The sequence below is a fragment of the Sminthopsis crassicaudata genome, chromosome 3, assembly GCF_048593235.1.
Source record: "Sminthopsis crassicaudata isolate SCR6 chromosome 3, ASM4859323v1, whole genome shotgun sequence".
Lineage (NCBI taxonomy): Eukaryota > Metazoa > Chordata > Mammalia > Dasyuromorphia > Dasyuridae > Sminthopsis > Sminthopsis crassicaudata.
In genome coordinates, this window is record NC_133619.1 from 86902453 (window position 1) to 86963727 (window position 61275).

Here is a 61275-nt window from a genome sequence, read left to right on the forward strand (position 1 = left end):
TTGAAAGGGGTCACATGCCTCTAATTAGGTAAAGTATGTAGCAAGAAAGGTCTGACTTTTCTGAATGCTCCACGTTGGAGCTTAGGAAAAGTCCATTGGGAATAATGGCCACATGGGCCCAAAAGGAGAGAAAGAAACCATGCTGTTTAGTGAAATTCATTATTTGAAATATGATAGCAAAAGCAGTTTTATATTATTGGGAATTTAAAGCTGTATTTGATTAGATTTTAAGTTAAAATGTAGGTTATTAAAACAAAATGCCAGTCGCTTACCTTAGGGGGCAGGTGGAGTTTGTATCTCTCTACATAGATGGTATGTTGCTTTTTAGAAGCAATGGGTAATTTGTAAACTATGAGTTATGCTCTAAAAATTTGTCAGCTCTGTTGGGTATATGTATAAATTTTATGAAATTCGGTTCAGAGTTATTTGAGAATCTTGAAGTAAAAAAAAAAAAAGGATTAAAAGACAAGGGACAAGAAAGATTGATTTTGCAAAAGCAATTAACAGTTTAAATGGAGCATCTAGTCGGAAGGGTTATTGGTTTGGGATGTTTAAAGTATGTCGGAGAAGGTTTGAGCAAGTAGGCATTGGGAGGAGAGAGACAGAGATGGTGTGAGAGAAGGAGGAAGAGAGAAGAAAATGTGCCTTTAGCCAAACCCCTAGTGAATCTGCCATTCGCCATGGGAAAGCTCAAGCTGAAATCCAGCTTGTAGATTCTTTTCTAGTGCTACCCTCTCTTTATCCTCCTATTTCCCTAACAAGACTTTATGCCCCTCTGTCAGAATTTCTCTACACTTAACTTCTCTGTCAGACTTTGCCACTAAGGAATTCAACCTTTCTATTCACACACAGCAAAGGCTGACCTCCCAATCCCCATAATAAACCTCTTTTATCAATCGAGGTTTTCGGGTCTGTAAATTCTTTTACAGAGAATCTCTGCGCCGCCAGAAGGGATTCCCAAAACTCCCTACCCTTGTGCTGAATCCCAAGGGGGTGCAGGGGAGCCAAACCTCTCCATTTGGTTCCCTGAACCTCAAACCTGCCACTAGACCTTATCATTTGGTTCTGACAGAAGGGAACCCCCAAACCTAAACCTCATTAGAATTGGGTATTCTGTATAAGTTTAATTGATTGTTTCCCGAGGTTATGCTCATCATTTAAAGGGCTTCTGAAAATATTAGTTTTTCTTTGTCCTTTTGAAAATGTTTCTATTAAATATGCAAGAAAACTTGTGAACTTACTGAAACAAATTTCTTATTAAATTGTATTGTATTGGGTCAGCCTGAGGTCATTTAGAGAGCCTCTGAAAACAAGTTTCTTTCTTTCTTTTTTTTTTTTTTTTTTGGTCCTTTTGAAAATGTTTTTGTTATGGACAATATGTAATTTGGAATATTTATCTATGTATTGGGTATTTTAAAAGCAAAATGATTTGTATGTATAATGTTCACTTGTAAAACATCTACTTAGATGTGAAAGAAGTGAACTTACTGAGAAATTCTTACTGTTATAAATATAAAGTTATGTTAAATATCTGTTCAGGATTTATCTGAAACTTTGGTTAATGGGGTTTGTTATTGTTAGTAAAATTTCTTGGGCTTATACTTAATGCTGTTTGGGATTTTTAAAGCTCCACCCTCTGACAGTTAGTGGAACAATTAGCTGGAGTAAAAATGAATTAAAGCTATTTCATCCTATTTTGCTGAAAATTGAGTTTTAACTGCGTATGTTATGTTATAGTTGTGTCCCTGCATTTTTTTCCTCCTGTGACTGATTTCTATGATCGGAATGATGATCAATAAAAACTGTTAATGCAATTCAATTATGTCATACCTTGATGTTTCCAATCTGGTTATATGCAATCATTATATCCTAAATACTTGGGCAAATAAGTATTTACTCTGGTTATCTATCTGTTACTGGATATTGTGTGTATGATATTCAAGTATTTTTTTTAAAGTTTCTAAATAATGAGAGGACATTTATTTATGGGGACTATAGCTGACAGCCTTTTGCCTGTGAGACAAGCATCTCCTCACATAGGAAGCTGCCGGCCAATCTAGTTTGGCCTCCCCACATCTTGTAGCAGTCCTTGTAGACTCTCAGACTGTTCTAACCTTTATTTGTTAGATTTTTGTTTTTGTTGTGCTAGATTTTGGTCAAATTACAGGTATTGACTTGCTTCTGGGACCTAGATCGGCTTTGATTGCCATCACATCACACCACAGGATCCTCTGCATGGACTGAGTCTCCTGCCCAGCCTGAAGCAGTTTTGAATAAGGCTTTACCCTTACCCCTGAGGGACTGATGTGGGGAATTTGGGAACTCTGACTAGGTCATCTATTACTGTGTGTTTAAGATTTAGGATGGAAATTGTTAAAACTATGTAATAACTATTGCTGTTCTGTTTGAGGGATTTTTAGGAAACTTACTGTACTAGTCTGTTAAGTATAGGAATTTTGATTCACTCTTGGGATTTATATGTGGAATGGTCACTTGATAATTCCTTTCTGTGAGAAAAAAGAGGATGAGATAGGAAATTGGGGAAACTGGTGTATTTTTCTAGAAATCCTTTAAACAGTCCTTTTTGTTTTTACTTCTAGCTTAAAATTTACTGGACTATGATTTGTTGGTTATATTTTAACTTGGAACCCCTTATTCTGTTGGAATTGCCCTGGCAGACTCAGTTTTTGGGATTATTCTTTAGAAACAACCAGAAATCAGGCACCTGCCCTGGGACTGGCCAACTCTCTGATCTACTTCTCTACTCCTGTTACCCCAGGTCCTTAATTAGTAGTTCAGCATTCTCAAAGGACCTTGCAGTTTGTTATCAGGCCTCTAAGAATTTGGGGTTACCTGCCTTGGTCTAACTGCATAATCTGCTTAGAAATCTGTCTCCTGGTATCAGCTCCTGTTCTCTTGAGAAGGGACAGGTGGAGCTACTCCAGGCCCCACTTTTTCCTCCTTTTGGAGTCCCTGACAGACTTGGGGAACCTCTCTAAGGATGGGCAGCAGGATGGTCTTCAGCACTGCTACTCCCTGTATAAGCAGAGGCTGAGTTAAATGCACAAATGACCATAGACCTAACTCAGAGTGCGCTGTCCATCTCAAACTGGATTCTCTGGCTGGGATCGTGCCCCAACTGCAGAGGACTTGACCTGCTTGTAACAGGGAGCCTTTGTATTGCTGATTAACTCTGGGGTTGTCAGGGAGAGACTTGTCCTTGCCATAAGTCCTTGCATTTTTCTAGTTTTATTTTGGCTTATGTGCTTTACATAGGGTTGATCAAAATTATGGTGCTAAAACCTTCTAGGTATCTAGAGGAAGGTAATTCAATGATTTAAATATTCGGAAAAGTGTGGAATGTTGTGCCACAGTTCCCTTTTATTGTCCTGCCTCAGTTTCCCTAATTACCCTGAGTTTCTAATTGTTCTGCTCAATTCTCTAAAACTACCCCTCCCTCTTAATCATCAGAATATTTGATAAGGATAAAAGACCTTCTTAGACATCATGACCCCTGCCCTTCCCTACTTACCAGAAAGCCTCCCCCCATCCTGTCAGAATCAGATCCATAGTCCTGCTCCCGCTCTCAGCACCCTGACTCCGCCCTTGCCTCAGTCTTCCCCCTGTATCTGAGCCATGTGTATATGTCATTGAGAACTCATGTTGTTGCTGGATTCTTGGAGACGATAGTCTCACTCAGTCCTGGAACCGAACCATAGATCCATTTAGTCCCAGTAAATCTCTCCCTTTCAAATAAAATATTAAATACTCTCTAATCTTTATCTTGGCTCAGTTTCTCCTGCATTACAGACCCAGATGGCTCGGGGAGGCAGGGGGGGTGGGCAGGAAAGTGAGGCAGGTGACCTTGCCCAGCCTCCCTGACTTAAATCCAATTCATGTGTATGTCACGGAGAGCCCTCCCTGATGTCCTGGTCCTCTTCAAGAACAAAGGACAAACAATAACAACAAAAATCCAATGGAAGGCATAGCCTAAGAATGCCAGAGGGTTAAGGCTGAGGATGACAAAATGGTAGCAAGGGAAGGGAATATTCATAAAGGTAGCCTGTAACACTGGATCAAGAGACTTGGAGAGTAATATGGGAAATATAGGATGGCTGATTTTTTTTTCACTTCCACAAACCAAAAGTCCGGAGCTGGGGACAAAAGTTAGACAAGTGATGTTCATTTTCTCACCTTCTCTTGTGGCACAAATTGGATACAGGTGTTTGGAAGCCTGGAGTCTAGGGTCTTAATAGGAATGCAAGACTTTGATTGACTTTATCACTCTTCCCAACTACAGGTAGCCTTTTACAAGCTCTGGATGGGTGGTAATGAAGGCCTGTGGTGGTGCTCTCTATTGTTGAGTCCTCGCAACTGGTAGGTAAAAAGAACTAACCATTACTTTCCTACTTGTTTCTATGTTTATGAATAAGTGGATTAAAAAAAAAAAAATCTATTATTATGGGCCCAGGACAGTGTAGAGTAGAGAAATCACCAAAGGACAATTCCTGGTTTTGAGGAGTTTATATTGTAGGTGGAGAAAACAACACAAAGGAGATCAGCTGAGGGGCAGATGGAAAAGCCAAGGAATCCTTGGAGTAATTAGAAGGGATTTCATGTGGTAAACCTGAATAGGACAGGTCCACCATCATTGGGAAGGTGGGAATAGACCATAAGGCTAGAATAGCCCTTCCTTAAGGATGGGGAAGGGGAAGACCCTAGCTCCTGGAATTTCCGACACTCTTGTCCATGGTGCCTGCCCCCTTGCTGTCCTATGGCCCATGTAAACTCTGTATCTTTCCCATTGTTTAAGTACAGTCCTGGATATACAGTTGTGGAAAACTGAAGTGAATTGAATTCTATTAAGTTCTGGTTTGAACTGCATATTGACCATATGGCTTGGTCAACTATACAGTTCCCAAAATTATACAGTTCCAAAATTCTCACATTATTATTTTGCCTAATTGATACTGGTAGACTTGTCCTTTTACAGAAGGTAATATAAGAGCAACAGGAAAAACAAGAGTATAATCAGTGTGTGAAAATTAGAAATTGCTATGAGAAAAAAATGAGAAAATCATCGCTAATCATGGAATGAGGGTCAAAGGGGAAGGGGAAAATCAACAAAAATGCTTTACAGTATAGTCACTACCATCTATACATCCCATGAAATCCATGTAAATTAACTACATAGAAAGTCTGAAAATAAAATAATGCAAAATTTCCATACAGCAAACGATCATTAGTCTATTTACTTTGCAGCCAGATAATTTATGTCAGAAACATGTAGGTGTTCCTTGAAATGTGTGGGGGAGGCAAAGAAATATCACAGCTATTTATTTCAAGATGATTTTTAAAAACTAAAAGTTATTACAAACCAGTATATTTATTTTTATTTTCAAATAGATTAAAACCAGAACAGGTAATCTATTTCTCTCTCTATATATATGTATAAACTAGAAAGCAATGGTATAGTTTAATTTTGCAGAACTTTATTACATCTTTTAAAAGTTCCACTTTCTATCACAGTAGTCCTTGAGCATCACTGTTTGGTGCTGGATTCTAGCAAGTCTTTTGCTTCGTTTATTTTGGTTGCTAAATAAGGAGATCCACCTGAGAGGACAAAGAAAAACAAATGAATTAAAATATACTTCATTATGACAGTTTTTTTTTTAAAGACCCAAATTTAGAAAAACACTCCTCATTATAATTTTCTCATATTTTCTTATGCATTCATTTTCTGACAAATTGTTTCACAAGCTGACTATATATCAAAACAGCATAGATTAAACTTGAATAGTGAAGTACCAGTAACATCCAACAATCAGACTTAGCCACTGTGGGGAAAAAAACCCCTGAAAAAGTTGTACTCTGGAATAATTTGAAAAATATACATATCTTCCACCAGGCAGACTTTTCTTAACTAATTTTTAAAGAACAGAACAGATATAAAAGACTAAAAGTCATTCCCCAATGGTTAAGGCATCAATGACTATAAATAAATGGTTTGCAAAAGAATTGCACATTTCTGTATAATTAACTAAATGAAACAATATTCAGGCAAATACAAATACATTTGCGGTTCCATTTCACACCCAGCAAACTGAGAAAGATAGGAAAAGATGGAAATAATTATTGTTGGATCAACTGCCTGTATTATAGGTACACTTATGCACCACTGTTCGACATGTGCACTCATCTAGCCATTAGGAAAAAGACATGGAATTATGCTTTTAAAAGTGATTTAGGGGGCAGCTAGGTGGCGCAGTGGATAGAGCACTAGCCCTGAAGTCAGGAGGACCTGAGTTCAAATGTGGTCTCAGACACTAAACACTTCCTAGCTACGTGTGACCCTGGGCAAGTCACTTAACCCCAATTGCCTCAGGGGAAAAAAAAGTGACTTAAAGTCCATACTCTTTGTCCTAGAGGTACCATTGTTAGCCATATATTTACTCCAACTAGGGGGGGGAAAGAGAAAGAAGAGTTTCATAGAAACACATTTTGTGGTGTTAAAAAATTGGAAACAATTGGGTAACTGTAGAATGGCTTAAGCACATTATGGCACATAAAGGAAGTAGAACATTACTATAACAACGTTGATGGAATTGTGAATTGGTCCAGCCATTTTGGAAATCAATTTGGAATTATGCCCCCAAAGTCACTAAATTGTATATACGTGCTAACCTAGGAATACCACTAATAGGCAGGCCTAAACCCCAAAGATCTCAAAAAAAAAAAAAAAAAAAAAAAGGAAAAGGAAAAGAATCCATGTACACAAAAATATTCACAGCAGCTTTTTGAGTAGCAAAGAACTAGGAACTAAAGAAGTAACAATCAACTGTGGAAGAATTGAAAAAATCATGGCCTATTTATGGCAGCTAAGTAGTAGTGGATGCAGCACCAGGAACATCAGGTCAGGAAAATTTGAGTTCACATTTCCCTGAGATACTCACTATCTGTGATTCTATTTGTTACCCAGTTTCCTCATTTTAAAAACTGAGATAATAATAGAATTTGCCACATGGTTGTTGTGAAGATCAAATGAGTTTTCAAAGTAAAGTGCTTTGCAAACCTTAAAGTATTATATAAATGCTAGCAAAAATGATGGTGATAAATGGAATAGAATCCCACTATAGCACAGAAATGATTAAACAGATGCTTTCAATGCAACCAAACTGTATGAACTTGAGTAGGATGAAGTGAGTAGAATAAGGGGAACAATTTACACAATAACTACACTGTAAAAACAACTTTGAAAATCTTAAGGACTCTGATCAACACAAAGACACACCATAATTTCTGAGGATAAATAGCAAAGATAATAACTATCTCCTGCAGAGAGGTGATGGCCTCAAGGTATAGAATAAGAAAAAAAATCTGTTGGATATGGCCAATGTGTGAATTTGTTTGTTTGACAACAAATATATTATCAGAGTTTTGTTTTTCTTTTCCTTTTCAATAGTGGGAAGTAGGGGTAGGAGAGAGATAAAATCAATTTCTGTTAAATAAATCCAATTTTTTTCCCCCTCTGAGGCTGGGGTTAAGTGACTTGCCCAGGGTCACACAGCTAGAACGTGGTAAGTGTCCGAGACCAGATTTGAACTCGGGTCCTCCTGAATTCAAGGCTGATGCTCTATCCACTGCACCACCTAGCTGCCCCATAAATCCAATTTTTAAAAGAATATTACAGTACTATCAATAATAAACATGAAGAATTCAGAGTGTGCTGAATCAGAAAAACAATACAATTTCTACAATAATGTAAATGGAAAGGACAATAAAATGAAACTGAATAATTATAATGACAGAATTCAGCCTAGGAGAGCTGAGAAAATATACCTCCCCTTTTCATTTCAGAGGTTGGGAACTATGGATAAGAAATACTGCACCTTCTGTCAAATTCAATTGATATACTGGCTGTTTTTCTGACCTGTTTTTATTCTCTTTCTTGTTAAATTTTTGTTACAACAATAGCTTGCTGTGTAGGCAGAGAAAAAACTATTTCTGAAAACAACCAAAAGCATTAATAACAATAAAAACATTTTAAAAAGAAAAATGAGAAATCCACGTGTTCAGGAATATGTCCATCTAGTTGGAAAAAGGACAACAGATGATCTTTCAAGTTATTTCCTTTAGAGAAGACATCAGAGGACATCTGTATAGTCCTTAGCTCCAAAAACACTCATAGGTCTAAAGGTGTGCGCACTGCAGATGACAGTATAAGAAAAGCATTCAAAGAAGGGCTCACTGTCCTGGGATATGAGACTTGCAGATAGCTGCAGAATTGTGACTTAGGTCTGTGTCCTAAAGTGAAACAGGCCAGTTCTTCTTTAGTGTTTTTTAATACAATAGAATCTCTCGAGTAATAACAAAATAAGGAAAATTGAGGTGAAATTTTTGATATGGAGCTGTTATAAATGATAAACAGAACCTATCTTGCTTCCAAAATGACACAAAAATAACCAGACCCCAAATGTCATACTAAAGCTACTTAAAACATAGTATCTCTTCTGACTTCAAATCTTGAATAGTCACTGCTTATCACTCCATCTAACAATATAATATGATTAGTCTTTTGGGGTCTATTTTGTCATTCCCATCCCCTCCCTTAAATTCTAACCATCTCCCCGCAGTTGCTGCAAATATCATTAAGTTCCTATCAGTAACTCACCACACACTCAAATATACCTCAATGTCATTTGTAAAATATTTCTTGTTTCTTTCCTAAAAGGAATATGTGCTCAGGATGGCTCTTTCATAAACACTGATTCTTATGAATGAAAAATGAAGGAGACAGAAAGAAGAGGAAAATGACAGCTCTACAAGCTTGGGGTTCAGGTGGGTGGAGAGGAAAATGTTGGAAGTAGTTATATTTAGCCTTCTGCCCTTGAGGTCTCTGCCGACATTTTCGTATCAAAATCTGAATCACTGTAAACACTCATTACTGAATATATCATATAGTGTCAAATCATGATCTTGAATACATAATAAAGGGTCCTTAAAAAGTCAATGAAAACCATACAGATGTGCTTGGGAACACAAACAAAGTTTAAAGAAAGGTTCTAGGAGGAAGAGAAAAGGACACTTCAAATAGGAAATAATAATTCTTTGTAGTTAAGTAGTTTAAAACCTTTATAGTGACAGGCCAGTGCCAAACACTACATGGGCATGTTATAAATAATACATAAGGTGAACTTTTGAAATATTAATTCATCTGCACAAAATTCTGGATGGTTAAATGGTAAGTTGTGATATGTTCATTTATCTGATGGAAAAACTAAGGCCCAGAGGGTCAGATGCCTTGTTAAATGTCAATGAGTTGATTTTCCACCAAGAAAATATTTCAATTCCTTCAATTCAATACAACAAACATGGTATGCTAAGTGGTATGGATACCAAGTCAAATCAGAAACAATCTCTGCCTTTAGGCATTTATATTTTACTGAGAGGAAACATGAACACAAACAGGTAAATACAAAATACAAACTAATTTCCAGAATGTGAGCAAAGTAAGAGAAGTCTGGAAAGGCTCCCTACAAGTGGTACTTGGCTGAGTCTTGAAGGGAGCAAGAGGATTCCAAGAGAGGAGAAGGAAACGAAGAGAAGGGAGGGAAAGCATTCTAAGGTATGGGAGATGGTGTGTGCAAAAACACAGAAGGAAGACATTGAAGGTTGTATATGGGGAATAATAACATATGGGTCAGTTTTCCTGGAACATAAAGTATAGGAAAATAATGTGTAATTAGTCAAAAAAGATAGGATAAAGTCAGACTGTGGAAGGTATTAAGTGCCTGTATCCTAGAAGCAACAGGGAACCACAATATTCTTGAGCATGGAAGTGAAATAGTCAGATCTAATTTTCTGAAATATCATTTTGGCAGCTGCGTGGAATATGAATTAGAAAAGGGAGAAAATGGAAGCAGTGAGACTAATTGCAATAGTCCAAGCAAGAGATGTAAGGGCCAAAACAGAGTGGTGGCTGGGAGAATTAAAGGGGATAAGTGTAAGGAATATTGTGGAAACAAAATTTAAGATGGGCACAGAAGGGACTGAGAAAGGAAGATACTCTAACATTAATTGGAAGGATGGCAGGAGGCTGCATGGTGGAGTGGACAGGAGTCAGACCTTGGACAATCTAGCTTCAAATCCCACTTTAGGCAGTAATTAGCTATGTGTCTCCTGGGGAAAAACTGGCTCCAGCTAGAGCTAAGTTTCTTCATTTGTAAAACGAGTGAATTGTGGTTGATGATCTTTGGAGAACTTCAACTCTCCTTAGGAGACACCTTTCCATAGCATACAATGATGGCCTTGGCAGAAAGAAAGTTAGGAAGAAAGATAAGAGGAGGAGGTCTAGAGGAAGAGATGAGATTTGTTTTGGAACTATTGACTGTGAGTCTCTGGAATATACACAAGGAAGTAACCAAAAGGCAGCTGTTAACATGGGACTGGATCTCCAGGGAGCATAGAGAAGTTCGATCAGAGATCACTGAGATTGACTGAAGGGTGGCGGAGAGGAGGAGAGATTCAGGAAAGAGCTGGGGAGGACATTACACACAAGGGGTGAGGGCAGAAGTTTCAGACAGTTAAGGGGAAATGAGGAGAGAGAGAAATGTCAGGAAATCTTAGGTAGGAGAGAGAGTCCAAGAAGAGGGAGTAATCAATAAGATGGAAAGCTACAGACAGAGCAAGAAAGAAGAACTGAGAAAAAGCCATGGCTTTAGGCCAGGATGCAGCTGAAATCTGAGGAGCTGCCATGACTGGTCTTGTCTGGGAAGCCAAAAGCCCACATCTGTCCTCTCCTCAAAGAGTGAAGCTCCTATTATAAAAGAACCAATCTAAAATCCTCTCTTTGCAGAGGTTCTAAACATGCTGGGCTATGCCATGCTATGCCAAAAGAGGTCTCTGCCCACTGGAATGATATTCTTTTCCAGTGTTATCCTCTCTTTACTCTCACCTATTTCCCTAATGAGACTTTATGCCTCTCTGTTAGGATTTCTAACCTTACTTCCCAATCCTCATAATAAACCTCTTTTATCAATCTAGGTTTTTGGGTTTGTAAATTCTTTTACAGAGAATCCCTGTGCTACCAGAAGGGGGTTCCCCCAAACTCCCTATCCTTGTGCTCAATCCCAAGGGGGTACAGGGGAGCCATACCTCTCCATTTGGTTCCCTGAACCCTGAATCTGCCACTAGACCTCATCATTTAACTCCCTGACCACCAGAAATCCTAATCTCATTTTGTTCCCTAAATCTAGACTTATCATTTGGTTCCCTATTAAGGGAACCCCAAAACCTAAATCTCATCATATTTTTGGTTCCCATACTGGGAACCCCAAAAACTAGACTTCATCTCATCACTACTTCAACTATACAAATCTATTTTTTAATCAGCATTATTTCAATAGTTTCCAAAATTATTTTTCTATCTTCAATCTCTCTCTTCTCTAAACATTTCCATTTGGCTAACTGTACTAAACAAATATACTTGATATATGACATTCCGATGCCCCAAACTTTTAATAACTTCAAAGTCAAATAGTAGACTGGAAGAATGAGCAAAAAACAAACAAACCTGAATATAACATCTCAATGAATCTAATCATAAAATTAATAAATGTTCAAGAATATAAGGAGAAGTAATGGCAAGAAAATGGAAAAAAAAGAGAGAACCTAGTAATACCAAAACTCAAAAATGCCAAAAACACCATAATCATCAAAACACTTTGGTACTGGGGAAGAAATAAAAAGGCTGATCAGTTATCAGAACGATTAAGATACATAAGATACCAAATCTAAAAGCACATCAGTCTGATACACCCAAAGATACCAGCTATTGATACAAAAACTTATTATTTGTCAAAAAACTGTCGGGAAACTTAGAAATCAGGTTAGTGAACATTAGGCATGGACTATCATCCCATATCACATACCAAGATAAACTCAAAATGGATGTGTGATTCAAACATAAATGTTTTATCTTAAGCAAATTAGTGGAGCATGGAAGAATTTATCTGTCAAATCTATAAATAAGGGTAGAGTTCACTGCCAAACAAGATAAAGGGGTTCAGATGAGATAAAATGGATAATTCTAACTACATAATTTTAAAAAATTTTAGTAAACAAAACCAACACATTTAACCTTAGAAGAAAAGCAGGAAATTGTAAAAGAATCTTTGTATCATGTTTCTTTGATAAAGGCCTCATTTCTAAAATATATATGTAACTGAGTCAAATCTATAAGAAATCCATTCCTTAACTTAAAATAATAAGCCAAGGGATATGAAGAAGCAGTTTTTCAGCAGAAGCCAAGAGCTCTATGAAAAAAAAATGCTTTAAATCACCAGAAATTAAAAATTAAAATTAAAACTAATCTGAGGTACCATCTCATATCCCTAAGAATGGTTAACATTTTTAAAACAAAGGTAAAAATGACAAATTTTGGAAGGAATGTGGGGAAACGGATACACTAATATACCATCAGTGCATATGTGAATTAGTCCAAATGTTCTGGAAAAGCAATTTGAACTATGCCCAAAAAGCTATTAAACTGTCCATGCCCTATGATCCAGCAATGCTGCTATTAGGTCTATACCCAGAAGGGATCATCATAAGAGGAAAGGGACTCATATGTACAAAAATATTTGTAGAAAACTCTTTTTGTGGTGTCAAAGAATTAGAATTTGAGAAGATGACCATCATCAAATGGGAATAGATAAACAAGTTGTGATATATGAATGTAAAGGAATATTATCAGCTGAAAGAAATGATGAAGGCATGGTTTCAAAAAAACATGGGAAGATTTTTATGAACTGAAACAAAGTAAAGTAAACAGAACCAGAACAATCTATACAATAGAGCAATATTGTAAGAAAATCAACTTTGAAAAACCTAATAAACTCTGAACAACACAATAATCCATCAAATGATTCATAATGAAACATGCCATTCGCCCCCAGAGGGAGAATTGATGAACTCAGTGCATAATGAAGCATATTTTTTAAAATTTTTCTTTCTTTTCCTTCCTTTTTTTTTTTTTTTTAAAGGGAAGGGGAATGGGAGTGGGAGTGGGGAAACATGGCTTGTTTTGCATGACTATATATATTTTTTTCTTGCTTTTTCAATGGGGGAGAGGGAGAGAATTAGAAAAGAAAAAAGAAAAATCTCAGTGCTTTAAAAAACAAAAGCAAAGTGTCATGTACAAATAGGTGCTCAGTAAATGCATCCTATTGCTAATGAATGTTAAGCTGCCATTCCATTGCCCCTTTCAATTTAATTTAATTCAATAAACATTTATTTTATCAAATCACTAAGCTTCACTAACAGTAACATTTCAATGAAGAAATATTGTTGTTTTTCTGTAGAGGAAACAGCTACATATTAGGAGTGAAGATATTTATTAATAGTGTTTTTATACCAACAACAAATTATAGACAAAATGTTTTATTGCTAATTAAATTTTGGATGGAAAATAATGGTGTTCAGAAATGTTAGCCAGTATAAGAAAGGATAGTCAAGATTTTAAAATTAATGACTCTTTTAAAATAACTGTGATTTATTGATAACAGAATCTAATAAGTAAGAATACTGACCTAGAAGTAAAAAATAAAGCACTCTTTCCTCCAGATAGTACTTCTGACTAATATTGTTGTAGATTTGTCTGTGACTGAAAAAGCATTTCTTAAGCCCAATTCTTGGGAAATAAATACAAAAACAAAGACGATCTCTGCCTTCAAGAAGCTTATATTCTAATAAGAAGACAAAAATTAAAAGAAAGGGGTGACCGTGGAGAGACACTCTGAAATTCACCTGGGCTGGCTAAGTGGGGCCACGGGATAATAGATTTAAATACCTCATCTAGGAAAATGATAAGAGTTGATATGATCATGGTTTCAGGCCTAGGGAGGAAGAGATGAGGATAAAAGAAAGAGGGGAGAGGGAAGAAAGAATGGATGGCAAGACTGGAAAAAAGAATTGGGAGAGAAGTTAATTATGGCTGTTTCTTTCCTAAAACAGTGGCAGCTCCCATTTAAGAGAGTGGGGCTCCTGTGATTCTTCAAACTTACCCACCCCAAATCTATAAAATAGAGATAAGGACACTGAATATACACCTGTTTTTCTTTTTTTTTTTTAAGTTCAAATCCAGTGTAGACAAACAATGAATTACATAATGAGAATTTTGAGTCTGACAAGATCCATGTCTTATCTCAAGGTAAATTAGAAGGATGCAAGACTATGTAAAACAGAGACATACAACTGCCAAAGGTGTTTGCCACTGTCATGGAGGTTTCCAAGGGAATAATCCAAGTGAAACCCTGCAGCTATTCTTGTTTATAGATTATATCAAATTCCAGAATACGATAAAGGATTCTAAATATGAATTATAACTTTTCAAGAATGTTTGACTTACTTATCCATGTAGGAAAAACAAGAGGATGAAGTATGCCTATTATGCAGAGTATGATGTGCAGATGGATGTTTTAATTCAAAGCTTGCCCATTAGTCCATATAAATGGAAAGATAGATGGACAGTGAGTTGAATGCAGAAATTGAAAAAGGAGATCAAGCTGAATTGCCTTTGGAAAACTGCATAGTGCTTTTAATGTCCCCAAAGTTTCCCTCTGAAGCAAAGGCACAGCTTTTAAATAACAGTATTTTTCTGGTGATGTACAACTATATATCATAGAACAAAACTGTCCTTAAATAATAATTAAGAGTGTGAAACATCCAAACCCCAGTGTAGTGGTACATGGTGGGCATGAGGAAGATCCAACATACTGCTAACAAAAAACTTTACTTAAGATGGGGGGGCAGTAAGAGTGAAAGATAAAGCTAACAAATGGATGCTCCAGGGTCATCTATTGGGGGAAAAATTTGGGGAACTCCAATTGGGCTGCAATCTGTGCTGAGGGAAGAATTAGCCACACTAAAGTCACAGCTCTATCAAAAGTAGAATTTTGATATTTGAATCTAACAAATAAGGAACAAATATGGAAGGACAGATGCAACATCTAATAAAAAAAGTGTATGAGAAGCACAATGGTGTGCTAGAAAGAACACAGCAAGGCCATATGACCATGGTTTTTAAGTATTGGTTTTATCATATATTAGCTCTATGACCTCAGAGAAAGCACTTACTCTTCCTGGTTCACTTCTTAGTTCCCTCCTGTGTAAGAGAAGGGTAACTAGATTAAGGGAGTCAGATTCCAGTGACTATGTGATTTTGTGATTTAATTCTATTATCCTCAAATCAAAAAAGAAGATAATATGGGGGCATTGCCTTTTTGTATGACATGAAGTCTATAGGCTTTCTAGTCAACCACTTTAATACCCATTTAGTCATTCAATTCTCTAATCCATCTCTCGCCATTTTTTCTACAAGAATAACATGAAAGATTTTGTAAAATACTTTGATATACTCCTGGTAAACTCAATGTCTTCCTCCAATCTTGTAGTTTAATAACCTGTTTTAAAAGAAAATCAGGTTGGTGTGTCCGGCAGGACCAGTTTGTGATGAAGTCAGCTGGTTATTTCCAGTGGGGTTCACCATTTCCATTTCTTCCATTCCTCAGTGGTTACCAACAATTTAAAAACCTACCTTTTGGCATTTCAATCCATGAAGCTAGGTCTCTCAAGGTAGACCCTATCAGCACATTCAATTAACAATTCAATCAGCACATGGAGTGGTATTTTGTCAAGTTTAACCCTTCATTAGAATTCAGTTCTCCTTTTACTTTCTAACTCTAAGTGTCAGGCCTCCAAGATCAGTCATACAATATACATGAGCAACTTGAACTTGCCCAATTGTGGCAGGTACAGAACTAAGGCAGGCAAATTCAGTATTAGGTATTCTCTGTAGATGTCTGTCTTAGCCAAACTATAATTATCATTTATGAGATTCAAAGGTAACCAAAAAAAGTTACTGCACTAACCATAGGAGATCTCTTCTTACTTTTAGGATACTATGTTATTATTTATTATTATTTTTTTAATTCACTTCCCTTTCATAAGTGATCAAAAGGATAGAAAAATAGAGTTATCATGCAAGAGATTAGATGAACAGATTCCTGATCCAATATGATCAACAACTAGAAACATTATGCATTACAAGAAAATGGTATTTACACACATATATTGTAACACATGTAAAATGTATGGGATTGCCTGTCATCAAGGGAAGGGAGTAGAGGGAGGGAGGGGATAATTTGGAAAAATGAATACAAGGCATAATGTTATTAAAAAAAAATTACTCATGCATATATACTGTCAAAAAAATTATAAATAAAATTAAAAAAAAAAAGAAAATAAAAAATTAAAAAAAAGAAACATTATGCATTAATTTCAGAGGCAAGCCACAGAGTATAAATTCTCATAACAATTTTTAACATACTGTTTATCTGGACAAAGCAAATACACCAAAGAATGGTAAAAGAAAAAGAATGCAGCAATGAATTGCCAAATGTGATAGTATACCCCTTTAATCCCTGCTACTCTTGAGACTGGGGGAATCATTTGTATATAGGAGTTCTGAGCTGTGATGGTATACAGCACCAATCTAGGTTTTCCTGACTCCAGGGCCTATTCCCAAACTACTATACCATGTTTGTTGCCTTCTTTTTCTTGATATATATTTATTAAAATTGGATACTTTCCAAGATAACCTCATCTTCAATGGTTATTATACAGATGCAAGAGTTATGTCTATTTTCTGTGCCACTTAGTATTTATTTCCTATCTCTCCTTAACTTATAGTAGTTTTATTTTTTAAATTATTAAAATATTAAGAATTTCCTCAATTCCTCTGATTCTACTCTCCCACAAAAAAAAAAAAAAAAAAAAAAAAGCAAAAAAGGTAAACTGGAATTGGAGGACCTACATCAAATCTTCATTCTACCATTTACAGCTGGGTAACCTTGCACTAAGATTAACCTAAGATTCATTTTCCTCATCTATCAAGTAAAAATACAATACTTGGCACAATCTACTTAAGAGACTTGTGAGAATCAAATGAAAATACATGTGAAGGTATTTGATAATTGAAAAGTTATATAAACATGGACTATTACTATCACTAAATTTTAAAATGTAATCTGAATGAAGGATAAGAAATATAGTGATAGTCCTTCAAAACTAAAAAGAATGGTGGCAAATCATTAAATAGTATGGTAACATATAGTTTCTATATTACATGGATTATAAGTAGACGAATTCATGAAAATTATTACTTTTTTTTTTAATTATATATATATTTTTTATAATATTATCCCTTGTATTCATTTTTTCAAATTACCCCCCCTCCCTCTATTCCCTCCCCCCGATGACAGGCAATACCATACATTTTACATGTGTTACAATATAGTCTAGGTACAATACATGTGTGCGAATATCAGAAAATTATTACTTTAATATAACTTTCCCTGTAGAAATATACTGTAGCTTAATAAAAAAGAAAGAAAAGAAATTCAAGCATTTATTTAAGCTAAATTGGACCTTAATATATACTTTTCCCCTTATCTTTGGGTATGAAAAAAAAAATTCTCTAATTGCTGTATTTAAAAACTCTGTTTCCTTGCCAATAAGCACAATCAACAACCTGTCCAACATATGGAGGATCCAACTGCCTGAATTCCTGACCCCTATTACAAATCAATCAGTAAGGGTACATCTATTTGACATGGAAGTGGTAGCATCTATTGACCTGGAAGTGATAGCTTTCTGGAAATACTAAATGAGAAATAAAATAGTCGAGCAGAATTTTCAGTGATTAATGGAGCTATCTAAAAACATTAAAAGCAACTTTTTTTTTCCCCCTCAAAATTTAAGTTTGTATTATTCATACTAAAAACAAGTATACCAAACCAATGGGATGATATCTGGTAAAAATTAATTTTATAGAAAATAATTTAGAAAGTAACAGGGCTGAAGAAAGAACATTTCATTTTGGTGGGAGTGGGGATTGGTAGAAACCCACTTTATTGCCCTATCCCATTAGAAAACTAAATCTGTCAACAAGAATTTTAAAAAACCCCAACTCTCCTCCCTTTCCCCCTTTGACTTCTGAAATATAGGGCAACTCTTTACCATCTGTTATTTTAAAGCAGAAACAGTAATGAACATATGGGCTTTTTCTCTCAACCAGCTGTAGTGTAGTTAAAGTTATAATAATAGCTTTTCTGTAAGATAAATTTACATTAAAAACCTGGCCAGTTAAAAACAAATGGCTCAGCTTCAGAGTCTTACAGAACAGAATTAAGAAATTCAGAATAACTCCATGACTTAGAACAGATCCTTCAGAAACTCATCATCACATTCAGATCAGTTTATACAAGCAAATAGTTCATAATTCAAGCTTTCTCTTCTTCACTCAAAAATGCCAGAAACTCTAAACAGGTTCAGGTTCCTATATATAAAAAATCAGTAACTAAATCCTCCAAAGCAGATAATATAAATCTACCACTTCTGTGGGTCACCGAACTCCAATATAATCTTATTTATTTATGACAGAAGTCATAATATATGTGGAGTACAAACTGCCATCCTAACTGTATATCATTTAGTGAATTTCATAATAAATTATTCACAATGAACTTAAATGAACTGAAGGGAGTTCTTAGCACATTCTGATCCACATGATATTATTGAAAATAGAAATTCCATGTACCTTTATCTGGGTGATTCAAAATCATGATTCTCCTGTGAGCTGTTCTAATCTTGGCCTTGCCAGCAGATGGGCTGTAAAAATAAATTAAAGCGCTTACAATAAATAGTGTCAAATGCAGATTGTAAATTAACAACTTATATGGGTTTTGGAAAATTAAAAACCAGTGAAAATTTCACCATCTTGTGGACAAACATGAAATTACATTTTTTTACTTCAACCAAATAAATCTTTGACCCAGTTTATATATTGTTTTGTTTCCCTACATCTCTATCTTCTGTTCTCAAGAAGCTTTTACACAATATACAAGGCATAAGAGTCACAGTGTTTAGAGTATGTTAAGTAATGAGAGTCCTTTTTTTAAATCGAATGATCTCTTAACAGGATTCAGGGACATATTTAAATTAATCTAACCCTACAAAATATGCTATGAGAAAAGTTTGGATGTTTGTCTTCACATTCTAGGAGAAATATAAACAAGATTTTAAAATCATCAGGAAAATTTCACTTATTTGACATTATTAGGGAGTGAAATATTTCATACAATTACTAAGTGAAGTCAACCTCTAAGTGCCAAAAATATTTTGGATAGTCTTGCTAATGCATCTTTTCTGCTTCCCTGCCTTTGTAAATGGAACATTCTAAACTTAATTTAACCTTTTCTTGATGACTCAGGGGATTATGCACTAAGAACATCTGTTATTACTGTTTTAGAATATATTAATACTCTAATGGATTACTGAGGTAAGTCTAGTTACTTGTACCTTCCTATAATGCTTCCCAAGCTCATGTCATCACTATTTACAGGTTTGTGGTTTCATTCCTTACTCCCGGCCTGGATGTCCCTAATTGCTGCTATCAGTGTACCTCTCAATTTTGGTGCTTTTAACACACTATGGGCTGGAAAATCAGATTGTCAGGCTTTAGAACTGTATTTAAAAGTAAACAGGTTTTAAGTGAAGTTTGACCTTTCTGGATAAAATACAAAAAAAACAAAAACAAAAACAAAACCCTTTAGTTAATCTAAAGATTTTTTTAAAAATATATTTTGGCTGTTTAAGTCTTTTAAAAATTAATTCCTTTGCATAGCCACTGTGATCCATGATGTGTTGAGATTTCACAGTAACGGAATCCCAGATAAATAAAGTATTACTAAATTAGAAACTTAAATTAGATTCTAGTGCTTAATAATTAACACATCAAATTCATGGGACTATTAGTAACCAAAAAAGGAATAATGATTTCTTATCCTATACATCTGGACATTTTTTTTTTTTTTTTTTTTTTTTTTGCTGTGCTTTTCCTAAAAAAGAGTCTTAAAAATATAAGATGTGGAGCTGCTAGGTAGTGCAGTGGATACAGGACCAGCCCTGAAGTCAGAAGGACCTGAGTTCAAAACTTATCTCAGACATTTAATGCTTCCTAGTTGTGTGACCCTGGACAAGTCACTTAACTCCAAATGCCTCAGTAAAAAACAAAACAAAACAAGATGCTGTCTTGAAGAGATGGTACTTTTTTTTCTCAATCTCTCCCAAAACTTTGTGTCTCCCAGAGGAAAGAGATATTTCATATGAATCAGCACCACTGCTTTTTTTATCTCCTTGATTTCAATGGTGTTGTATGTATAATAAGAACTTAGCAGTTTAGTGGAGTATTATGCTTAATATATTTAGGAAAACTCTGCAAAAAAACCTACTGCTATGGTTTAGTGAAGAGAACACTGGGTTTTGTTAGGAGCCCTGGATTTAGACTGTACCCCTGCAAACTAACTGTGTGACCTTGGGCAAAGACAAACTTCTTTAAAATACCATCCAGGGTTCTTCTGATAATCAAAAGGAATAATCTATGTAAATTGCTATGTAAAATATATAATGGTGCTATATAATTTGAACAATTAAGGATCTAGGTTCAATGTTAGTGAAAAGGATGAGCACTTTTCTTTTGAAATACCAATTGAGTTATATTTTTTCTCAATTACATGTAAAAAAAAACCCACTTATTTTTTTTTAATTTTGAGTTCTAAATTCTCTCCTTCCTCTGTCTTGAGAAAGCAAGCAATTTTATATAAATTATAAATATGCAGTCATTCAAGACTTTATTTCTATTTTAGCCACATTACAAAATAAAAAATGGACCAAAAACACCAAAACAAAGCAAAAAAAAAATAGTTTTTAAAAGTATGCTTTGATTTGCATTCAGACTCCATCAGTTCTTTCTCTGGAGGTGGACAGCATTTTTCAACATAAGTCCTTCAGAACTGTCTTAGATCATTTTATTGTTGGGAATAGCTAAGTCTATCAAAGTTGATCATTGTCAAATATTACTGTTATTATGTATAATGTTCTGGTTCTGCTCATTTCACTTTCTATCAGTTCATATAAATCTTCCCAATTTTTGTGAAAGTATCCTGCTCATCATTTCTTATAGTACAATAGTATACCATCATAATCATATACTAGAACTGTTCAGTCATTCCCCAATTAATGAATATCCTCTCAATTTCCCATTCTTTGCCATCACAAAAAGAGTTTTGATAAATTGTGTGTGTTTGTGTGTGTGTGTGTGTGTGTGTGTGTGTGTGTATGTGTGTGTTGGTTAGATCAGTTTACAATACCAGCAACGGGAGTACATTCCTTTCGACTAATATAAATCTATCAAGGCTAGAAACAACATTGTAAAAGTCACTAAGCTGAATGCAGGGTCACTTGAAGTCAGAAGCTTTGAGCTTGACATGACTATGATATTTGCAATGACCATTTATTATCCCTAGGTCTCTGCTTTCTCATTTGTGAAATGACACTGTACTATATGACCTGAAATCCTTTCCATCTCTAGATCCATGATCTTATTTATGGCCCTTTCAGCTCTAATCCCATGACCCTATGAAATGCAGAGGGAATGCTAGGTCCTAGTCCAGCTCTGATGCTTCCTAAATGATGTTTAATCAATCAATGAATATTAAGTATATATTATGTGCCACAACCTATGCTAAGTACTTTGCTAAGTATGGGGGTACAAAGAGAAAATGTGAGACAGTCCCCGTTCATACTCCAATGGGGCACATAACAGATCAATGATCAATCAACATTTATTAAGTATGCATCATGTACCAGACATTGTGCAAAATTCTAAAAATACAAAAAGATGTAAAAGACAGTTCTTACCCTCAAGGATTTTATAATCTAATGGAGAGAGAATCTGCAAACAGATACATACAAAACATGCTATATACAGTATAAATGAGAAATAATTAACTGAGCAGAAGTACTAGAATTAAGAGAGGTTGGAAAAGATTTCCTGGAAAAGATGGGATTTTAGTTAAAATTAAAGGAAGCCAAGGAATTCAGGAAATAGAGATGAAGTGGGAGAGCCTAAAGCCAGGAAAAAGAGTGAGTGTCTTTTTTTTTCATGAAATAGCCAGAAGGCTAGTGTTATTATAATAATAGCAGGAAGGAATAAAGTACAAGAAGACTAGAAAGTTAAGACAAAGCTAGATTATTAAAGGCTTTGAAAGCCATACAGAAGGATCTGTATTTGATCCTGAAAGGCATAGGAAATCACACTGGATTTTATTAAGTAGTTGGTGGCATAATTGACCCTGCATTTTAGCAAAATGATTTTAAATTTATTGCTGAATTGAAAATGGACTGGAGTAAAGAAAGACTTGGGGCAGACAGATATACCAGCGGTTGTTACAACATCCAGATGTGAGGAGATAAGTGTGCACTAGAGTGGAGCATGTCAGAGAAGAGAAGAACATATTGAGAGATGTTGCAAAGGTGAAAGCAACAGGCCTTGGCAACAACTTGGATAGAAAGGATCCGAGACAGTAAGGAGTCCAACGTGATTTCTAGGTTATGACTCTGAGAAACTAGAAGGATCTTGTAATAGGGCCAGGACCAACCTTAAACCTAAATCACTCTGGCTCTCATTGACTGACCAACAATAGGTCCTGGGCAGGTCCCAATTGGTCCTTTTTTGGGTCCTGATTAGCTCAGAGCAAATGTAAAAATAACAATTGGTTTCTGTTCTGGCCAGAAACCCCAAGGGCTTCTCCTCCCAGACTGACTTTTTTTTTTTGATTAAGCAAAATAAGTCATTCTCTTTTCTTAGCAATGGGCCCTTACTCTAGTCAAGCTGAGACCTGATAAAGACAAGAGCTTAAAAAGGCCCAGGTCTCCCACCTTCACTCTCCTGATCTGCACCTGGCCATTGGATCTGCATGACTCCACAGGAGAGAATGAGGCCCCATGACCTTGCCCAGTCCTGCCTCACTCAAGTCCAACTCACTTGCATGACAAGGTGTCATGGGTCCTCCTTGGGACTGAAGAACGAATGGGAGCCCAGGGCCCAGGCCCGAGAGACCCCAGGGTTAGAGGGCAGGACCTGGAGGAGGATCCAGCCAAGGAGATAGCAAATAGGGAAGTGAGCCAGGAGGGAGTAGTCCCCAAAGTCGAGAGAGAAGAGAATATCAAGATAAGGATGATCAACAATATTATGCTACAAAGAAATTAAACAGAATGAAGATGGAGAAAAGGTCATTGGACTGTTGCTGCTTAAGCTCTGTTCCTCCATTTCTTAACCTCTAAATAAAAAAGTCTAACTACTACAGGTAAGCATGTCTAAGGCACAGATCAAATTTATTTTGGCAAAAAGAGCCCTAAAAAGTAGGGGCTATGGAGAGACTTACATGAACTGAAGCTAAGTGAGCAGAACCAAGAGAACATTGTACAAAGTAACAACAAGACAACAAGTGATGATCAATTCTGAAGGACATGGCTCTCTTCAACACTACAGTAATTCAAGGCACTTCCAATAGACTTGGCATAGAGAGCACCATCTGCATCCAGAGAAAAAATTATGGAGACTGAATATAGATTAAAGCATACTATTTTCACCCCCCCCTTTTTTTTGTTTGCTTTTTTTTTTCTTTTGCAATTTCTTTTCCTTTTGGATCTGGTTTTTCTTGTGCAGCATGATAATCATGGAAATATGAATAGAAGAATTGCACGCTTAACATATATTGGATTGTTTGCTGTGCACAGGGTTTTTGCAGGGATGAATGTTGAAAACTATTGAAAACATGTACTTTGAAAATAAAAAGCTATTATAAAAGTAGGGGCTAGATGAAAATTTTATGTTCAAGGAAACACAGAAGAGAAGAAACAAGAAAAGAAATGGAGGATGAATGATATCAAAAGAATGACAACAAAAAAACCAATCAACAAAAACAAAAACAAAATAATCAAAAACATAACAAGTAAAATGTATAAGAAGCCTTATAAGTACAGATTGTTATCAGATGAACAATATGAAGTTTGGGTTTAGGTTTTTTTTTTCCCTACTAGAGCAGCATCCTTAAATGTGGGTCTATGAAATTGTTTTTTAAATATTTTGATATATATTTTGATATGTGTTTTATTTTATGAATTTAAGAACATGATTCTGAGAAATCCAAAGGCTTCACCAAATTGCCAAAGGGATTCCTGACACAAAAATGGAGAAGAACACTTGGGCTAGAGAGTGTCAATAAAGTTAAGATATATCAAGAAGAACAAGATTTAATCTGGAGAAAGATCAAAATCTAGCTGAAATTTTAACTCCCAAGAAACCAGTATTTTAAGACTTCATAAAACTGGCCCATTATCTCCACTGAAACCCTTATTTAAAAAAACATACCAAATTTGTGAGAGTTTCCCACAGTTCCAGTAAACCAGAATAACCATAGGGCAATCATTAATTCTTTGTCCTCCTCTAATCCAATCAAGAGTCCAGTTGATTTGACCTCAGCAGCAGTGTTAGTGTTGATACCATTCTCTCCATCCACATAGATACTTATTCTAGGGTATTTCTTTTTGCCCAGACTACTGAAAAAGCTTCATAATTGGTCTTCCTGCTTCCAGTTTCACTTCTCTCCAATACATTTTCAATAAATCTGGAAAAAATAATCTTTCCTAGGCATATGTGTGAATTGTGTCATTCTCTTGGACAGAAGTATACTCTCATAATGTAAAAACCACTATGAAATTCCTTGTTTTCTCTCTTTTATAAATAACAAATGAGAACTAAGATGAAATAGATGCAAAGAAAATATGGTGCATATTAAAGGAGGCTAGGAAATTTTTTTTAGCAAGATTCCACAAGCAAACTGTGATATATCATATCTCAAAGTCCAATAGTGAACTCAGTAAGCATTCAAAGTACCAGAATAAGTGAAATTTTGCCTATTTCTGAAGGTTTATTTCAACAGCTGCAGATTTTTGTCCTTAAGGCACGAAGCCAGATTTTTTGATTGTTTATATTTTCTGCTGTAAGTAGACGCCCGGATTTGATATTTCAAAATATAAACATTCAAAACATCTCTCATCCCTCCAATTTTGAAATATAAGATACATTTTCTCCTTTTTTCAAAGGGCAAACCTGGTCACAGAAGAAAAACAATACTTATGCAATACACCTACCTTATGCCTAAAATAAGACTAGCTTCTCGCCTACTCATTTTCTGCTCAAATCCTCCTTTATAGTAGGATGAAAGGCTCTGTACAGGAAAGAGAGAGCAGGAAATAATTAGTTCCATGCATGAGGTGGCATGACCTCAATCCCATCAGATAGCTATAGGAAAAATAATGCATTTTTTTCCTAGAATTCAACTTCAGATTGTGAAATAGCCATAAAACAATGCTCATTTTAAAGCAACTATGTCAAGGTGAAAACTGTAGCACTAAAAAGACCAGAATTTAAGAACACCTCAAAGAACCAAGCTGTATCAATTGACACAGTGCATTTTTTTTATTCAGATGTCAAATGGAAATAAAGAATAGTATGAAAAATTTTTTATTTCCAAGTAATATATCTGCTTTTAATTATTTGCATTTAAAATGGATCTGCACAGATAAGAGGAAGAAATATTTAGTATCAAATATACTCCTTTGAACCATTTTAAGAATTGTTTTTACATACTTTTCCTTTGTGCATTTGCCAGAAATAGGTTTTTGTTTTCTTTTTCAAAGCTGTTATACTTCGTAGGGTTACGACTGGGGCACTGTAGCTGAAGAAAGATTCATACTTTCATGGTAGCTCTAACTTTTTATTTACCCCTTGACTGATCTCCTGTATAGCCCTCTCAGATGGCATACAGCTTTCACTAAGCAACACCTTGACATTTTCTTGTCAAACGGGAGAGTATTTGACTTTTGCTTTGGGTTGTTTTCTGAAAGACTCTGAATGTATGGATGGAAGGTGCTCAGGACAGTTACAAACTTGGATCTCTTAACACTGGCACCAGAAGCCTGGGTCACTCTAGGCTTCTCTGTAGATTTCAAAACCAGAGTTTCATTCAGACGCCTACGTGACCCTCCATTACTTCTGAGTTCTCTATGGTTCTGAAAAGTAGTCCTAACTAGGTTTCACTTTTGCTTTACATACCTCAAGGAAAGGTACATCGAGGGGTATAAAATAATTGCCCCAGCTATACATTTTTAAAATAGTAATTTTACATCCTTCAACATCACTGCTATCATTGCTTCTTAGTATTGTCTTTTTCCAAGTGAAAGAATCTACTTAACAAGTATTTGTTTTTGGTGTCTATTGCCAATCAAAATTTCAGGCCAAATCTGTCTGATTTGTTTGACATTAATTGAATAAATTTACAGTGTGTCTAGCATGGCAGCAATTGCTCATCAGCTGTTATATATACACCAGGAATGAATGTATTCTGACAATTTTCAATAAAAGAATCCCAAGACAAGAATGCTAGATAAAACTTGTCCTGAAACAGATTTCACTCCCTTTCATATTTCAGGTCAAAGTGAAGGTATCTCATTATATCTAAGAATCAATTATATGGCTTAGTTTTATTGAGTAAAGGACAGTGCTTCAGGAGCTATTCCACATACTTTTTTAATCTTAAATTTCTTCCACCATAGAAGCAAAGAGTTGGAAAATGAGTATATGCCCATCAATTGAAGAATGGCAGAAGTGGTTTTGGTATATGAAGATAATGGAATATTGTTCCATTAAAAAAAATCATGAATAAGCTGATTTTAGAAAGGTCTAGAAAGATTTACATGAACTAAGCATCAGAACCAGGAATACATTGTATGTAATAACAGCAAGAATGTGTGATGATCAATTATGAAAGATTTGATTCTTCTCAGTGATTCAGTGATCCAATGAAATCTCAATAGATTTTGGACAGAAAATGTCATCTGCATGCAGAAAAAAGAAATAAAGAAACCATGTAAATCAACAAATGCTATGTACACTTCTTTTTTCTGTGTTTTTTTTAAATCTCTCCCATAGTTTTCCCCTTTTGCTCTGATTTTTCTCTCCCAATGTGATTCATAAAGCAAAGTATTGTTAAAAATAAATTTACCAGGAAAAAAAGGAAAAACAAATGAAAATGAAAAACAAAAAACAATGAATTTTTCTAATTCCTCTAATGTAAATGGCTATTTACATGGGATAGTAATTGCCTGTTACTCACTGGTCATAAGCATTTGTTCATTTCTAATTGCATTGATTTCTGAAGCACTGATTCACTAAATAAAATTAGAACTAAAGAAAGGAGACTTGTCTTGATGACATAGGTTATAGAATATTCAGTAGGACCAGATGAATATGTAATGATATAAACCTGTTTCAATAGGCCTCCCACTGCATGAGAAGCAGATGAACCATCTTTTCCTTTCGGTTATTTTGGCTTTTCATCTCTTTTATCATGAATTTGGGTCTGACACATACTGTGTTGTTTATTACCTTTTAGATTATCGGCTATAAAAGGAACTTCAATGATCTACTAAGGATCACTGAAATCAGATGAGGAATATTCTTCCTCATGCATGACAATTATAGATACATCATTAAATTTCCTATATGTAAATTTGTCATGAATTTGGATGGGCCATTTCTTATTAGTTCTAAAAGCTGTTCATAAAAAAGTCTTTTAGACATTTTATCAGCAAGCATGCAAGCAAAGCTATATTATTATGATAATCTAACTATAAATTCTGAAAAAACTGTAAAATTGGGAAATAAACAATAATTTAGTCAAATAGTAGAAACTACATATAAGGATAAAATTCAATAACTATATTATTCATAAGGTTTTATAAACATTTGATGAATTCTGCTCCAGGGGGAAATGACTAATATAAGCAAAGAAATAACCCAATAGAAATTAATGTTGAAGAATTTATTTTCATTTGCAACAGATGTATCAAGTACTTAAGTATTTGAAGCATTTAATCCTTATTGGTAGAACCACATTCTATTTCTTTTATTATGTGAATGCTAAAGAACATAGATATGAACATTGTCCCTGGTTTAAATAATCCTAAAGAAATCATTCACCAGAAAATGATCTCCTTTTTAACCATGAAGCTTAGGTCCCCTGACCTAAGAGGGTCACCTCTGCAGAGTAGAAAAGAGGCTGTTCCCTCCAATGTACTCATTCTATAAATGAACAAACTAAAATTCAAGGAGACTTGACTTGTCCACAGACACACAAGACAGCAAGAATTGCCAGGGGGGAGGGAGGGGAGGAGAAAGAAGTCTTGAAGTCAGTCTCTGACTTCAGCATCAGCACTATTTCCAATGCATCGAATTTGTCAAACATGGATTGATAAAGAAAAGGAAAGAAGTGGCAAAATATGGTAAAGACAGGTTGGGGAAATGTAGGTCAAAAGGAAGCAAAAGAGGGATTAAGATGTAACTGGCAAGAAAGATCTGTTTTTGTGGTGAATCAATAATGACAGCTGTTGAGAAATACCTACTGACGGTTAACAAGACAGACAGGTAAGGATTTGGGGACAGGAAGATGGAGGGGAACAGGTGCTCAGTGATTAGGAATGATGTTGAGGGGGCAATAAATTGGAAAGAAAAAGAAAAGAATTCTCATAATAAAGATATTATTTTGGGACACATAGCTACATTAACCTTAAAATATTATCGTCAGTATTTTTCCATTAATAGATCTCCTTCCTCGCTCCTCTAATTTGTGCATGATATGACCTTTTAGATCTACATTCTGAATACATTTGGAGCTCACTGTGAAATAACATGCTTAAAGTACTTTATAAATCTTCAATCACTACATAAATGCTAGCCATTATTATTGCTCTTGTTGTGGTTCTTCTTGGGTGTAAATGATGACCCAAACCCAATTTCTACCTAACTGCTTTCCACTTCTGAGATGGTCTTTGGGTTTAGCAAACACTAAGCTACTCTTCATTTGCTTCCATATATTATTTACTTAATCTGTTCCACAATTGACTTTTTCATTTTTTACCCAGTACCAGTTAGCACTGATGATTACTGATTTATAATTTCAAATTTCACATTGTTCCCATTTTTTTATCATATTCCTTGAGAGAATTATATACACAATAAATGTGAATATACATATATATGCATATGTGTATATGCATACATATGTGTATGTGTATAAAGATATAGATAGAGATTACTGGGATAGTTCTAGTCAGACTGCTTAGCTGAAGGGAGAGGTGACAGTGTCCTGTAGTAACTGGGATCACATCACCCTAACCACAATATTATGGTTAGGAATCAGAAAGGGTCCAACTCTTTACCATGGGTAAAAATGCATACATGGCAAGGAATTAACAATAAACTCCTGTTTGCCAGTATTAAGTTAGAAAGGTGAAGAGGAGTTATTAAGTCACAGTCTGTCTGCATGGCCAGATCAAATTTCATGTCCCACCCCCACCAAAAGGATCTGTCTACAGCCTTCTCTTTTCTCAAGGCAGTCTCATTAGCTTTACAGGATTCCATTATCATCTTTCTGTAGCCGATTTCCAACACTATATATCCAGCCCTATTCTTTCTCTCCTCGGTTCTAAATAAATGTGTGCTAAGTTCCTTAAACTCAACAAAGGCAGAATACAACTTCATAGCTTTCCCTTCAAACTCACCCCTCTTCTCAAGTTCCAAATTTATGTCCACACTAACATCATCCTTTCAACCTCCCAGGCTCACAAGCTCATAATTATTGCAAGCTCTTTGATTTCCCTCACCCACATAACCAATCATGTGCCAAATCTTGTCATGTCTGTCTCTATCCCTTCTTTTACATACTTCCCCTTACCTCCTCTCACAAGGCTAGTTTTAGTAAAGAACTTTATTACTTCTTGCCTAAATTATTACCATTACAGACTTGTCCCACCTTTCCTCTTCCCAATTTATTCTCCACATTAGAAGTTCTCAATCTTGTTGGTCTTAGGGTCCCACACTCTCAAAAAACTACTGAGACATTCCCAAAGAGGTGTTTTTTTTTAATGTGGGTTACAAATCTTTTTTATATTAGAAATTAAAATATCTTTGTATTACTACCTTATTTCATCAAAATTTCATATTACTATGAAAATAGCTTTGATCTTGTGAACCCCCATAAAAGGTTTCTGGAGGGTCACAGATCACATTTTGAGAGTCATTGCTCTAGTATAATGCCTGGCACATAGTAGGAATTAGTAAGCACTAAATGAATAAATGTAGTTAATATTTATGTCCATTTACTACATACTACATACCGTGCTAGACCATGCTATTATTGTCCTCATTTTGCAGATGAAGAAATTGATGCAAACAGAAGTGAAGGGAATTACCCACAATCAGAACTAGTTAAGTATCTGAAGCCAGATTTGAACTCAGGTTTTCTTGACTCTAGGCACAGGGTCTCCTTGCTGTCCATATGGAGCTGCCAAAGTGATACCCTAAAGCACTGTCCTGATTACATCACTTTCCTACTGAATAAAAAATCCTTCAAAGATTTTATAAATAAATTTATAAATAAATTTTATCAATAAATTGGAGCATTTATTGAGTTTGTGTCAGGGGGCTGACATGATCAAACCTGTATTTTGTTAGGTATGTGGGGAATGGACTGGAATGAAGAGACCCTTGAGGCAAGATGTTTCATAATAACAACAATTTCTGTTTTTCATCTATGTTACAACTATGCTTAACATCTGGGATATAGGAAAGCAAGCTGTTTTAAGACTAATGGTCAAAAAGAGATATGTCAAATGTGTAGAATCCTTCTCACATTTTGGAAAATGTTTCTTCACTTCAGGAAACTGTGAAACTTTTCATTTTCAAACAATCTCTGTGTCAGATGTATGGCTTTTCATTACTCGTGCTATAGTCACAAACCCCAATAATGAAAGCTAGTAATTTGTCAATGCAGTTATCAATGTTGTTGTGATTATTTTTACTAAAAGGAGAATAAAAGGGGAAATACCACCGCCTTATGCATACACCACTTACCCAGCAATGGCCTATTCAAAGAAATATGACCAGAAATGGCTCTAAATTGTAAAACATTTGTCCGTTTATAAAAAAGATTAGTTTGCCATAACATAACTAATACAATTACTCTAAAAAAAAAATCACTCTGAGGTTATAAAACATATTTTAGAGATTCCAATAAGAGAGATGAGTGTGCTTACATTCCTCAGTCATACTGTTGCAAGCAGCTTCTCAGAGAAAAAAGAAGTCATTCTAAAGATAGGTAAGTAACCACTAGTATGGTTTGCAAAAATGTTTATACTGTATAACATATAATTTTAAATAGTGCGAAAACGTATTTGTACCACTGAATAGCATTTTAATGTCACACTGTTTAGACAGTGACTAAAGCCCAAAAGAATACAAGATAACAATTTTATATTTTAAGAAAGTAAACAGGAGACATACTTTTAACTTTTAATTATACTGGAACTATGAATAGACAACATAGGATAATTGGACATATTTAGGAAAATCTGAAGATAAATTGGGATATTTCCTGACAGTACTGAATCAAGGGAAATGTGAAGATATGCAGAATGGGACCATGAGAACCATTCTTTAACAGTGAGAAGAATAATCAGCTAATCCAATTTTTCTATTACCCCATACTGGTTCTCAAGAACTACATAAGACTACAGTCCCAACAAGAATGAATTTTTTAGACAATAGGTGTAATGTTCTTTTGGTTCGTTTTTTTGGGGATCACTGGAGGTCTTTGAGTAGCCTTCTTTCAGTTCAGTAATCACCACAAGAGTAGCCAGGGGTTAAAGTCCAAATCCTTTATTTTTCTCCTTGCCTGGGGCTGAGCAGCTTTCTTAGAGGCCTTCTGCAGTCTTGGTTTCAGTGGAGAAAATGAAGGAGGAGAGCCTGCCACCAGGAGCCTGACCATAGATCAACAGAATCTCTGTCCTTGGTTCTGAGAGCTTGAGCTCCTGCCCCCAGTCCTTTGTCTTCTCTGCCACTCTGTGTGAAGGTAGCTGAGGCTTTCAGCTTATATGCTCTACACTGAGTATAAACCAATCATTATATCACTAGGGAACTATTATTTGTTGTAAGATTAAATCAATCTTCCTGAACTAGAGAACTATTAAACATCATGCTAAACTAGATAACCATTGTCTCATCAATTCCACTTAATACCTTGTTTCAAGTTCAGAGTTCTGGCCCATAACAAATAGGTGTCATAGGAGATGGCTTCTGGGTGAGGAAGCCCCTGAAGCATCAGTCACTTTATCTCTGTATGACCTCAGGCAAGTCACTTAACCAATCTTTGTCAGTTTCTTCATGGCAGCACTTAGTACTGTGCCTGGCACAGAGGGGCAATAGATAAGATAATATTGTTCCCTTCTCTTTTCCCTGTCCCATTTTTGCTATTTAAAGTACCAAAGTGGACCTGGTAACTAGTCTTTCTGCTGCACAAATACTGATTTAAAAAAGCAACAAAAACAAAATACAAGTCCAAAATACTCTTTTGTAGTTACTGTTCTAAATGTAGTCAACTGAAAACAAATATAAAATTAGAAAAACAATCTTCTCAAGTACAAGATGGCAAAGGACAAGGTTTTTATAGTGCACCAGCATAAGATTTGGGAGTTACACTGCAAATTAATTTTAACTCACTTCCATTAAAATCTTAATTGGATAAATTCATGGTGTGAAGGTGCCTATGAGTTCCCTGAACCAAACCAAGGGAGCAAAAAGCAGATGAGGTCCTACATCAAGCTGAGAAGGTGAGTATGAGCCCCATTATGTCTGTCATGCTTCAATAAAGACAGGCCAAAATAAGTTTAGGAGGCTCATCCGTTTAGCCACAAAATAATGAATTTTCCAGTATCTTAAATAATTCTTAAAGATGAGGTCTTAAATTGTAGGATTCAAATCTTGCCAATTTCTCCTCTAGGACTGAATCTATGATCCTCTGATACCAGACTGTGTGTCTAGATGGGTACTATTACCATAGCAACATCAAGAAACTCTAGAAATGGAAAACAAAATAATTATGACTGTGGTATTCTGTTAAGAAATTCTAAGGGAACTGTTTATAATGCTACCAAGAAAGCTAAAAGGGGACTTAATTATGGTTTTAATTGTGTATATGAAGGAATAGGAGTGGTGACTACTGTTTCCAGAAAAGGAAGAATGAGGAGGGAAAATGAGATTAATTTGTTTTTAGTAGGGAAGTTAGAATTAATCAGAAGGAAATAGATTCAAATCCCATATTGGACACTTAGTTATTGTGTGACCCTGGATAAGTCCTTTAACTGTTTATGCCTGTTTTCATTTCCTGTAAAATTAAAAACAAAAAATTAAAAATGTTCAGGTATTATTATCCTCATTTCAGAGATAAGAAGATTGAGGTTCAGAAAAGGTAGTTTCTTGGCCAAGGACATACACTTCATAAGTGGCAGATTTGGAACTTAAATTCATGTCTACTGACTCATTCAATACAAATGAAGTTAAATGTACCTCCCTTCCTTCATTTAACAAGTCTTAACTTAATCATTTAACAATTGATTAAATTGTATATTACTGACTGGGATATATTCTCATCTTCTTATCAAGTCTAAAATGGGATGGGAATGGTTCATAACCTGGCATTGATGAAGTCCAGAATTGGTGGGTGGGGTGGGCAGAGAGAAACTGAAGAACTGATAAAAATTATTCTCTGGGGCAAGCAGGAAGGCTCTGATAATGAAGATCAGTTTAGTTCAGTGGTCCCATCCACTGGAGGTAATCCAATCAGAAATCTTAGTTATGTTAAGTCCCTGAAGCAAAATTTTCCCTATCAGGCAACTTATATAGCCCATGCCATAGTTATTGCCCTCCTTTGGGTCAGTCCACTCCAGCACTCTGCCATGTGGTGTCTTTCCCTTTCCCTTTCCCTTTTCCTTTTCCCCATGTCATGTAGCATCTCCTCTAATTCCACTATGCTTCTCAACTCTACTTCTCCTCTTTTAGCTAACTTCCTCTTTTAGGGTACAAAGTCCCTTTCAGTGTTTTAACCTGCCAGGTAAGGGTGTGCCCCACCCTCATGGGGTGTTCCCTTTCTATTGGGTAAGTGTGAGTTCCACTGAGGAGCTTGTCTTTCATATGCTCTCCCACTGTTTTTCATATTTATCATCCCAGTGTCTGCTGTGTTCCTCCATTTTGTCTATAATCTATCCCTCTAAATAAATCTTTTGCCAAAGAGAATGGCCACTGTGAATTCTTCATGTGACCTAATCTCAATTCTGGGTGCCTGTCATAATTTGGTGTCAAAGCCCACATCCTTTCAAGTTCAGAGTTCTGGCCCGTAACAAATAGGTGTCATAGGAGATGGCGTCTGGGTGAGGAAGGCTAAATCATCATCATATCATCCTAACATTTTTACTACACATGTAACCAATCAGTATCTATCCCTTCAATAACTTTTATAAAGGCTCCTTCCTTTCCACTCACAGAGCCACCCTTAAAGTTCAGTCCCTCATCATCCCAATTGAAATAGAATCCAAATTTGATCTCCTCAAATTAAACCTCTCCAATCCAAATTAACTTCCACATAAAGTGATTTTCAGAAACCAATGCTTCTAGGATCAAAGAAACCCTTCTCTCTGTCATTTAATGTTCTCTACTACCTGGGTCCCCCTTACCTTTCCAGAATTCTTATTTTTTATTCCCCACAGTACAGCTATTCTGGTCTATTTGCTATTCCATAGAAATGACTCTCTATCTTGGTGTCTTAGAATCATCTCTTCCCTCATCAATGACCATCAGAATCCTTAGTTTTTTTAAAGGCTCAATTTAAGTGCTGACCTCTATATGAAGTCTTTCCTGGTCTCCTCTGTACCTAGTATAGACCCTCCTCAAATTACCTGGTATTCATTTTGTTTACATTCAGCATATAACTGCATATGTATATAATCTCCAGAAGAGTTTTTGCATACTGAATACTTAGTACTATGCCTAGTACAAAGTTAGTGCTCAATAAATGCTTCTTGACTGACAGCAATAGTGTGAAAAATAATCCTTGAGATTATTAGAACTGAAAAGAGTTCTCAAAGAAACCTCCTAACAGCAGATGGCATTTGCTTTAAGGTTTGTATTATCTTTGATTCTCATTATTTCATCTGTTCTTCATAACCAGCCTGTGAGATAAATACCCCAAACATTGCTGATGACACAATTGAGACTTAGGTAACAGATTAGGTAACTTGCCCAGGTATACACAGCCACTAAATGGTAAAAGCATCTTTGAACACAAGTCTCTCCTCCATCCAAGCCCAGAGAGGAAGCAGAGCAAGATTATTTCTCGGCCAGAACATTGGGGTTGGATGAGAGATTAGAGTTCATCTAATCCAATCTCCCAATTTCAGTGCTGATTAAGTTAATCTGGCAAAGATGACCCAGCTAGTCAATGATTTAAGCAGTGAAGTAAGCAAACTTTTGCTAACAAGACAGTTAGAATTAAATGAGAATTGTTTAAGCTATTTCAAATTGTGGAAATATAGCCAAATGAGTGATCTCTAACCAAGCCATTCTAGGACTTACAGGAGATTGAATCTTCTTTGCAGTTTCTGTGATTACTTGTTCCAGAGGTTTCCAGATTTGAAATGCACAGCGACCTAAAAAAAAATTCATAAAAATAAATGGATTTTCTAAATATTAAAACACATAAAAGCCATCAAGATATTTATCAATGCATTTATTTTATAGCATATATTTTACTTTACACAAGTTATCTCCAAAGGTAGCAAAGATCAGACTTTATATTTAAAATATACATAAATAAGTTTGAATCACATAGTAAAAAAAGTCACCACTACCACCACCACCACAAACTACGGTTGGTGTAAGAAATAAATGAGTAATTTTAATAGAATTATTTCTAGAACAAAAAGCTAAGCAGAAACAACACTTCAAACATATTCTTATTCCCTTTCTTAAATAACAATTTATTATATTGTTTGAGGATTTTTTTAAGATATACACTAGGTAAGAGTCAAAATTAATTTTCTTTCACATTTTAGGGTATCAATTAGGCATATAACTTTATTATCTAAGTAGTGTACCTCTTATTTTTCAATCTGAATGTCTGCCTTCTGTCTCTTGAGAAAGTAAATTACAGATGGGAATTTCAAGGTCATTGGAAGGGCCCACAGCATTTTCCAGTTTTTTGTATCTACTTTTCTGAGACTCCAGTCTCACCAGAATACACATAGAGAGCTGTTGTTATTCATTTGCAAATGGATTGCTTCAGGGTGCAAAATACAGTGACAGAACTGGGGCAATCAAAGACCCAGCTCTACCCAAAAAAAAACAACAAAAAGCTTTCTCAACAAAGGAAAACATTAGATAAGGTTAGCCTCCAGCTCTATTTCTATCCACATTGTTGACCAAACCTTTAATCACATTCACTAGTGAATCTTTCATTCAATTTTACTCCCCATTAAAAAAAATAATAATAATAATTTCTAAATTGCCTTAAGACTATTTCAAACCTGGTACATGAAGACACTTAATGATAGCTTACCAGAACCTGAAAAAAGAAGATGGAAACTTGAACATGGGATACTCTAGACCCATTAAAAAAAAAAAATGTCATGAAGAACTAGAAGAGCCAATTTTTTAAAAAATCTGAGTATTATTTTCCTTACAGACTTTTACTTAAGGAATCCATAGGATGTAAGAAGTAGGTAATCCTTCAATATTATAATTAAAATAAACATTTGGTTACTTTGTCTTATACAGAACACAGGACCAGGCTCTCTAAAGTTTGAGAGAGAATACCCAAAGCACAAGTAAAAGATAAAGTAGAGCTATTTTCTTTACTTTTGATCCAATTCTTGCACCTGAAATTTTAAAAACCTTTTTCTATAGCACAGCTCCATACTAATCACTGTATGTAATTACTCAGATTTATTTTCAGATCCATCGAGAACTAATCCCAGCCTCTAAAAGCCACCGTATTAGAAGCTTATAAGGACCAAAGTGGCCTAGTGAGAATTTTTTTAAAAAAGGCAAATTTGAATATAAATCATTTAGGTTCTCTTGATTATATATTCTAAATGAGCATAAAGGCAGTGAGATATTTAATCTCCTGAAATATTTAAATATCCTGTCACAACAAAAGCAAAATAAAAAGATTTTATTTTCCAATTTTCTGGCTAGATGTAAATGGACTTGATATAACCACATTAAAGTACAGTTTCATCTAAAATAGAAAAAGAGTAGAAAAGGCTACATGCATAAAACTTAAACAGAAAAAAGATTAAAACAAAGTTTAACATGCAAAATGCTCTCAGATGAATGTGAGCAGTTGTGCAATTTACAAAAAGAAGTCAATTTAAACAGGCAAAAACCTTAATTCTTTAAAATTGTGCTATCTTAAGTAGCAATTTCAGCAGTGAATGATTATTCCTCAAATCTTCAAAGAAATGAAAATAATAATATTGCTATATTAAGTATTTTTTCTTTGTATTTTTTTTTTTTGTATTTTTATTTCTTTGTATTTTTTCATTTTCAAAAAAAGGACTAATGACATCATGGGATGAACTGGATTTAAGCAAAACAGAGTTGCACAAAGTTGTCAGCTTCATTCTTTCTTCCTGAGTCATCAAAGGCCAGTGGCAGGACAAAAGTCAAAGATGTGATGAATGGCCTTGGCATCTTTAATGTCTGAGCAAGCTCTAAGCTCTCCACAGCGCTTGCTTTGGTCATCTTCAGGGCTGTTGAAACAAATTATTCTCAATGGCCCAGTTCCACATGCTTGGGGTAGACCTCCTTCTACCTCACCAAACCTGTCGGTTACCCTCAACCTGTGTCAGCCCAAGTATAACTGCTGGCAAGCTAGAGAGGAGAGCCCATAGACTCTCTTGGAGACACACAGGTGAGAGTTGGGTGAAAGGTGAACACCAAAGGTGGGGGAACAGCCCTGAAAGGGTTCAGCAAGCCCTCCCACCTAGTAACAGGAAGCTGCTGGAGTTTACTAATTAGAGGCATGCCAAGATAAAACCAGTGCCATGGGCTTAGATTGTCCTTGTGCAGGACCCATTTTCAAAGCACCACTAAGGCAGGCAGACTTACTAGTATGTTTCAATAGTCTGGCCAAGAAATGAGCATAGACCTAGGAAATCATGAAGAAAGAATAAGGGAAAGGAAACAAGACATTGTGGCAAGAATTTGAGGGAAAACATGGCTTAGTTTTGGCCGTGTTAAGTTTGAGATACTAGCAGGATTTCAAGGTTAGAGATTTACTGTAAACAGAGATGTGGTTGTGAAATTAGGAGAAGAGGTCAAGATTAAAGATCCAGATTTGGGGAGTCCCTATCCTTGTCAAGAGCTTGCCTAAAGAAAGTATGTAAAGAAAAAAGCCAAGGATAGAAGATGGCAGAGTAGAGGCAGGAACTTGGCCAATCTCTCCTCCCAACTGCCCCAAATTCCTTTACATAATGACTCTAAACAAATTTCAGAGCATCAGAACACCCAACAAGGTGGAGTAGAATGTTTTCTAGCTGAAGGCAACTTAGAAGCTCAGTAGAAAAAGCCCATGATACAGTGTGGGAGTCCGGCATCAGTCCTTGTGCAGTCCCCAGCCCAGCCTGACCTCTGAATCAGCAGCAGTACCAGCCCAGAGACACCAAAAAGGAGCTGCAAGGTCAGCAGAAAAGGTCTGGAGACTTCCAGGCCTCTCAGCCCGGAGACACTAGGGAGCACTGGGAAGGTCAATAAAGAGGGGTGTGGTGTGCAGTCCCAGGGCTGCCCCAGCCCAGGCCCCCAAACTACATCTCCCAGTACAGAGAGGTAGGCACAGAGAGGCAGGCACACACCTAACAGCTCCTGGACAGGAAAGAGGGCTTGTAGTCAAATTCCTAGAAGGATTTCTGAAAACAGCTGCATAAAACACCTAAAGCTTGCAACAATGCACCCTCTACCCAGGAAACCAAGTCTTACTTTAACAAATGGTAAAAGCTGAGTAATAGGTTAAGAAAAATGAGCAGAAAACAAAATAAAACAAAAGTTATTATGGCTACAAGGAAAATCAAAACGCACTCAGAAGATGGTAACATAGTCAAAGCTCCTACATCCAAAGCCTCCAAGAAAAATAAGAATTGGACTCAGGCCATGGAAAAGCTCAAAAGGACATGGAAAATCAAATAAGAGAGATAGAGGAAAAATTAGGGAAAGAATTGAGAGTGGTGCAAAAGATAACACAAAAGGTTAATGAGGAGCAAAATGCCTTAAAAAAGCAAAATTGGCCAATTGGGAAAAGAGATTCAAAAGTTCACTGAGGAAAATAATTCCTTAAAAAACAGAATTGAGCAAATGGAAGCTAATGACTATGAGAAATCAAAATACAATAAAGCAAAACCAAAAAAAGAAAAGTGAAAAAAATAGAAAAAATGAGAAATATCTCACTGGAAAAACAACTAACCTGGAAAATAGATCCAAGAAAGATAATTTAAAAATTATTGGTCTATCTGAAAGTCATGATTAAAAAAGAGCCTGAAGATCAGCTTTAAAGAAATTATCAAGCAAAACTTACCTGATATTCTAGAATCAGAGGATAAAATAGAAAGTAAAAGAATCTACCCATCACTTCCTGAAAAAGAACCCCAAATGCAAACTCCCAGAAATATTAAAATCAAATTCCAGAACTCCCAGGTCTAGAATAAAATATTGCAAGCATCCAGAAAGAAACAATTCAAGTATAGTAGAGCTACATTCAGGACAACACAAGATTTATCAGCTTTTAAATTAAAGAACCGGATGGCTTGGGTTACAATAGAGCTAGGATTACAACCAAGAATCACCTACCCAGAAAACTGAGTATAATCCTTCAGAGCAAAAAGGTAGTCATTCAATGAAATAACGGATTTTCAAGCATTCATGATGAAAAGACCGGAGCTAAATGGAAAATGTGACTTTCAAATACAGGAGTCTGGAGAAGCATATCCTGGTAATCAGGAAAGTGATAATCATAAGGGACTTAATAAAATTTATCTGTTTATATTCCTACATGGGAAGATGATACTTGTAACTCAGAATACTCTCATTATTATGGCAATTAGAAGGAATATATATATATATATATATATACACACACACATACACACACACACACACACACATACACAGAGGGCACAGATATAAGTTGAATATGAAAGGATAATATCTATTTTTAAAAATAATGAAATTAAAAAGTGAGAGAAGAATGGATTGGGAGAAAGAGAAAGAGAGAAGTAGAACGGCGCAAATTGTCTGCCATAAAAAAAAAAAAGACAAGAAAAAGCTTTTACAGTAGAGGGGGAGAGGGTGAGGGAAGGGTGAGTGAACCTTAAGTCTCATCAGAATTGGCTCCAATAGAAAATAACATACATACTCAATAGGATACATAGAAATCTATCTTACTCTGCAGAAAAATAGGAGAGAAATGGGATATGTGAACAGAGAGAGTGTGATTAAAAAAGAGGGCATATTAGGGAAGGGAGTATGTTCAGTAGCAAAACATTTTTGAGGATAGGGTGAAAAAAGAGAGAGAATGGGAAATACAATTAGGAATCGTAATTGTAAATAAAAAATTCCAAGCAAGTTTCTCTGATAAGGCCTCTTCTCAAAAATAGAAGGAATGGAATCAAATTTATAAAGAATAAGAGCCATGCCCCAATTGATAAATGATCAAAAGATATGATCTATGCCCAAGGGCTGCAAATTCATGCATATCCTTTGACCTCAAGTATAACACCACTACTAGGCATGAATACCAAAGAGGATGGGGGGAGGAAGGAGGAAAATGACCTACATATACAAAAATTATTCATAGCAGCTCTCTTTTCAGGACAAAAAATATTAGAAATTGAGGGGATGTCCATCAATGGGGGAATGGCTCAATAAACTGTGGTATGTGTTTGTGATGGAATATTACTGTTCTCTGGGATATGATAAACAGGATGCTCTCAAGAAGAAAAAAAAAAATCTGGAAAATCTACGCTGAAGGACTTATGAAAAATCCTATCCATACACAGAGAAGGAACTGAGTCTGAATAAAGATGAAAACATTCTCTATTACTCTTTAACTCTATTTTTAACTTAATTTTTCTTGAGAGTTTTTATTTTCATTACAGTAGGAGATATGTTTTCTTTCATAACTTGACTTTTATGAAAATGTTTTGCATAACTTCATACATGGTTTCTCAATTGTGGGTGGGGATAAGGGAGAGAACCTAGAATTCAAAAATCTTAATGTAAAATATAAAAAGTACTGTTTTTAATGTAATGGGAAAATATTTAATAAATAAAAATAAAGTAACAATAAAACAAACCAAAAGTAAACAAACAAAAAAAAAAGCCAAGGGCACTTTTGGGGAACACTAACACTGACAAAGCGAATAGCTAGGAGAACCTACAGAATGTAAAGTGGAGGGAAGAAGAAGTATTCTAGGGTAGGGAATAATCAACAGTCAAAAACTTTAGGGAATATCCAGGATGCTTCACTCTGACCCAAATTAGGCACTTAGCTGAAGCAAACAAAGTACATTATTAGGCAGTAAGGTTACAAAGCAAAAAATGAAAATCCTTATCTTCAGAGAGCTTATTTTCTCCAAGATGTAAGGCATGGGAAAAGCTCACTGTTTCTAGCAATTAGGAGGTCACTGGAAAATTCCCATCTTTAAGAAATTAAAAAAAGTTAAGTAGACACATTGTGATATATAACTTTTTAAAGCTCAGCAGTAAAAAAGAAGAAAAATATGGCATTTGCTGAATGAAACAGGAGAGCCAAGTAAAAGGCTGATGATGTTAAGTATTACAAAGACCTGTTTGTAAGCACATGGGAAAAAGGCAATTGAGACTGAATGATGCCAAGGAAGACAGGAGATCCATGTGATGGTGGGAATAACTGCTAGAGCAAAGTTCTGGAAGAAGTAGAAGAGAATCAGATCAAAAACTCTGGTAGAGGGCTCAGCTTTGGTAGTTAGTAGAGATATTCTTCTATAAGCAGAGGGAATTAGGAGAGAAAAGATGACAATATTGATAAGAACTGAGGATTTTAGAGTTAACCAAGAGTTTGAGACAGAATCTGAAATACAGTATTGGTATTTTGATCTCTGCCTCCACAAAGTCTCTCTTCCATGTGAGTTTCAGTTCCTTTATTGAGGAATCAGAACCTCAGGGCTCTGAGCTCTAAACTCCAGCCAGCCAATTTGGGAGTTGGAGTACAGTAGTCTGGGTTTTAGAATCTCTATATCACCTTTATACTCTGGGCTTGCCTGAAGCAAACATTGAGTTACATAAAACATGTCATTATGTAAAATAACACCCAAATCTAAAACAATTAACCTTTGATGAAGCTATTAAACCTGGAAAATAGTATATAGTTTCGTTACTTTCCTTCATAACAAAGTTTATGGGAACTGTCATCTCAAATAGGGATTACTAAAAGTGACCGTGAATATGAAGAGTTGAGTTCTAAGAGTTTTGATGAAATCGTTAAAATTATAGAATAATGAAAAGACATCCCTTCTGCAACTTTAAAGGAATAAAGAGTTTATTATTTCACTTACCTGCAAATGCAAAGGCTGCAACCCCAAGTCCCACTGCTATCAATGTCCTGGCCTGTCACAGAAAAATGAAGTCATTAGAAGAATGAAGTGGTCAAAAGGCAGATTCATTTAACAGCTGATATAATCACTTTATGTGCAATACTATTTTAAAGGCTTCCTTATAATGAGGGTATTAAGAGAACAAGCAAGCTTTTGCAAAGGGAAGAATGTCCCTGCAATGTCCATCATCACCCCTTCATTTATTTATTTATTAAGGTCTAATTTTGTAAATTAAGTTTTTCTAAATTGCTGTAATAAAATGTAACATATGTAATGAAAATGAACATATTGTTCTTGTTTCTCTATTCCATTGCCTAATCACTAGAATCACTTTAATTTTATCATTTATTAAATCTGATAAATCAAGATCTTCCCTATTGTTTCCCCAGTCTTTCATCCTGTCCCACACCTAGGATTAATTTGAGGAGAGCATCAGTTGACAAGTAAGGTGTATATGTGTATAAACACATATAAATGTTTATATACACACATACACAAACTCATATGTATGTGTATGTAATTATTCTAACTATGACATACAAAGTCTTTTCCAAGGAATTAGCAAAAGTTTTTGCATTTGGCTACAAGCTGTTTAAATCAATGAATCCAACTAGAATTTATTGTCCAATAAAAAAGCCTGCTTCATTTCAGCCCTAGATACTGATATGGTGTTGCCTGCTGTTGACATGTGAATGTGAGCTCCTTGGCAGTAGGACTTGTTTGGTTCTTTGAACACATGTACCCAGCACAGAGCTAAAACTTGTAAGCTATCCCCTAGTTTTCTCATTTCATAACATAATGAGGACAAGCAAACCTGCCTTAGAGAAATAACAACAACCTGGCATTTCTCAATTATGTACATCTCAAAACCATTATTTTGATAATCATTGCAGATATTATTTTTATAATTCTATATCATTTCAAAGAATTAAAATATGAGACAACTAGCTAGGTTCCCCAGACAGCATGATCCCTGGAGCTGCTGCTCTGACCCATTGCCCCAGGAAAGCCAGTATTGTGGACCAGTCCTGACTCAACTGGTCTATGCTACAGTCATCTGATTTAAGATGCTGAATTTCAGGGAATCAGAGTGAATCTTCATCTTTGCTCTCTTTCTGCTTCTTTTACATGTTGAACCAGAATTTAAAAGATGTCCTGAAATAAGAGACTGTTCTAAACTGCCAGGAACAAGTGGGAAAGGAAGTTCTTGGAAAGGGGACAGCTTCTCAGAACCAAATGCTAGGAGGTCTCTTTAATGAGATACATACTGATCGAGAATATATTAGTCTGGTAATCTATATAGGAAGAAACAAGTAGATGAAGAATGCACACTGCCTAGACTTTGATAGCAATTTGGATAGTCTGCACATCTTGGAGAGGCAGTGGATATGGATAATGAGTTGGGTCAAGATTTGAACAGAACAACCAGGACAGCATTAATCACATGGCACTTTCGGCTATCTGCAGTTATTCCCTAACACAAACAACCTTTTTTTTCAATGCTAATAAAATTCTCCTGAAGTTCAAGAAGGATGTGTTTGAATAGATATACAAATGGAGTTGTTAAATCTAACTTGTATAGTACTTAATAATAAGAAAAAATTATCTTGGTGAGATAACATTATTTGTTGAAAATAGTCTTTGTTGTAATGACAGCTTTCCAACACTATATAAGGATTATACCTAATAAATGCTTAAGTGAGCCAAAAGTGAATTTGTTTCCTATTGCTTTGATAAGAAACCTAAATAATTGCAAAATTGAGACATTCTGTGGGGTATATTCTTGATAGTCATAATTAAAAAAAAAAATCAGTCATCCCTATAATGGCTTTTCTAAAAAATGAAAAATGATTGACCCACTCTTATTTGAAAGCTTGTGTCCATTGATGGCCCGCCCACTAAGATCTCTTTTCTGGTCTAACAGAATCAACTTGCTAATTTTCAGAACTAACTTCATTTATTAATTCTGAGACCAATGAATGAACATGGTTCAGCTAACAAGCTCTATTCATTTGCCTACATATTTTAAAATGACTTTACTTTACTCAAATTGACTCCCCTGTAATTCTCCACAAAAGAAAAAAATTCATGTTCACACACACACAGAATGTGTGACCTGTGCATAATGATATATATATATATATATATATATATATGTATGTATATATGTATACACACACATAAAATAATGACAGAACATTTTCACCAATGGCACAAATCATATTTTGGAGAAAATGCATGAATAAGGAATATGGATTGACTTATTTTGAAAAATCCCTCACTTTCTGTCATTAAAAAACCAATGGTATAAAGGGATTCCTTTTCAAATATTCTAAAAAGCCTTAAAAAAACAAACAAACAAACAAACAAACAAACAAGGAAAAAAATACAAAGGAAACCTAAAAGAGAGGGGAAATTATATAATTATAAACTTGGGAAAGAAAATAAAGAATGTTAAGATTTCTAAGCAAGTAGTTTATAAAGAATTGCTGGACCATACCTATTTTGAGCATTTAATTTAATTAAAACAAAACAATCCTAAACACATTTGGTTGTAAAACTCTCCCATGGCTCATTTGATATAAATGGTACAAACATTTAGAATCTCACCAATCTTTTCTCTTCTTTACCACTGCTTTAAAATAAATAAATCAACTTACTGCATAGCTTTATCACTATCTTTCACATTTACTTAATCTTAAATTTCATATCCATAGGCTGAGGATATATTTCTTTTATATATATATATATATATATATATATATATATATACCATCTTTATTTATCTATTGTCATTCATAAAAATGGACTTCGTTTAATATGCCTTTATTCATTTTTCAAAGTCACAAGAATCAGGACACATTAGTTTGCAAAGTCATCACTTTTATAAATTGTAAACATAATGTAAAAATTATAATTGCTTACCCTATTAAAATTGCAGAACTTCTGTGAATTTTTCATGCTGCTTTTAAGTCATCTTTGAAAGTGTATACTCAATAATTGAGACTTAGACTTAAATTTAGCCCATTTCCAATCCATTACTACTAGTATTAATATTACTACCATCTAGCATTTGTAAGGCATTTAAAGTTTGCAAAGTGCTTTATAAATACTACCTAATTTTATTCTCATGATAATCCTAGGAGGTAGGTGCTATAATTATCCTCACTTTACAAATGAATTAACTGAAGCAGAGGTAAAGTAACTTGTTTAGGGTCCAAGACCTATTTAAACTCAGATTTTTCTGTCTCCAGATTAAGTACTCTATCATCATCGAGCTATCAGCTAAATAAGTCTAGTTAGTCTAAAGCATTAGGATATGGAGTAGGAAATATTCAATGCCTAAAAGAAAATTAAAATGGTATTGGTAATTATGAAAATCATGAACTTTGGGCAGCTATAAGGCTTTAATTCCCCCTCTCCCCTCTGTTTCAATTGACTATGAGGCTGCCTTGGACAAGTTTTAGTTTTTGAGAGGTTTACTTTTACTATTTGGTATGTAAAGTTTGGGGTGAGGGGCAGAAATCCCAGACCATGTGAGATCTGAATAAATTCTATGATGCCATGGAATTTGATTAGAATGAAATTAGCACAATACAAACTACATTTCTATGATCCTATGAAAATATAGTCCACATGCATGTTTCTAATTGCTATATATAACTGATCTATTTATAATTATACAAATACCAAGTATGTCATAATCAAAATCAGAAATAAAATATCTATACTAAATACTACTTTTTAACGTTGGTTATTATAACTGCTCTATCATAAAATGTTACTGGGACGAGATAAAGAATGTATATGCAATTTTATCAGTATATTTATATTAAAGATATGGTACTGATAATCTGGATATTGATTATCAATATTCTCTAAATAAATCTACTGTTTGATGATTTATAATTTTATATTAGTAAAAAATGAAAAAATATATTATCATTTGTCTTTACTATGACAATAATTGGGATCTGAATTCCTAACTCCTTAAGCATCCCCTACTGTACTCTCTACCCTGAACAGATAAGAAAATAAATCCCCCTCCCCCCAATTTTTTGCAGAGGTGGGATAACTGTGGTAATGGAATAACGTACATACTGTCTCACTTGGTTGATGATGGGTTGGTGGTTAGTTTTGTTGCAATTTTTCTCCCTTATCTTTTTAATTTTGTTTCAAGGAATGATTGACTAGGTAGGAGAGGTGAGAGATACACTTAAGAAAAAATAATGTAAAAACAAAAGATGCCAATAAAAATTTTCAAAAACCAAATGGAAATTTCTTATCAATGATTGATTTCAAAGAATCAGAAGAATTACTAAAATCATTATTTTTCCATAGGGTTACATTTTACCTAGGCCTTTTTATATTTCTTTTTTATCACAAATATATTTTACAAAGACCAGAGGCAGACATTTTGATATTAGATTTGAAAACATGATTGACAATTTTGAACCTATTATGAGAGGAGGTGTCAAAAAAACAGTCTAACTGTAAATGAAGGGTGATAATGAAAGAACTTCTGTATCTTTTCCTTAAAAGGATCATCTACTCACCAACTCAATATTTGGTGACTATTAGGCATTCACCATAAAAACTATTGGGTGAAACAAAAAGGAAACAGACCCTGCTTTCAAGGAACTTATGATCTCATTCATGATACAGAACATATATTCAAACAGATTCTGGTATACTGATTTGGATATCCCTTCCAGTGATGTAAACAGAAACTCAACCATGGCTGCTCATTTTGCGAGATTCTTGTCCATGTTTTCTTATATGACTGCCATAGAAGGGCCACATCCATCTTGTTACAGGACTTCCTGACTTTGTCCAGATGTGGAGCACACTGTCCTCCATCATACCAAACTATTGCCATGTAACTAGCCCAACATCTTTTCCAATCTTTGTTTTTTACTCCTGTTCTTTTTTGAAGTTCCTCACTGGTTAGATACTGCAGCCTGTTCACACCCGTTATGCACTCTCTATTGCTCTCTGTGCTCTACTTATTTTTATGTTTTTGGAGATTTCATATCGCACATCTCATTGTCATACACTGATAGAATACTGGTATTAAATGAAAAGCTGTATTTCTTTCCATGAGAAGTCTGGTATCATTAAAATAGCTCTATAATTTCCCAAAGCCAGTCTAGCTTGGTCTCCTCCCACTCAATTTTGGGCTCAATTTGTTGCCATTTGTACTGTCCCTAATATAAATACTGATGAAAATAGATGATCCATGTAAGTACATATCCTAATGTTGTCAACAGACACTCTTGAATGAATAGTCAAACCAAACTATTTTTGAATAGTAATCTATAAAAGATTTATAATCACATTATAAAAAGTTAAATGAACAGACAGGAAAAAATAAATATTCCTGATTTGGGGGGGTCATTCCTAAATCAGCTGTGTGCACACAGACATTATTGATTTGTTACAGCAAAAATTAGAATGAAAAAAAGCTAGAGTAAGGAATAATGAATGAAATATAGCATACAATCAAAAATGTAATCCTGAACTTATATTTAAACATTTTCAAGTGGAACATGGAAAATGGGTAACAGAAATTCTATCAATTAAAATAATTTTACATAGACTTATATAAATAAGTCTATACATAAACTTATATAAATCAATTTGCCCCAAAAGTCCAAATGAACCCAAAACTTGGGTAAAAACTTTGTCAAGTAGAGATGGCAAAAGCAATACTAATTTGGAATCTGAACTCATTTGCAAATTCTTAGGAAGTAGTATCAATATCATTGTGTAAAACAGAGAAAGAAAATGGAGAGTAAAGTAATTTAAAGAAAGCTTAATAAGATATCCAATTAAGCAAAATCATCCACAAAGTCAGTGCTTAATAAATGGTTTTTTTTCCTTCCTCCCTCCCTCCTTTCTTTCTGCCTCCCCCAAACAGAATATACATTCAGAGAAAATACTTCATTGTTCTCCAAACCTCATAAACTTAGTGAGTACAATCTAATACAATTCAAACAGTCCCTAAGTGTAAAGGAATGGTCCAAATAAATTAGGTTTAATGATATGGAAACTGAGGCTCAAAAAGAGAAATAGCTGAATTAGAATTTAAAATCCAGATCTAAAATCCACTGCTACTTCCACAAAATGGAGCTACCTATTTCAAATGTCCATTGCCTCATAGTGTAGAGATGGTATAACTGTCCTATAGCATAATCTGGGAGCCTTGACTACTGAATTCACAATAGTTATCATCAGTATTCTCAATGTAGATAAACAGTATCAACATCATACATCCTCATACTAGAAAAGGTATGAAACCATCTGAGTTAAACCAGGATTAGTCTCCTTTGGCTACCTGACTTAATCACATCCAGACATCCCCAGGGGCCATATTGTCTGTTTTGTTTTGAATGGATAGAGGAGATGAGTAATATTCTGGAATCAGACATCCAATAACTCTCCCCAGAGAAGAAATATATTTGAAGGGAAAAGGGTATACACAGCATGCATCTTCTCATTTAAAAAAAAAAAAAGGAAAGGAAAAAGAAAAAAGAAAAGAAGAAAGGACCACAGCATTTGCTTAATGGCTGAGTAACAGAAAGTACAAAAAATACAAGGCCAAAATATGTCAGAGAGAAATATTTAACAGTTGGTCTTATCAATGGGGACAGCTCATAGATTTGATATTGTACTTGATTTACCCTATAAAATACATACCTGTCCTTATCACTTCAATCACTTTTCCTAACATAGCCCTCTTGCTTTTCACTCACTACCCTAAAATGACACTGCCTGGAGTTAAGAAATATATTCTGTCAACCTAAAATGCCCAATCTGTGTGAAAATAACTGAAGCTATGGCTGCTCAGTATTGTCTATTTTAGACTAAATGCCCTGTACTAATCTTTATAGCTAAATAATTCTATTTAATTGCTGACATCTATGATCCAAACAACTACTCACCAAAAAAGAACTTCAAAATTTAATAAATTAAAGGGAAAGAAAATAAATAATACTACCAATTATAAATTTGTCGAGGCTTACGCATGCTATTATTAACTATGTTCTTATTCTCAAAAATGTGCCATAAAAAACTGTAAAGTAAAAAATAACATGTAACAATCTCCAATTCATAATACCTAAGAAACAAGTTTACATCAAACTAATGGAAAAGAATAAGCCAGATGTCTCTCTCTCTTTTTTTTATTATCTTGCAGTGATTCAAATCTCATGGGTTAATCATTGGCAAACCATATTCTGCTGAAGTCAGTATTTTCATGCTGTCTTATTTAGTTCAATTTCTATGAACAAAGCTTTCTGAATTCAAACAACACAAAGTTGAGGGGAGAAAATGGGTAAGTATATTGTGTTGCTGAATCAGCAAATTCTGTCGTGGGTGGATGTTATAAATGTGTTTTGTTTTTTTTTTTTTAATTCATATTCAAGAGAAGGTGTCAGGTATGACAAAATGTCATTCACTGAGCAGAGGATTACAGATAACTTCCCCCAAATCTTCATACCTGTCACAAATTCCAAGATCTGCATTAGCCCTGGGTGAGGAACAACTCACCAAACACTGTTGCTGCTCCACTTTCAAAAACAAATAAACCAAATCTCCTCAAATTTTCATGAAAATCCTGCATTAACAGGAAAAGAAAGCATTAATTATCTGGGGTCTTTTACTAATGATCTGGGACCATGAATGAGTTTCATTTCCCTGTAGGCACTGATACTAGCTTCAAGATCATGTATGTCCCTGCAGTTTTTTTATCCTGGAACCTTCCTCAACACCTCTGAAATCCTTGCCTTGTAACATCTAGGCTCTTCTCAATCTGCCTTTTCTTGTATTTCTAACACTTAGCAAATGCCTGGAAAATACTAAGTCCTTAATAAACGTCTTGTGATTGTTTAAGGAATGGTTCCTTTTTCCACTGACCAGTTTCTCCTGAAGATTTTACTTTGTGGACCAATTTACACTGGCCTTCATTCTTCCTCCTACCCTTACTCTGAATTCTGGACTTTAAGACCATTCCATCCTTTCTCCCCATATCCTCCCTCACTTGTTATGTGACATCTTCCTCCATTAGAATGTATGCTCTTTGAGAGCAAGGAGTTTCTTTTTTTCTTTGTATTTGCATGCCCATACCTTAGCAGAATGCCAGGCCCATGGTAATCACCCTTTCCTTCCTTCTTCTAGGTAAAACTTAAGTTGCAAAGGTGCTGACTTGCATTGGTAAACAGTGTCTCCTTATCCAAAAGGTCCTTATTCAAAGTCCAATCTTTAGTCCTATCTTCTTTTAAGTCCACTTCACCTTGTAGGCAAGGGACCTCAAAATATTATCATTATTAATATTATCATATTAAAAAGAGCTGTGTTGGTCAGGTGTAACAAGAGCAAAGGATATCAGAGAGCACTCAGAAAACATAAGATTTGATACAGGACTAAAGAAATACCTCTAGAACAAAAAGTACATCTTCTGTTGAAGGTACATGGGAACAACATGGGCAGAAATCACATGGGATAAAAAGTGATGGAGGGATAATGATCTACATTGATGAAAGTGACAGCCAAATACATCACATCATCAATAACTAAAGTAATAGAGAAATTGGCATATTCTAACTTCCATGGTGAGATTAGTGAGTGAATAAAAGAGAATCTCTCAGGCTTACCTAAAATCAGTAGCATTTTATGCATAATTTCAAAAAATCTTAAATCCTCATTATGTACAGTGATTGCCTAAGAATAATCTTTTAAGTACTACTCTATATTTATTCAGTGTGCCACTGATGTCAACATGGTTTCTACTTCCTAATTAAAGCAAGAAGCTTTCACTGATGACATTAAACTAAAATATGAATAAATGTGAAAATAAGGGTTGGCAGAAAATAATACATATAATCGAAAAGTCTCTAACCTGTTATAAATTGATGAACACATTCAAAATGCTATGGTAAGAGCAAGAGCACTAGATAATATAAAGGTTGGCCAAAGAAAGCATCTTTTAATTTTCATAATCTTTGAGTAAAGGATCTTAAAGCATAAAGAATTTCAAAGGAGATTTGGTACAACCAAGCCATGACCTATAATTTCTTACAATATACCCAACAAATGTCATTCAGGCTCTGCTTAAAAATTTCCAATTAAGGGATAACCTCAAATTTCATTCCACTTTTTCCAAGAAATTCACAAAGACAGATCAGCTCATGAGCTAGGAAAGGGAGCTTGTAAAAGAATAGTTGTAGAGGGTTTTCTGAAGTCATTGGGTCGGTGGATTGTGTCAATCTCAAATGACAATAAAATATGTTAAGTGCCTTCAAAAAGTGATGCTTTTATCAAACTGTGTTCCTCTGAATTCTTGTAGTAATAAAAATAATAGTTATCTTTGCAACGACCTACTTCAATGCCACCATTCAAAGTACTTGGGGCATTTGTTTTGTTTTGTTTTGATTGGAAAATACACTCCAAGTTTTAATAAACAAATAAATTAACTTTCAGGACATTTTATGTTGAGAGCTACCAATCTTTAGTTAAGAAATTTGTTTAACATCAAAAAGTGAGACTAAGGAAATAAAGTGTAAGAAAAAACCCAATAAGCACACAAAAAGTTCTTTAATTTGGGCTCGATTGATATCTCTATGTTAAGATTCAAAGAAAAGGCTGGAGAAAAATGACTGCCATAAAGTTAGATAATGTTTGTGAATTTCAATGACCAAAGGGGCTATTCTTCACCAGGAGGGACAAGTTACAAATGAAAACTATTTAACAGGAAAGTTATTTTCTTCTCAGATAGGAATTTTATCACTAATTTCTCAATTATTTAGTAGTAGTCAATTCGAAAAGTACTTATAACACATTTAAACTATGTTCAAAGTTGGACACAGGGATCACCATTCAATTCCCATAATCCCACTGTAATTAAAATATGTATTATAACATTATAGGAAAGATGAATTTACACATGAGTTAGATTCCAAAATCAGAGCATGAAGCAAATAAATTTAAAATTGCTGTATAGAAAAATTACCTTTGAAAATCCCTTAAACTTTTCATAAATAACATTCTATAGCTAGAAAGCGGCTGAGTCTCTTTAAAGGAAGAAATGAGCAACAAATAGAAGTAAAATTTATTTTTTTATAACATTGAGGAAAGCCATTAAATAGGATAGAGTGCTAAGTACTTTTACTCAAACATAAGAAAAAGATAAAGACCAGCTGGCACAAAACCTGATGATTAAAGGAAAACATATTATTTGAAAAAGTTTCACATATAAATGCAACTATGTTAGAGGATGATATATGTGTGTGTGTGTGTGTGTGTGTGTGTGTTGTGTACACACATTTGTGCGATTGAGATAATGGGTAGGAGGGAGGAAATATCATCTAGGAAGTCAAGGAAGGCTTTGTATAAAGTGGTGCTTGAGCTGAGCTTCAGCAGAATGGAGAGATCCTAAGAGAAGAGGCAAGAACAAAATGCCTTCTAGCCACAGGAGCTCCCTGTAGTATGGCACAGAAAGGAGAGTATAAGAGGGCCAGACCAGCCAGACCAGAGGTGTCAAATTCCTTTTCTTGTTCTTATCCAATTATTTTTCAATCCTTTTCATGTGCCACTTTGGGGTTTTCTTGGCAAAAATACTAGAATGGTTTGCTATTTCCTTCTTTAGCTCATTTTATTTCAGAAAACTAAAGCAAGCAAGGTGAAGTGATGGACCCAGGAACACACAACTAATAAGTATTTGTGGGCAGATTTGAACTCAGGAAGATGTTTTCCTTACTCTAGACTTGGCACTCCATCCACTATGAGACTTCACTGTCCTGACAATCCACAAAACACCTGAATGACACGGAACCAAATGAAAATGTAATTGAAAAATGTATAATAAAAGAAATAAGAATACAATGAAATATAGCTGTTAATTCTGGGGGGAAAACAATGACCTGTTTTAGACATGTTAAATTTGAGGTATATATATATATATGGGATGTGCATGGACACAGCAATAGGGTAATTCAGGACTTGAAAGATCACTCTATAAGAGAGTAGAGAAAGAGAGCAAGGTATAGGACAGAATCGTGGGATACATGCACAATTTGAGAATTTGAGACAGATGAATATCTAGCAAAGAAAAAAAGGTTTCTTTTCTTGGAATTATGAAGTATTTAGCCTGAAGGATGCAAATTTAAAACTTTGTGGTTTATTATCTTGTATCATTCTTTTGCTGTCTGATATAAATATATGAATATCACTATCATTAATTCTGTCTTATATTTCTTTTGTATCCCCAATGGCACAAGGCTGGGCACAAAAACAGATTTAGTTAACATCTGTAAAATGCTCAGAAAACATTAGAGTACTATTTAAATACTGGCTATTATTATTGCTAATTATAATAAATACCTTTGATTATTTCTCTCGATCTGGAAAGATAATGTCTTACCCCATCCTCATAGTTATGAAGTGTGCAAAGAAGACCACTAGATGAAATTTAAAATACATAAATACATATATATATGTATATGGAAATATACATATAAACACATATACACACACACATATACCCACTGCTTTCTACAGCATTATTTCCCTGAGGCAACTGGAATTAAGTGCTTGCCCAGGGTCACAGAGCTAGGAAGTGTTAAATGTCTGAGGTCAAATTTGAACTCGGGTCCTTCTGACTTCAGAACTGGTGCTCTACCCACTGCGCCACCTAGCTGCCCCTCTACAACATTATTTCACAGTCTATAAATATGTAAAACAATTCTTGTAAATTTCTTTGGATCCTTAGGATCCATTCATGAATGAACCCTCTTAATTATAAAGCACATAATTAACCCTTACTATTTTTAAGTGATATTCATTTACTACTATGGTAATATCCCAATAGCAGTAGAAGTTAAATATTTCACAAAGTACTGTCAAGAGAGAGATTAATCTTCTATGTGAACATCAGTTTTTTAAAAAGATCCCCTTAATATATTCTCTTTACAGAATCAAACTACTATTCCATGAAAATAAAATGCCATGCTTACTCAAGAAACAAAGTAGGTATTTTTGCCTACATGTTACACTTTTTACTTCCTTAACTTCCTAATGAGTTTTAATTCATAACTCCTACAGGGAAGTTTAACTGAAAAAAGAAAGATTTAAAGAATTAAAGATTTTAAAGTTAAAAAAATCCATACTTTTTAAATAAATTGCAATTTTCCTATAATTATTATGACAAAACTATTTCTCAACAAGGCTTCCTAAACTAGTCTAAAAAGAAGTCCATAATTTTCTTTCTTAACCTTTTCTTCATCTTAGCCATATAATAGAAGTACCTTTAATATGGAGTCAAAAGAGCTAGAAAAAAGTTAGAAAAGTCACTTAATTGCTCTACACCCACAGAGAGCCAGCATGGGCTTCAACATCCTGGTGGCAGCACCAGATACTATGGTCATTATCAGGATCCACTTGCATAAGCAGTCTCCTCCCTTCAGGAGGTAGAGGATCTTTCTCCTAGTGCAACCAGAACACAGCTCACAGGAGGCCTGGTCCTGCCTCTTATTGCCTGAATGACCCCAGGCGGATCACTTAAGATCCTCATCATCACATGAGATGGGGGACAGGTATAAGGCAGATGGTGGCTGACTATACAGCGAGAGGTGACTGCCCAACATGCTCTAACATCAGCTTCCACTGCCACAGACCCACCGAATGGAATCCCCTTCTTCCTCTTTCCCTTATAGCAAGATCAAATTTTAGGTTAATTTCCCCTTTGTTAACTTTGATTTGCACTTTGTTTTCATTGGAAGGAAAGGGGGATGTATTATTGTGAGCTGAACATGAAAACTGTGCATAGAGTACCAAAAATGCAATGACTTTGGCTCACCATCCCTCTTGGGTTAGGTTCTCTCTACCCCAGCTGGATATGCCCCACGCTATGGGACATTCTGGACTAAATGACCTCTACAATCTTGCCATTTTCTCTAACTTTCTGTTGACTGTATGTCTACCTCATATGTTTGGGGGAAATCTGCCTCTTCCTCTTCTGTTTCCTAATAATTTGAGTTTATCTAGCATCTTACTTGCTGTGTTCTAAAGGGTATTTGCATATCTTGCCTCATCTCATCATCAAAATGCAAGGCTAGAGTGATGATAGATTAGTTTTCCTATCTATCTGTAATTAATGATCATATCCAGATTTATTGCTCCTTAAAGTTTACAACGGATTTTCCTTCCAACAACCCTGGAAGCAAGTACAGTAGTCTTACCCTTCTCACGTTTAAAAGAAGAAAAATGAGGTTCAGAGAAGTTTAGATTCACTTTCTCCATGACCAAAAAAGGGTGAAAGCACTGTGCTGGGTTCTGAGGAAAAAAAAGTGGTTTTCTAGACTAACTCTGGGGGAGGAGAGGAAAAGGCACTAAGAATGGAGGGAAGTAAATACAAAAGTAAAAGGATGAGGAGTAAAGATAGCACTCACAATGGGAGGAGTCAAGAAAGGCCTTCCAGAAGGGGTAGCAGTAATTTTTCAGACAAGAGGGCAGGGGAGATGGTCATGTAAAGGCATAAAAAGGAGATGGGAAAGAGCATATAGGAAGAACACAAGACCATCAGCTTGGAGCAGCAGAGTGTATGAGGGGCTTTAAAAGTGACAAGGAAGAATGTGTATTAGGGAGCCATTAACACTTGCTTTTTGAACAGGAGAGTGATAGACAGGGGCTTTGGACATGTCAGTAGCTGGCTGAAGGTATGATTACAGAGGGATGGGAGACTAATTAGGAGCCTATAGTCCAAGTGAGAGGTAATGGAGGCCTGAATTAGGGTGAGTGGAGAAAGGAGGAATGAATGTGCAAGGCAAAATTTAGCTCTAGGTCTCCTTTTAAAGTTTAGAATACATTCTAGGATACCAGCCTAATAGTACGTCATAGAACTTGAGATAAAATATGATGGTGCAGGTGAATGTCATTGAAAATTAATTACTGTAATTGGTTCTTAGCAAGTTAATTCCAAGATACTATATTTTATGGAGACAAAGAATACATTTCTGCTTATAAGGGAAAAAAAGGAGAGGAAGGTAAAAAATGGCTTTAGATATCTAGTCCAATGCCTCATTTAGCAGTTGAGGAAACTGTTCCAGAGAGTCTATGTAACCTACCTTAGCTGGCAAATCTTTCCAATCGGAAATCTTTCCCCTTACACTCTCACAGTTCCAGCCCTCGCGACCTCTCAACAGAACAATTATAATAGTCTCTTGATTCGTCTTCCTGCCTCCAGTCTATCTTTTCTTCAATTCATCCTCTGCAAAACTGCCAAAATAATATTTCTAATACAGGTATGGCTGCCTCAAAAACCTCAGTGACTTCTGGCTGCTTTTTGGAATATAAACTCCTTGCCCCGACATTTAAGGCCCTTCACAATCTGGCTATGACATACTTCTCCCCAATTTGTACACTATGTGCCTGCCAAATATTCACCAACATATCCTGACCTTCCACCATCTCTATTATAGAGCTGTCCCCTTGTCCGAGGCTGAAACGCCTCCTTCTTCACCTGTTGCAATTCATTTCCTAACAGAGCCAGCTCTCTCAGCATCCCTTCCTCCACAAGGCCTATCCTTTACTGTCCTTAGGGGAAAGTGATCTTAACCTCAAAATATTTTTCGGGATCTATCATTTGCCCTTGTCGTATTCTACTGATTAATTATTGGGACATATTGTACCCCTACTATGGGTCCAGACTCCTTGGTGGCCCTGGCTGTGTCATGAATGCATCATTTTAATTGGCAACGACTTTAAACAAGGATTAAGGGTTAGTGTCTGAGGTCAAGGGCCTAGAGCAGGGGTTCTCAAACTAAGGCCCCAGGGCCAGATGCGGCCCAATGAGGACCAGTTACAGCAAAGGGGCTGAGGGGCGGAGACAGTGTGAGCTTTTGATTTTACTATAGTCCGGCCTCCCACAGTGGGAGGGACAGTGAACCGGCCCCTATTTAAAAAGTTTGAGGACCACTGGGTTAGAATATAGGGGTAAGGATTTTTCCTTTTGTGTTTTTGACTGGGAACTTGGAGGTTACTTTCGTTCCATTTAACTATTATTGCTCATCTTCAATCCTTTGTCCTCCCAGAAGAGAAAGGAACTAATCAGGAAAGAGAATCACTGACCAAAACTGCTGAGATGGGGAGGAAAGATAAAGAGAACAAAAGGAAGATAAAGTAAAAAGGAAACAAGATAGAAAGGTAAAATGAAGGGGGAGGGGGAGTATGCATAGGGAGGGGGAGAAGAGTAAAGAGGGGAAGGAGGAAGAGGAATAAAGAGAAGGATAACAAGGTGAAAGGGGAAGAGGAATAAAGTGGGGAGAGAAGGGAATAAGGGGAAAGAAAAGTAAAGAAGGGTAATGAGGGGAAGAAGGAAAGGCTAATAAAAAGGAGAAAAAGGGTAATGGGGGAAAGAGGAAGAGGAACAAAGAAGGGAGAAGGGTAATAAGGGGAAAAGGAGGAAGAGAAATGAAAAAAAGAAGAATACTAAGGGGAAGGGGGAAGGGTAATGAAGAAAAAAAGGGGAGAGAAGCGTGGTGGGGCACAAAGATGGAAGAGTAGGGGCAGGAGCTGAGGAGAAATCGGAAGGAGGAGTAATAATACGAACTAGCATTCAGACCGCACCTGCTCTGTGCTAGGTGCTTTATGGCTGTTATTTCATTTGTTCCACACAATCGCTATTATTGTTCCCATTTTACAACTGAGGAAACTGAGGCAGACCGCAGTCACGTAAATAACCAGGGTGTCGCAAGTGGATTGGAAGAGAAGGCGACGGGGGAGGGGCGGGGGTAGAGCAGGGGGAAAGGCGCTGAGGACAGAAGGGGGGGTGTGGAGGGGCAGTGACAGGTAATCCACAGGGGACCAAAAAGCGAGGACCACAGATAGGGATGGGTGCGGGGAAGTAGGGAGTGGAGGAGAAAGAACCAAAGATGGGGAGGCCCAAAGATGGAGACAGGGGTAAGTCAGAGATGAGGGGATCAAACATAAATAAGGACGGAGGGATCTGGTTCTAAAGATGAAGTATCGAAGTTAGGGGGGCCCTCAACCGAAAGACGGGGGGATCCGGCCCCACAGACAGAGGGGGTTCACAGGGGAAGGGTCACTGGACAGCGAAGATGAAGGGATCGGGCAGGGGGAGGGGCCGCCGTGACGGGGCGGGGCCGCAGAAAGCGGGGCGGGGCCGTGTGCACCGACGACTCTCCGGGCCTGGCTCGGAGCGCTGGGCGCTGCCGATCCCGGGGCGCCGCGCCCTCGCCCTCGTCGGGACTCACCAGTCCCTGGTCGAAGTCGGACTCGGGCCGTTTGGCGGCGGGGGGCGCGTACTCGGCATAGCGCACGTTCTCGCTGGCCGGCCCGGCGCCCCGGGCCGCCATGACAATGCGGGGCGGGGCCGACGTCACGCTCCTGCCTGGTCGCACGGCGGCTACGAGGCGGCCACAGGGACACACTTCTCCGAAGCGCGTTTCAGATCTTTTTCAACTTCATCACTTTCCCCTAGGGTTAATTCGATTTTAAGGGCTCTAAGGACTGAGGACGGGGAGTGAAAGCACTGAATAGAAAAAATGGCTTAATTCCGGGATCCCTGAAATGGACTGAATGAGCGTGAACCGTGGGTGATCTTGGATCAGAGAGCTGTGTTAATTCCCAAGAATCCGCCAGGGCTCCGGGTCATCACGGGGTCAAGTTCAATGCCAAGGTGGGGGAAGGGAGGATTCTGGTCGGCCGTCTCTGAGGAGCCCCGCCCAAGCATCCTAGCCTGCTTTGTCATCCAAGGCTTCATTCAGCCTCTATTTTTTCACTTGTAAAATGGGTGTATTTTTACCAGAGATTTGCAGGCTAGGACGCTTGGGCGGGGCTCGTTAGACCAGGATTAATGGTAAAACACAAAATAAAAAAATTCTGATTAGAATAATAGAATAGAAAAAAACAAAAAACTGTCAAAAACGAATAAAAAATCAAAGGGGGAGGGGGACAAACTTGCAAATAGCCGAGGAAAAGATGGAAATCTATCAAAAAATGTGGTGATATGAAAACTTTACAATAAGTTCAATGATGTTCCATTAATGACAATAACTTCCACATTGGTTCAGAGGAGCAATAAAAGAATTAGTGACCATATCGAAAGAAAGAGAGGAGACAGAGAAATCAGTGGTTTCATGGAAAAAATCATAGCAGATACTCTGGATTTGGAGTCAGGAAAAAGGTGAAATCCAACTGCACTGTGTGACCCATTCACACTTACACTTACTCACTCTGCATCTTCCTGAAGTGTACAGTAAAGAATTTATGGCTTCTGGGGTCATTTCTTGCTCCAAATCTAGGAGCTTCTGAGGGTGATATGAGATTAAAGAAATGAGAATGATAGAGACACTCATACAAACAGAAAATTTGATGAAAAATAGAATATAATTGTAACCCCCCAAAATAAATAAAAAACCCCACAGAACCTGAAAAATTAAGGTGAAACATTGGGACTACAATGAAGTACAGCAAATATTGCAGACATTTAGAGAATTAAAAAGATTTTCAAAGAAAGGCAATCTAAGTAATGCAGGAACCCTCTTCACTTATGAGAAATCAAAGAAAAATTTGAAATGTGATATTCTAAAAAGCAGAGAAAGTCAATCCCCCCTCCCCCCGTAACATGTATGGCAAAAATTAGCTTATTCATCAATTAAAACACTTGAAAATTCTTCTAAATTGAATTATAATCATTCCTCTAAAAGTAGTAGTAGCAGGATATTGAGCATGAAAAAGATGAGATAATTTAAAACTAAACAATTCAAGTAGCAGTGAACAATGGAGAAAAAAAATGGATATTATCATGTCTAGTGCAAGGCGTGGCCATGACTTAGAGAGTTCAATTATTGGTTTTAAATGTCCTTAAAAATTATTTTCACAAAACTGAGTGGATGTCCATCAATTGGAGAATGGCTGAATAAATTATGGCATATGAATGTTATGGAATATTATTGTTCCACAAGAAACAACCAGCAGAATGATTCCAGAGAGGCTGGAGAGACTTACATGAACTGATGCTGAGTGAAATGAGCAGGACCAGGAGATCATTATACACTTCAACAACAATACTATGTGATAATCAATTCTGTTGAACACTGCTCTCTTCAACAATGAGATGATTCAAACCAATTCCAATTGTTCAGTGATGAAAAGAACCATCTACACCCAAAGAGAGAACTGTGGGAATGGTGTGAATATGGCATTCTTACTCTCTCTGTTATTGTTTGCTTGCATTTTTGTTTTCCTTCTCAGATTTTTTTTTTTCTTTCTAGATCCAATTTTTCTTATACAACAAGATGACTGTATAAATATATATATATATTGGATTCAACATGTAGTTTAACATATTTAACATGAATTGGACTACATGCCACTTAGGGGAGGGGGTTTGGGGAAGGTGGGGAAAATTTGGAACAAAAGATTTTGCAAGGGTCAATGTTGAAAAAATTACTCATGTATATGGTTTGTAAATAAAAGTCTATAATAATAATAAAGAATACAAAAAAACTGGAAAAAATAATTATTTTCATACACACCATTTTGTGACTTTGAGAAAATATTAAGAATATGTAGTCAAAAGTTTATAAAAAGTAAAAGACATAAGGTGGTTAAAAAAAAAGACAAGGAAAAGCCCACTAAATCAATACCTTTGCTATTGGGATAGTACAAAGGAATTCTACTAATAGGACAGGGTTATTGTTGTTCTTGTTATTTGTCCAT

General features: G+C 35.8%; 1 protein-coding gene across 1 annotated transcript; it reads right to left on the reverse strand.

Annotated features, from left to right (window-relative positions):
• Positions 1-5470: 5470 nt before the first annotated feature.
• DNAJC15 (DnaJ heat shock protein family (Hsp40) member C15) lies at positions 5471-58954 on the reverse strand. The gene is made up of 6 exons (XM_074299172.1): positions 58806-58954; positions 42499-42550; positions 35489-35562; positions 25117-25193; positions 18659-18729; positions 5471-5613 (listed from the first exon to the last, which is right to left on the reverse strand). Exons 1-6 carry the CDS (start codon positions 58905-58907, stop codon positions 5543-5545), a joined length of 447 nt encoding a protein of 148 aa, XP_074155273.1. The 5' UTR covers positions 58908-58954; the 3' UTR covers positions 5471-5542.
• Between the last annotated feature and the right edge of the window lie 2321 nt (positions 58955-61275).

What these genes read in the sequence shown, in the direction of transcription:
- DNAJC15 (XM_074299172.1), bottom strand. Translation starts at nt 58,907, where the DNA reads ATGGCGGCCCGGGGCGCCGGGCCGGCCAGCGAGAACGTGCGCTATGCC. An exon ending in CAAAGAAGATTCAATCTCCT is followed by an intron (nt 25,194 to 35,488) that starts GTAAGTCCTAGA and finishes TTTCCTGTACAG; the next exon opens with AGCCTTTCATCCTACTATAA. An exon ending in TTTGAATCACCCAGATAAAG is followed by an intron (nt 5,614 to 18,658) that starts GTACATGGAATT and finishes TTGTCCTCTCAG; the next exon opens with GTGGATCTCCTTATTTAGCA.